The 67,961-nt window shown below is 65.4% G+C and overlaps 2 protein-coding genes across 4 annotated transcripts; both read right to left on the reverse strand.

Moving 5' to 3' along the window:
• Window positions 1-14,945: 14,945 nt before the first annotated feature.
• PCGF1 (polycomb group ring finger 1) lies at window positions 14,946-22,446 on the reverse strand. Of its 3 annotated transcripts, none has more exons than XM_074950206.1 (9): window positions 22,269-22,446; window positions 21,383-21,485; window positions 20,504-20,656; window positions 20,009-20,080; window positions 19,420-19,525; window positions 17,900-17,933; window positions 16,772-16,858; window positions 15,446-15,526; window positions 14,946-15,084 (listed from the first exon to the last, which is right to left on the reverse strand). In XM_074950206.1, the coding sequence occupies exons 1-9, from the start codon at window positions 22,362-22,364 to the stop codon at window positions 15,037-15,039; spliced, it is 780 nt and encodes a 259-aa protein (XP_074806307.1). In that variant the 5' UTR covers window positions 22,365-22,446; the 3' UTR covers window positions 14,946-15,036. The 3 variants fall into 3 exon arrangements, with proteins under 3 accessions (XP_074806307.1, XP_074806306.1, XP_074806305.1); XM_074950205.1 differs by having other exon boundaries at window positions 16,772-16,855; window positions 21,383-21,488; window positions 22,269-22,440; XM_074950204.1 differs by having other exon boundaries at window positions 21,383-21,488; window positions 22,269-22,438.
• Window positions 22,447-36,197: 13,751 nt separating this feature from the next.
• Window positions 36,198-48,871, reverse strand: LOC141987005 (fibroblast growth factor 18-like). Its single transcript, XM_074952090.1, has 6 exons — window positions 48,794-48,871; window positions 48,678-48,708; window positions 41,293-41,470; window positions 40,259-40,365; window positions 37,721-37,989; window positions 36,198-36,234 (listed from the first exon to the last, which is right to left on the reverse strand). Exons 1-6 carry the CDS (start codon window positions 48,823-48,825, stop codon window positions 36,198-36,200), a joined length of 654 nt encoding a protein of 217 aa, XP_074808191.1. The 5' UTR covers window positions 48,826-48,871.
• Between the last annotated feature and the right edge of the window lie 19,090 nt (window positions 48,872-67,961).

Here is a 67,961-nt window from a genome sequence, read left to right on the forward strand (position 1 = left end):
GCTCAGCTTGCTTTTCTCTCGGAATGTCTGTGTGCAGAGTTAAACCTTTCTTCAGCTGTAGCTGCTGTGAAAGGTTTTTATCCGTTAATGCGATAACCAGCCTGTCTCTGATATTTTCATGTTTTGCATTCCCAAAGTCACAGTTTTCAGCCAACGTATGCAGACCTCTTATAAAAAATTCAACATTTTACCCTTGTTCTTGAGTGCTCTGGGGACAACATGCTCTTTCATAAACCACTCTGGGGTATAAAGTATGCCTCAGACAAAGCCAGAACCCTTTTACAGTCATCTTTGTAATGGTCTTCAGTAAAGTCAAAGGATTTGAAGATCTGCTCTGCTTGCTTCCCCATAGCATAAATTAAAGACGATACCTGTATATCTCCAGTTTCTCTGTGCAATGCAAAATCTTGTCTCCAATCTTTCCGTTCTGAAGGTTTGTCAAAGCTGAAGTTCTCAGGGGCATTGAAGGGTGACATGTTGATAAGATTCTGCCACCTTTGTTGCTGTTTTCTTTCTGTTCCTGTTCTTAGTTTACTCCTGACACCATGTCCTGTTCTTCTGTACCAGATATGTACTGGTCACAGAGCTTGCTTAAACACACCAGCTGCGTTCATCATAAAATCCATTAATGCTCTGCCAGGTATGGCTGAGATTAACTTAAATAAGGTATAAACAACGAGGAGTCCTTGTGGCATCTTAGAGACTAACAAATTTTGGGGGGCATAAGGTTTCATGGGCTTATCAGATGCATGGAGTAGAAAATACAGTAGAGAGGTATAAATACACAGCACATGAAAAGATGGGAGTTGCCTTACCAAGTGGGGGGGCCAGTGCTAATGAACCAATTCAATTAAGGTGGAAGTGGGCTATTCTCAACAGTTGACAAGAAGGGAGGAAAAATCACTTTGGTAGTGCTAATGAGGCCAATGTAATCAAGGTGGCCCATTTCAAACAGTTGACAAGAAGGTGTGAGTATAAACAGGGGGAAAAATAGTTTTTGTAGTGACCCATCCACTCCCAGTGTTTATTCAGGCCTAATTTGATGGTGTCAAGTTTGCAAATTAATTCCAGTTCTGCAGTTTTTCATTGGAGTCTGTTTCTGAAGTTTTTTTGTTGAAGAATTGCCACTTTTACGTCTGTTATTGAGTGACCAGGGAGGTTGAAGTGTTCTCCGACTGGTTTTTGAATGTTATGATTCCTGATGTCAGATGTGTGTCCATTTATTTTTTTGCATAGAGACTGTCCGGTTTGGCCAATGTACATGGCAGAGGGGCATTGCTGGCACAAGATGGCATATATCACATTGGTAGATGTGCAGGTGAACGAGCCTCTGATAGTGTGGCTGATGTTGTTAGGCCCTGTGATGGTGTTCCCTGAATAGATATGTGGGCACAGTTGGCAACGGGCTTTGTTGCAAGGATAGGTTCCTGGGTTAGTGGTTCCGTTGTGTGGTATGTAGTTGCTGGTGAGTATTTGCTTCAGGTTGGGGGGCTGTCTGTAGGCAAGGACTGGCCTGTCTCCCAAGATCTGTGAGAGTGTTGGGTCGCCCTTCAGGATAGGTTGTAGATCCTCGATAATGCGTTGGAGGGGTTTTAGTTGGGGGCTGAAGGTGACAGCTAGTGGCGTTCTGTTATTTTCTTTGTTAGGCCTGTCCTGTAGTAGGTGACTTCTGGGAACTCTTCTGGCTCTATCAATCTGTTTCTTCACTTCCGCAGGTGGGTATTGTAGTTGTAAGAATGCTTGATAGAGATCTTGTAGGTGTTTGTCTCTGTCTGAGGGGTTGGAGCAAATGCGGTTGTATCGCAGAGCTTGGCTGTAGACGATGGATCGTGTGGTGTGGTCTGGGTGAAAGCTGGAGGCATGTAGGTAGGAATAGCGGTCAGTAGGTTTCCGGTATAGGGTGGTGTTGATGTGACCATCGTTTATTAGCACTGTAGTGTCCAGGAAGTGGATCTCTTGTGTGGACTGGTCCAGGCTGAGGTTGATGGTGGGGTGGAAATTGTTGAAATCATGGTGGAATTCCTCAAGGGCTTCTTTTCCATGGGTCCAGATGATGCAGATGTCATCAATATAGCACAAGTAGAGTAGGGGCGTTAGGGGACGAGAGCTGAGGAAGCGTGGTTCTAAGTCAGCCATAAAAGTGTTGGCATCCTGTGGGGCCATGCGGGTACCCATAGCAGTGCCGCTGGTTTGCAGGGATACATTGTCCCCAAACGTGGGATCGTTCTGGGTGAGGACACAGTCACAAAGTTCAGCCAAAACCGGGACGTTCTCGGGGAGACGGGTCCTGACGGAACAGCCTGCAACAGGCATGTTACACACAGTGCCACCTAGTGACTGAGCGGTACAGCACAGCGTGATGACGGGGGGAATTGCCTTGTATGAGTGCTGTGTGTGCCTCAGTTTCCCCTATGTGCTGCACGTGTAACGAGGTGGTGGGAGAGGGCGTTTGGTGTTGCAGAGGGCCAGGTCTGACCTCACCTAGCAGCCTGGACCCTGAATTTAGCAACCAGTGACCCCGAGGCCTGCCCCATCTTGGAAGCCAGCCGGTCCCAGCCAGTGCAGGAACAAAGGACAGAAGAGAGAGGACCCAGGTGATCTGTTTGCCTGGGACTGAAGACAAAGGATGGAGGAGGGGCTGTGGGGAAGGTGATCTAGGTGGTCGGCTGGCAGGAGGGGTCTTCTGGACCGGGGACAAAGGACAGCCTGAGCCCACCTGGCCGGGGCTGAGCCTGGCCGGGCCTGAAGGCCCCGAGAACTTCCAGGGCTGGGGTCAGACGTCCAATAAACGGTCCTGTGTCATGCTGGCTGAGTCACTGCAGGCTGGAGATCGGGTGGCGTTGCTCCCTCGGGGGGTGGAGGCCCCAGGGGGGCCAGAGTGAGGGGACTCCCTGAGGGGGCTGAGCCAGGCTCGGAGGCTCCACAAGGTGCAGTTCCAGGGCTTAGCCCCCGAGAGAGCGGACCCCCGATCGGGCTGGCGCACTGACGACGGTGCCCCGGACCGTACAGAGCCGAGCGAGTGCACAGGTAGCTTGCCACTGCCGGGGATGTGTACGGCGCCCTGCAGGGGGGGCACGGTATTTGTCGGAGGCGTGTGTGGCTGGGCCTGTAACATGCCATGGGGGTGACAGCTGGGGCGTGTGGTGCCCCGGGGCAGCCACTCTGCTCCACCATCCCTGGCTCGCTGACCCCCTTCGCTGGGAGCTCGTCCCACGCGCCCCACCCCTGCCGCAGGGTCCGGGCTGAGGAACCTGGAGCTGCTGGAGCTCCTGGAGCTGCGAACTGTGGCTGGACACAGGGATGTCTCTGACCCCTCCCCCTGGGCTGGGGCCCCGAGCAGCCATGGGATCCTGGGGAGATGCCCACTACCTTATACCCACTGGCATGCAGCGGGGGCACAGGTCAGTGCAGGGGCAGCCCCAGGGTGGGCCAACAGGGCCTGGGGACTGAGGCCTGGGGGGAGCACGGCAGGGGGAGGTGTGGGCAGCCATCGCTGGGGTGTATGGGGGAAGGCCAATTGGGCTAGGCCAGGTAGGGCAGGGCCCTTTCTGAAGGGGCTAGTGTGGAGCTGCCCGGGCTGGCCTTGGCGAGGGGCGGGGAGTGGGCAGCTTTCCCAGCCTGGAACCCTCCCTGCAGCAGGCGGCTGGCCCAGCCACTAACCGCCCCCAGGAGATGCCCAGAGAGCCCAGCCAGGCAGAGGTGCAGGGCAGGTTCCTGCTCGGGACCCCTGTGGCCAGGGCCAGCTGGGCAGCCCACCCCCCCCATGCATCACCCTGCGCCACCAGGTTGGCCAAGGAGGGCGGGCACAGGGAAGGGGGCTGCTTCCCGCTAGGCAGCATCTCCGGTTGTGCAGGGATCAGGGTCTGGGCGTGGGCACCCTCTGGGCAGCTGGGAGGATGCAGGACAGACTAGAGCTAAGAATAGATGCAGGACAGGGCTTCCTCTGAGACAGTTCATCTTCCTCCAGCCGGCGACCCCCGCCTGCCCGCTGGCTCAGCCAGGGCACAGCACCCGGCCTGGCCTCCTGCCCCACTGCCCTGCTCGGGACCCTTGGGGTGCTGGGAGCCAGGACTCCTGGGTTCTATCCCTGGCTTTGGGAGGGGAGGGGCACCTGATGGCTAGAGGGGTGGGAAGTGGGGCCTGGGAGCCAAAATGTCACTGTGCCCGAAGTTTGTTCAGGAAGTGGATACCACTCATTGCCTCAGTTTCCCCCTCTGTGATGCCTACGTCCCCTACAGTGCAGTTCTCTCCGGAGTCTGCATGAAGCATTTGAAGTCCCCTCTGCCACGGGTCCACAGGCCCGGTACTCGCACGGCTCAGGAACAACCCCTGGGGGAACCCCTTACTGTGCCAGCCCCCTCAGGATCACTCTCTCTCTCTCTCTGGGAGGGCCCCTTGGCTTCCCCACCTCCTGGGAGCGACCCTCGGAGCCTTCAGCCCCCTGTGTCGCGCCATGAGCTCCCTGCAGCGAGGCCCCCTGAGCTGGCCCCTGGGGGAGACGTGTACCCCAAAGGGAGCACTGCACCCCCACCTCCCCTGATCGGCCGGGACTCTCAGCCGGGGGGTTAGCAGGTGTCTGGAACACGGCGTAGCCAGGCCTTGGCCACCACAGAGAGCAGCAATTTACAGCCTGGGCCCGCGGGGTCAGCCCCGAGCCCCCGACCCTTTAGTCCCTGTGCAGAAACGTCTCTCCCGCCTGCAGCCGCCCCCGTGGAACCTCCTCAGCCCTTTGTCCTCCAGCTGCTCACACCCGGCCGGCTCCCTGCGGCGGGGAGACCATCCAGGGACAGGCGCCAGGTACCCAACGTCCAGGCCATTGTCTTCGTCCCCAGGCCCCAGCCAGGCGCAGGCACCCCTGGATCTCTGCGAAGCGAAACAACCCTTCCCCCCACCTGATAACCAGGCAGCGCCTGGGGGAAACCGAGGCACACAAATCCAAAATATTATGAGAAATTCCCACTCGGTCACATCCCTCCCCCTTTGAGCCCGGCCTGAATGGGGTCACTTCAGCCAGTGACTGGGGGTGTGGGGGGTTTCAACCCCCCAACCTTGGCATCTCCCCCGTTTCCTTCCACCAGGCACCTTCGAGATTCCTTTAGCACCCTCGCTAACACGTCACATGTCCCGCATCCAGTCCGCAGCTCAGAGCCGGGTCCCGTCCGCCCTTAGGGCCAGGCTGGTCGCTCGCACTCACGGGGGGCACGAGGAGCTGTCATGAGACCTGTGCCCGTTTGCCACCCCAAAGCCCTGGGGTTTGGAACTGGGCTGGGCCACTGGCTCCTCCCCGTCGTCTGCCAGGGAGCGAGGGCAGCGAACTCCCCCTCCCCGTGTCGGCCACCTGGGCTGCCCTGACCCCCAGGCTAGAGCAGGGGGTGAGCCCTTGGGCATTTGGTGATCAGCTGGGGGGGGCTGCTTAGTGTGGGGGCTGTTTGGTGATTGGCTGGGGGGAGGGGCTGGGCGGTGCTCGGGTGGGGGGGCTGTGGGGTGCTCGGTGCTGGGTCCCAGAACCAGGGAGGCCCAGTCGCTCTGTTTGAAGCCGCTGGCGAAGGTGGGTAACAGCCCCCCGGCCCCGGCACATCAGTCAGCCACAGGGGCGGAACGGGGGTGTCGGGGGGCAGCTCCCCCATGCCCGGACCCCACCAATGGGCTGGAAACGCAGCCGCACGTGGGCTCATTTGTCTGTCAGCAGCGCGGGGGGGGTGAGTGCGGGGAGACCCCGGGGAGTCAGGGGGGCGCTGCACAGCTGGGGGCTCCCTGCAGCCCCCCGGAAAGCTTCTGGGATGGCACCGCGGGCACCGGGTGTAGGCTCCCGGCTGTGCTCTGCCGCCTAGTGCCAATGGCCCCCCATTGCTGACTGGCAGGGGGCAGCCCCCAGTGCGGGGGGCGGGGGCTGTACCTGGTCACACCCGTTCTCCTTCTCTACAGACCCGCCGGCAGCAGCAGGTGTCAGAAAAGACACCCCCAGCCTAACTGAACCCCCCTAGCCAGCCCCCGCCAGGGAAAAGCCCCACGCCCCACTCCCTGCCCCCCCAGCCTAACCGAACCCCCCTAGCCAGCCCCCGCCAGGGAAAAGCCCCACACCCCACTCCCTGCCCCCCCCAGCCTAACCGAACTCCCCTAGCCAGCCCCCGCCAGGGAAAAGCCCCACGCCCCACTCCCTGCCCCCCCAGCCTAACCGAACCCCCCTAGCCAGCCCCCGCCAGGGAAAAGCCCCACACCCCACTCCCTGCCCCCCAGCCTAACCGAACGCCCCTAGCCAGCCTCCGCCAGGGAAAAGCCCCACACCCCACTCCCTGCCCCCCCAGCCTAACCGAACCCCCTTAGCCAGCCCCCGCCAGGGAAAAGCCCCATACCCCACTCCCTGCCCCCCCAGCCTAACCGAACGCCCCTAGCCAGCCCCCGCCAGGGAAAAGTCCCACACCCCACTCCCTGCCCCCCCCAGCCTAACCGAACCCCCCTAGCCAGCCCCCGCCAGGGAAAAGCCCCACACCCCACTCCCTGCCCCCCCAGCCTAACCGAACCCCCCTAGCCAGCCCCCGCCAGGAAAAAGCCCCACACCCCACTCCCTGCCCCCCCCAGCCTAACCGAACCCCCCTAGCCAGCCCCCGCCAAGGAAAAGCCCCACACCCCACTCCCTGCCCCCCCAGCCTAACCGAACCCCCCTAGCCAGCCCCCGCCAGGGAAAAGCCCCATACCCCACTCCCTGCCCCCCCAGCCTAACCGAACGCCCCTAGCCAGCCCCCGCCAGGGAAAAGCCCCACACCTCACTCCCTGCCCCCCCAGCCTAACCGAACCCCCCTAGCCAGCCCCCGCCAGGGAAAAGCCCCACACCCCACTCCCTGCCCCCCCCAGCCTAACCGAACCCCCCTAGCCAGCCCCCGCCAGGGAAAAGCCCCACACCCCACTCCCTGCCCCCCCAGCCTAACCGAACGCCCCTAGCCAGCCCCCGCCAGGGAAAAGCCCCACACCCCACTCCCTGCCCCCCCAGCCTAACCGAACGCCCCTAGCCAGCCCCGCCAGGGAAAAGCCCCACACCCCACTCCCTGCCCCCCCAGCCTAACCGAACGCCCCTAGCCAGCCCCCGCCAGGGAAAAGCCCCACACCCCACTCCCTGCCCCCCCAGCCTAACCGAACCCCTTGAGCCAGACCCCGCCAGGGAAAGGCCCCGTGCCCCACCCCCTGCCCCCCCAGCCTGACCGACCCTCCCCCACCGGGGAAAGGCCCCACAGCCACTCCGCAACCCCCCTCCAGCCTAACCTAACCCCCCCTGCCTGCCCCTGCCAGGGAAGGGCCCCGTGCCCCACTCCCCAACCTCCAGCCCTGGGGCCGAGGCAGGACTTCCCTCCACACCCCGACCTGGGGGGCAGAGCCTGGCAGCCGGAGGTGGGGGTTGGGGGGACGCCCCTGCTTGCGAGCGGCTGGTGGAGGGGGGCCCCGGCCAGGTGGCCGGGGGGGGCATATCCATTACAGCACATGGGCTCATTTGTCTGGCAGTAACGATGGGGCGCCCGGCGCTGATGCCCCCCCAGCTAGCCCCAGCCCCAGCCACTGCGCTGGCAGCCTGGCTGTGCCCCCCCTGCAGAGACCCCCGGGGCTTGGCCATCCCAGCACCGTCCCGGGCCCCCCCCCGGGCAGAGGAAGGCTGCGCCAGGCGCTGGCCCTTTGAGGGGCTCCGGCTGAGCCCCCGATGACAGACACGGCGCGCCCTTGACGAGTTCATCCTACAGCTGAGCCTGTCCGTTACCTCCCCGCCTGGGGGGAGGGGGCATTTCCAGCCTCACACCACAGCCCCCCCCCCCCCCCCGATCCCCCTGCCCCTGCACAAGGGACTGTGGGGCGGACGGGCAATCGTCCAGCCCCCCCGGAGCTGCCACTGAAACACTGGCAGGCCCAGCCAGACCCATTCCTCTGTACCCCCCCGGGGGGCCCCCGACCACAGGAAATGCCAGCTAGTCCAGCCAGGCCACAGGTTTGCCTGGGGGGGGGCCCCCAGCTCTCCTGCTGGCGTCATGGGGCCGGGTGCGTGGCTCGGGTCCTGGAGCCCCCCCGGAGCATGGGGAGGGGCTGCATGCACCCCGGGGCCCGTTGGGGGCTGTCTGCATTTCCATCCATCCCAGTGAGAGTTTCTAGGCCTCCCCAAACTCCCTAGGGGGAGCTGGCCCCAGTGCGGGCGCCCCCCATGGGACCTTTGGCCCCTGGCCCCAGTTTTGCCCCAGGCTCCGGCCTTGTGGAACACTGGACCCCCTCCGCGTCTCAGCTCCACAGGCCAGGAGGGACCCGCAACACCTGCAACCCCACAACACTGCACAGCACCCCTCGACGCTGCACCACCCCACAGCACCCCACACCCGCACCCACCAACGCTGCACCCCCACAACACCCCAACACTGCACAGCACCCCTCGACGCTGCACCACCCCACAGCACCCCAACACTGCACAGCACCCCTCCACGCTGCACCACCCCACAACACCCCACACCCGCACCCACCAACGCTGCACCACCCCACAACACCCCAACACTGCACAGCACCCCTCCACGCTGCACCCCCACAACACCCCACACCCGCACCCACCAACGCTGCACCCCAACACCCCAACACTGCACAGCACCCCTCGACGCTGCACCACCCCACAGCACCCCACACCCGCACCCACCAACGCTGCACCCCCACAACACCCCAACACTGCACAGCACCCCTCGACGCTGCACCACCCCACAACACCCCACACCCGCACCCACCAACGCTGCACCCCCACAACACCCCAACACTGCACAGCACCCCTCCACGCTGCACCCCCACAACACCCCAACACTGCACAACCCCCTCGACGCTGCACCACCCCACAACACCCCAACACTGCACAGCACCCCTCCACGCTGCACCCCCACAACACCCCAACACTGCACAGCACCCCTCCACGCTGCACCACCCCACAACACCCCAACACCCACACCCACCAACGCTGCACCCCCACAACACCCCAACACCCGCACCCATCAACACTGCACCACCCCACAACACCCCAACACCCGCACCCACCAACGCTGCACCCCCACAACCCCCTCAACACTGCACAACACCCACACACACACATCCCCACAATACTGCACAACACCCTCAATGCTGCATAACAACCCCACACAACACCTGCACCCCTCAACACTACACAACCTCCCACCCCCACACAACATCCCTACCCGCACAACACCCGCAATGCTGAATAACAACCCTGTACAACACCCCCATCCCTCAACACTGCACAACATACATGCCCCTGCACAACACCCCCAATGCCGCACAACCTCCCACCCCACACAACACCCCTGCACATGCACAACACTCACACCCCTCCACACCTGCACCCCACAACACTGCACAACACCCCCCAATGCTGCACAACAACCCTGCACAATACCTGCACCCCTCTACACTGCACCCCCCCACCACACCATCACCCCAGCACAACACCCCACATCTGTACAACACCCACTTCCTCAACACTGTACACCCTCACAACACCTGCACCCCCACACAACACCCACACAGCTGCAACAGTGCACCACACCTCTGCCCAATGCCTGCACACCCCGCACAATACCCCCCATGCTGCATAAGAACCCCACACAACACCCCCCCGCAGAGCCGCACTCCCCATCCCCGCACAACACCCGTACTCCTGCAATGTGGCACCCCCCCCCCCCCCCCGCACTATAGCCCAGGCTGCCAGGCACCCCTCTAGCTGAGCGCTGTCTCATTGTTTCCTTGTGTGATGAAGTGGGATTTTTTGGTAATTTTATCAGGCCTGGATATGCCTCAGTTTCCCCTGTATGCTGCACTGTCCCCTGGGGTGGAAAGGGCCATTTGCTCTCAGGCAGGCTCAGACCCAGGTGTGAACAGCACCTGGCTGGCTGGGGCTAAGTGGGTCACTGCAAAGGGACTGGCTGAGGCCGACCCCACATGAGTGGAGAACCCAATATGACGACAATGGCAAATCCAACCACCGCGACTTTGACGACTAGCGACTGACATCCATGGATGGTCACGTCCACAGGGAGATCAGCCTGATGGACAGACAGAGCTTCAACCAAGGGTCACTTGTGACGAAGTGGGAATGTTCTTAATGTTTTCTCTGAATACTGTGTGGGTGCCTCAGTTTCCCCTATGCAGTTCTTAAGTATCCGGGGGGGATAAGGGGGTGGGATTGTTGCAGAGCAGAAGGCCAGTGTGAGGATGAGGCACAGAGAATGGCCGACACCCTGTCTCCTGATGGCCTGGGCCCTTCCCCCCTGCAAGGTGCCAACTGAAGGGGTTGGAGACCAAAGGAATCAGGTGGCCTCCTGGCCCGGGAAAGGGACAAAGGCCGGAGGAGGGGCAGGAGAGTTTCAGTTTGCAGCTGGCTGGGGAAATGGAGGGAGGCCCAGAACTGGGTTCTGGGCTCCCTACCCCCCAAGATGTCTGCTAGGCCACAGCCCCCTACCACCGCAGCCCAGCGCGAGGCCCACGTGGCCATGGGCCTGGAACACAGCAACTGCCAAGCATCCCCCTCTGACGCTCGGGGGACTGAGGTCTGCTCTGCCCCAAGGCCCCCAGCCCTGAGTGGGGGTGTCACGGGATCCCCGGGTGATGCTCTGGACCTGCTCCCCATGAAGCCAGGCAGGACTCTGGGGAAGTCTCCTTTTGGGGAGCAGCCTGTCTGCAGGACACACAGCTCACACAGCTTCCACCTTCCCGGGTCTGACCTCGGAGCCTTCAGCGTCCTCTGCCCCTCTGTGCGCTTCCCACAGCGAGTCCGCTCAGGCGGGGCTCCTGGGGCAGCCAGAGGGTCCTGCCCCCCAACTTCGCAGTCAGACGTGACTCTCAGCCAGCCAGTAACACAGAAGGTTTATTAGACGACAGGAACATCGTCTACAACAGAGCTTGCAGGTGCAGAGAACAGGACCCCTCAGCTGGGTCCATTTTGGGGGGCAGGGAGCCAGACAACCCCGTCTGCACTTCATTCCATGTCCCCAGCCAGCCCCAAACTGAAACTCCCTCCAGCCCCCCCTCCTCTGGGCTTTGTCCCTTTCCCAGGCCAGGAAGTCACCGGATTCCTTTGTTCTCCAACCCTTTAGCTCTCACCTTGCAGGGGGGAAGGGCCCAGGCTGCCAGTTGCCAGGAAACAGGGTGTCGGCCATTCTCTGTGTCCAGACCCCTGCACACACCTGCCCTCTAGGGCTCTGCAACGATCATACCCCCTTACCCCACCCCCTAGAGACTTAAGAACTGCCTAGGGGAAACTGAGGCACCCCCACACTATTCACAGGAAACATTAAGAACAGTCCTGCTTTGTCACGGGGGGAAGCAGCCCAGGGAGCGAGTGAATCCCCCAGCCGGGCACTGCCCTGTGTCCAGCCCCTGCCCTGCGGAGCCCACACGGGCCAGGCCAGGCACTGGCTGCTGACAGGGCAGGACCCAGCTGTTAATGTGAAGCTGAAAAGATGTTAGCTCCCAGCCGAGCAGCCCCCAGAGTCACCGGCCCCTTCCCCCGGCAGCAGTGGCTGGGCCGCAAGAACAGATAATTAAAGCCAAGTGAGGATGGTAAATCAGCCCCCCCTGCGCCCCCCAGCTCCCTGGGACACTCTCAGCTGCGGGGTTGGGAGCAGACCCCTGGGTGCCAGCCACTGCCCCACAACTCCTGGTGTCACCTCCATCCCAGCAGCGGGCAGCCGAGAGCAGCCCAGCCACTGTCTGCCTGCACCCCCCCCGCTGGGTCCGAGTCCCCCCCCAGGTGCCAGGGCAGCTGTCAGCCCATGACAGATGGGCCCGTGTCCAGAGACCCGCCCAGGGGCACTCGGAGCCTGGCACAGCAGGGACGAGCACCCAAAACCCCGGGCCAGACTTTCCCTTTCCGCGGCCCTGCCCCTAAAGGCAGGAGCCCCAGCGGTGGGCAGTGCTGGGACCGGGGGGGGAGGGGGTCAGGCACAGCTGGCTGGGAGCATAGAGCCCCCCCAGCCAGCCGCGCCCCCCATTCCCGGCAGCATTCCTGCCCCTCGGTCCCAGCGCAGGCAGGCCGCTCATTTACCAATGTCAGCCGCCCAGTTGGTTTGAATTAGCCTCCTTGTGCTGTCCCAGCCGGGCTGATAAGTGGGGGGCGCGGGGGGCGCGGGATGCGCCGAGGGATCAGCCAGCTCTGGCCCAGCTCCGGCTTCCTGCTCTGCTCTGTGTAACGCCGGAGCCCCCGGCCTGCGTCTGACAGGCTGGGGCTGCAGGAGCCAGAGCCCGTGGTGACAGACACAGCAAAGGGCCCCTCGCCCGGGCTCCAGGCCTGCCAGCGCCCCCCCACGGACTGGGCCCTGCCCTGCTGCCCAGCTGGGCCCGTCTCCCTGGCTCTGCCCGGCCGGCTGACAGGGCGAGGGGCTGTGCTGTCCCGGGAGCGTCTGAACGGCGCCGACCCTGGCGCAGGCTCTGGGGGGAGGCACTGCCGCGGTGCCAGCACCTTCCTGAGGGAAGCGGGCGGGGGGCTCGGAGTCTCCGGGGCAGCAGGGCTGGGAGTCCCCGTGTTCGGGGGAATGGGGAGTCCCCGTGTTCAGGGGGGCTGGGAGACCCCAGCCCCGTCACCCCACATGCTGGCCGCGCGGTCCCAGCTGGCTTTGCCCTGTGCCCTCTGCTCTGCGTTTCACCAGCTACTTGGCAGCGGGCGAGCGCTTGGCCCTAGGCTGCCCCCCCGGCCTGCCGGCCGCCTGAGGGATGGCCAACAGCTGGGCTGGGCACTGCGCAGGCCCGCGTGGGAAGGGCAGGGCCGGGGTAACCGGATCCCCCCCCAGGGGCTCCCGGGCGCGGGGTCAGCCCAGCCGCGCAGAGCTCAGGGGTTAAGGATCGGCCACGGGGATGCGCTGCTAATTGCCAGGCCGTGCGGCATAAATCACAGAGCCACAGGCAGCCCCCTCCCGCCCAGCCCCTCCCCAAGGCAGCCCCGGTGGGGCGATGAACGACCAGCTGCCCCCACAGCCAGACAGGGCACAGAGCCGCCCGGCCAGCAAACCGGGGGCTGCGGGTCGGGAGTGAGGGGCACCAGCAGAGCTGGGGGGCAGGGCAGGGATTGCGGGGCGCTGGCAGAGCTGGGGGGGCCAGGCTGGGGGAATCCCTGATTTCTCTCCCACCCCCTTATCAGATTTCCCTGACACAGCTGAGGGTCTCGTACTGCGGGGGCAGGGAAAGTTTCCACCTGTTCTCCCAGGGAAACCCTGGGACGTGGGCGCCCGACTGGTTCCTGCGTCTTGATGGGGGGGGGGGTTGCAGGGCCACAGCGCGGAAGGGGGGGTTCCTACTACTGGGTGGAGGAAGCTCCTTTAGGACAAGTCCATGGCTGAGTGGCCGGGATCCCGTGCGGCCGTCAGGGGCCCTGGCCAGGGCCTGCTGCAGCTGTGGGCCCGCCCCACGCCCGCGGGAAGCTGGCCTGTGACTGAGCTGGGGGGGACAGGACCCAGCGCCCGTCTCAGTTCTGGGACCAGGTGCTGTGGGCCATGGGCCACGCGAGGGATAAACAGCCCGGGAGCCGGCCCCGGGCCAGAGGCAGGGCCCAAGCCAGCCAGCCCCAAGGAGCAGCAGCCCCAGGGCAAGCCCCAGCCTGGAGCACAAGGGGGCATCGGCAGCCCCCCGAGAAGAGGCAGCGAGCGCCACGACGGAGCACCCCGCCACGCGGCCGCTCCGGGCGGGGAAGCTGAGGCCCCAGGACGTCTCAGCAAACCCTGGGTTCCTGGGGCCTGCCCAGGAATCGCCCAGCCCTGGGCTTCACTGCCCGGGCAGCGCCAACCCAGCTGGGACGGGGCCGGGACAGTCACCGTCAGGGGGAGGTGGGGCCTGCTCCCTGCCTGCCTGCCCGGGGCTGCGCCTCCTGCCCCACTCAGGGCTGCGCTCTCTGCTCACTCCCCCACCCCCGGCCACGCTCTCTGCCCCACATCCCGCCGTGTGCCCAGGGCTGCCAAGCCAGCTGCGTTCCCTGCCAGGTCTGCTTTTCAGGACTGGGCGGTGCGGGCTGGGCGCTGGGCCAGGGCCAGGCTCAGGGGCACCTGTTGGGTCTCCAGGAATAGGAGACACCAGCTGCCTGGCTCGTGTTTGCTGCTGGCCGGCCGGTCCAGCCGCAGCTCAACAAGCCACTCGGTGCAGGGGCCGGCCCGTGACCTGCCGTGGGGAGCAGGGCCCAGCACCTCCCCCAGTGCCCCCATGGGCAAGGGTGCCCCTCCGCCTTTCCCTAAGCCAGCAGCCTGGGCACAGCCCATTCTCCCCTGCGCTTGCCGCCAGCCCTGCCGAGGCCTCCGGGGGCCAGAGGAATTCAGAGGGCGCCCCCCAGCAGGCAGGCAGTGCCCCGCCCCCCAGCAGCCCCGGACCTGCCGCGTTCTGCCCAGCTGCCTGCAGTACCGTGCCCACAAGAGTGGCGAATTGGCCGAGTGCGGTGAAGCCAGCCGGGGGAAGGCCCCCCCCCAGGAATCCCAGGGCCCATGACTTTATCATGGCTCATTATCTGCGCTGCAGAGGGGCAGCCCCTCGGCCCCAGGCCCATTATTTCCCCATCACTCTGGGGGGGGGTTGGCGGGGGGATGAGACGCCCGAGCCGGCTGTGATGGTGATTAATCTATTGAGCGCAACAGAGCAACTGGCGCTGGGTAAACGTCTCCACGCGGCTCCCTCCCTCACTACAAGGGGACGGGGGGCACCGTGGGGCCCCGGCACCCGGGGCCCCCTGCATGGCACAGGAACGGCTGTGGTGGGAAGGGGGGCCGGGGCCAGCTCGTGGGGAGGGCTGGGTACCGCCGCGGGCAGGGGTGTGTGTGTGTTTGTTCCCTCCCATGGGCGCTGCCTGGCGCTTGCCCAGCACGGCTCCCCTGGCCCCCTCTCCCCCGGTGCCACGCGCGCCGGCCGGCCAGGGGTTTTCAACTGTTTTATTCAAAAAATAGACTCGGGCTGGGGCAGGAGGGTTTAAGTTAGGGGGAGGAGGGTGGGGGGGCTGCAGGGTTCGGGGGTCTCTGGGCAGGGCAGCGCCCTTGGCCCAGCCCCCTACCTCCTCTTCTCCTTCACGCTGTAATGCAGGAGCAGGGGCGCAGGCTGCAAGGCAAGAGAGTGGCTGTGAGAAGAGCGGGACGGCCAGCGGGACCACCCCTGCTGGCCCCCCCAGCGCAGCCCCCTGCCACCCCCCCCAGCGCAGCCAGACCCCCCAGCGCACTCCCCTGCGAGCTCAAGCGAGGGAGAAGCGCCCAGCCTCCCCGGCACTCAGCAGGAGGTGGGAGAAACGACGGGCCGGACTCCGGCGGGCAGCGCCAGGCCAGGGCTGGGGCCGGCTGCGGGCCGGGGAGAGCTAGGGCCCTGCCCCCCAGTGTGCCCAGCGCGGCTGCCGGGCTGCGCTCGCGCGACAGGGACCCCGGCCCGATGCCCCCGCCCAGGCCAGAGCCCGCGGCCCCGCACCCACCTTGCCGAACCAGCGGGACAGCCACAGCTGCTTCATGGTCATGTGATCCGGGAGCACCTCGCCGCCGAAAAGGATCTGCACCTGCCACGGAGACCGGCATCACCAGTGGACGGGCGCTGCCCCCGGTGCCGGCCTGAGACCCGCCCCGGCCCCTCCAACCGCACCTGCAACCCCCCCCCAGCCCCCCCGTGCCGGCCTGAGACCCGCCCCGGCCCCTCCAACCGCACCTGCAACCCCCCCCAGCCCCCCCGTGCCGGCCTGAGACCCGCCCCCGGCCCCTCCAACCGCACCTGCAACCCCCCTCCCCAGCCCCCCGGTGCCGGCCTGAGACCCGCCCCCAGCCCCCGGCCCCTCCAACTGCACCTGCAACCCCCCCTCCCCCAGCCCCCGGTGCCCGGCCTGAGACCCGCCCCCAGCCGCCCGGCCTGAGACCCGCCCCCGGCCCCTCCAACCGCACCTGCAACCCCCCCCAGCCCCCCCGTGCCGGCCTGAGACCCGCCCCGGCCCCTCCAACCGCACCTGCAACCCCCCCTCCCAGCCCCCCGGTGCCCGGCCTGAGACCCGCCCCCAGCCGCCCGGCCTGAGACCCGCCCCCGGCCCCTCCAACCGCACCTGCAACCCCCCCTCCCCAGCCCCCCGGTGCCCGGCCTGAGACCCGCCCCCAGCCGCCCGGCCTGAGACCCGCCCCCGGCCCCTCCAACCGCACCTGCAACCCCCCTCCCCAGCCCCCCAGGCCGGTGCCCGGCCTGAGACCCGCCCCCAGCCGCCCGGCCTGAGACCCGCCCCCGGCCCCTCCAACCGCACCTGCAACCCCCCCCAGCCCCCCGTGCCGGCCTGAGACCCGCCCCCAGCCCCCGGCCCTCCAACCGCACCTGCAACCCCCCTCCCCAGCCCCCCGGTGCCCGGCCTGAGACCCGCCCCCAGCCGCCCGGCTGAGACCCGCCCCCGGCCCCTCCAACCGCACCTGCAACCCCCCCCCCCCCAAGCCCCCCAGTGCCGGCCTGAGACCCTCCCCCAGCCGCCCGGCCTGAGACCTGCCCCGGCCCCTCCAACTGCAACCCCCCCAGCCCCCGGTGCTGGCCTAAGACCCGCCCCTGGCCCCTCCAACCGCACCTGCAACCCCCCACCCCAGCGCCCGGCCTGAGACCCGCCCCGGCCCCTCCAACCGCACCTGCAACTCCCCAGCCCCCCGGTGCCCGGCCTGAGACCCCACCCCCGGCCCCTCCAACCGCACCTGCAACCCCCTCCCCCCCGGTGCCGGCCTGCCAGCCTCCGGCAAAGCGGCCACCCCGGGCTGGCAGCGCCCGGCCCCCGGGGCTCACTCACGTGCTGCGGCGCCAGCCCCAGGCGGTGGCACAGGACCCTGCGCAGGTGGCGCACCTGGGCCCGCACCGAGCAGCGCACGTACTTCTGCTGCAAGGGAGAGCGGGGTGAGGGCGGGCGCTGGGGAGCACGCGCCAGCCCCGCCCCCAGAGTGCACCGTGGGGGGCCCCAGGACTGGGACAAGCAGACCTCCCGGCCAGCCCCAGCACGCACCCCCTGGCGACTCCCAGCACGAACCCCCGGCCAGCCACGGCCCCCACCCCGCTCCCCCAGCATGCATCCCCAGCCAGCCCCTGCTCCCCCAGGCCAGCCCCCCCTGCATCTCCCCAGCCAGCCCCTGCCCCCCTGCTCCCCCAGCACGCCCCCCCAGCCAGCCCCTGCCCCCCCAGGCCAGCCCCTGCCCCCGCTCCCCCAGCACACCCCCCAGCCAGCCCCTGCCCCCCTCCACTCCCACAGCACGCATCCCCAGCCAGACCCCCCTGCACACACCCCCAGCCAGCCCCTGCATGCCCTGGCTACTCCACACAGACCCCCCAGGGCTCCCCCTGACCACCCCCCTCCCCCCAGGCCACCCTCCCTGTCCCTACCCTGGTGCAGTGTTTCCTGGGCAGGGCTCTGGGCTGGCACAGCCCCCTTTGGGCCAGGGGCAGGGGGCATCCCTGGCATGGACCCAGCAGGAATCAGGACACGCCGGTGCCCAGCCCAGGGGTGTGGGTCCAATGGGGGACACAGGAAGCATCAGTGGAAGGAGCCACCCAGGCTGCCCTCCCCCCACCCCTGGCAAGGGGCCTGGCCACTGCCTCCAGCCCCCCGAGTTAGCGAGACAGGATCCCGGGGCTGCGGGGGCCTCGCACAGCGCTGGCAGGTCAAGCTCCCAGCCCAACCCCCGCAAGGGAGCCGGACAGCTGCGGGGGAGAGCCAGGCCCTGGCCAGCTGGGGGACGAGGACCTGGCTGAGAGGAGCCAGTGTCCTCACCTGCCTGCCCCCAGACCGCTGAGAGAAGGCAGGAAACACCGGCCCCCGGCCCCCAGCGTGCTGGCCCCAGCGCCCCCATGGCAGCCAGGCAGGCTCGTGGTGCCCCCGGCTGCCAGCAGACGGCACCATGTCTGCGCACCCCCTGCCTGGCCTTACCTGCAGACCAGTCTTGTTCTTCTCTTTGCTGGAGCTGGGGAGAGACCAGAGGGGACGGCCCATGAGAGCCGGGCGTGCTGGCCTGGCCAGGGGCAAACCCTGCCCTGGGGCGCTGCAACATGGGCACTGCCTGGCCCCTCTTCACAGCAGCTCCCCCTGGGAGCTCCTAAACCCAGCCTCATCGCTTCACCCCACAGCCCAGAGCCCCTAGCCGCAGACACCCCCCGGCCAGACGGGACCCTGCACTCCCTCGTCGGCCCCGGGGAACACAGGCCAGACCACCCTGCACTGCTCCCGCTCGAACAGGAGCCGCATCTTAGAGACACACCAGCCCTGACCCTCCCTGCGGAAACGGCTCGTGGGTCACTCCCCTCCCGGCCAGCGTGTGGGCTTCACGTCCCGTCTGAACGTGGCTAGCCTCAGCTTCCAGCCCCCAGCACGTGTTAGCCTGTCCTCTGCCAGGCCGAAGGGCCCTGGACCGCCACATTTCTGCTCCACGCGTAGGTGCCGACAGACGGGGACCCAGCCACCCTGACCCTTCTCTTTAACTCGACCAGGCTCCCTGCGTCTCTCACTCCAGGGCAGGTTTCTAACCCTTCCATCGCTCCCACGGCTCTTCTCCACCCCTCCAAGTTCTCAACGTCCCTCTTGAGCTGTGGGCACCAGAGCCAGACACAGGATCCCAGCAGCAACCACCCCAGAAAATCACCCCTCGGCTCCTGCTCGACATCCCCCGTTTACACAGCCCAGGACGGCATTCGCCTTCTGGCCACAGCTTGGCAGTCAGCCACTCACCCACCACGAGCCCCTGCCGGCACGGACGGCCTGCGACCTTTGTCCCTTTCACCCTGGTGCTTGTGCCCAGCCTGCCACGCGACCAGCTTGCTCTGTGACGGACCTGCCCTCACTGCTTCCCCGTCCCGACCTTGGGGCCACCTGCCAACTTCACCAGGGAGGGGTCCGTGGGCCGGCAGAGCAGAGCTGCCTTTGCAGCCAGTCCCGGGGCTGGGGCTTTGGGATGGACAGAGCTCGTACCCAGCAGGGGGTGCTCTCCCCCACTGCTCCAGCGCGTGCTATGGGGTGCTGGACTGCTGGCCGTTCTGCCTCCTGAACCCCACGTAAACCCGGAGCCCGACCCCAGGCCCAGTAACTCCGTCCTCCGGCCCCTCCCCAGAGAGGTTGCATGAACCCTGGAGCTCTGGGCAAAGTCTCACTCCGGAATCCCACTGGGTCTCCCTAAGGCCCCACCACAGCCTCCATGGAGCCAGGACTCCCCCGGCAGCTGGGGGCTATCAAACAGGTGAGTCCCACCCCGCGCTGGCTGCATGGCCGTGGCGTGCGTGGGTTTCAGAGCAGGCACGGAGGCATCCGGGCAGAGCTGGGGGCACGGGGGGGGAAGCCCAGGGCTGGAGAGCAGGGAACTGTGGATCAGCCTCGAGAGGCACGTCGCCACCCCCAGTCCTGGGCAGGGCTCAGTGACCCCACCTGCTGATCCCCCGCCACGGCACCGCCCCACTGACCTCTGCCGCTCCAGGCACAGGGAGACGTGCTCGTCATAGCGATAGTAGTGAGCGCGGGAGTGGTCGAAGCTTGCGTAGGGCAAACCCATCGTGTCGACCACGGGATCTGGGGGGACGCACGGCAGTGAGACGGGGACAGCGATGGGCCCAGCCCCCCGCAGCCAGCCAACGGGGCCCACAGGGCAGGAGTGCAGCCCAGCAGACAGCAGTGAGTGGGGCAGGATGGACGCTCCAGGGAGAGGCAGCTACAGCCTGCCCCCACTGCCCCACCCCAGAGCCCCTCCCCCTGCCACCCATCCCACCCCCCCAGCTCCGTAGAGACCCTTCCTCCCCCATCCCCCTGTCCTCCCCGAGCTCTGCGGAGCCCCCTCCCCCTGCTACCCCATCCCTCCGTCCTGACCCCCAGCTCCACAGAGCCCCCTCCCCTGCCACCCCGTCCCACCCCCCGCAGCTCCTCCCTCCCTCCCCATCGCCCTGTTCTCCCCCAGCTCCGTGAAGCCCTCCTCCCCCTGCCACCCCACTGTCCCCCACCCCCAGCACGGGGCTCAGAGCCCCCCAGGCTAGGCCCAGCGCACTGTGAGTATCGCACCCTCGCTGCTGGGCTGGGTCACTCGGTCGAGGCCGCGTGACTGGTAGAACTCGCGGATCCGCTTCTCCTCGCCTGCAGGGAGAGGGGGCAGCGCTCAGCCAGCTTCCCGCACTCGGGAGGGCCCCCGGCCTCCCCCACCCCGCCCCACACACACAGGGCCCCGGCCTCCCCCGAGTAGGGCCCGGCCCAGGCTGTGCGCTCTGGGTGAAGGCAGCCTTGCCCTGCCCAAGTAGCCCTGGCCGGGCAGGGGACTGAGAAGCACCGGGGCTGCGGTGTGGAGCCATCGACTGGGCATCTGCCAGAGGCAGGCCCGGCCCTTTGCGCTGATGGCTCCCTACGCAGGGGCTGCAGGTGGGGCACGGACAGCAGAGCCCCCCCACCCCAGCCCCCGGGGCTCACAGCCGCCCCCCCATCACAGCAGAGCCCCCCGGCCTCATCCCTGCCCCCACAGCAGAGGCCCCCCCTTGCCCTCACAGCCACCCCCCCCCCACTCACTTTCCTGCAGGCCGGGCACCAGCTTGTAGAGCACGTCCTGCATGACGCGGTCCAGCTTGAGGTTGAGCAGCGGCTGGGTCTCGTGGATCTTGGTGTTGCACATCGGGCAGTACTTGCTGGTCTGCAGGTACTTGACGATGCAGCTCTTGCAGACTGCGGCGAGGGCCGGGCGTCAGGGCCAGGGGACCCAGCCTGGCACAGCCCGGGACGCCGTGGGCAGCAGCCCCTACCCCTGCCCGGCTTCCCCACCCCGGGCCCATCCAGCCCCGCAGCCGGCTTCAGCCAGCATCCCCTGCCCCGGCTGGGGCCCGTGTGGTGCGGGCTGACCCTCCTGCAGGCCCTGGGCGCTGGGCCAGCTCCCGCTGCCCTGCCGAGCTGGGCACCCAGCTGATCCCCCTCCCCCGGGGCATCTCCAGCCCACCCAGGGCGGTGCGATGCTGCCACCTGCTGGCCAGGCTCGCTGGAGCCGGCAACCCCTGAAAGCGCAGGGGTGGGGAGAGGTGGAGGCTGGCCCTGACCACCCCACCCCGTACCCCCAACCAGCTCCCCCCACACAGCACCCCTCAGCCAGCTCCCGCTGCCCCGCCCCCACCCCGGCCCGGCTGGCTCCTTCACATGCATAGGGGGCTCCTAACTCTCCGGGAGAGACGCCGGCCCAGCAGAGGGAGCAGCCCGGCTCCTCTTGCCCAGGTTTGCAGGAGACTCGGGGCCAGAGGGCTCCAGAATGCAGCCCCTGGGCCAGCGATGGCAGGGCCAGGCCGGGCCAGATCGAGCAGCGCGGCCACTGGGAGCCCTGCCCCACAGACGGGTGCCGTGACCCAGCCCCAAGGGGAGGGGGCTGTCCCCGGTGCCCCCAGCCAGCCTGGCCCCCGCACTCACACGTGTGCAGACACTCGGTGATGGTGGTGGCGTCGATGAAGTACCCAGCGCAGAGGCAGCAAACGATGTGCTCGTTCAGCTCCTTCATCTTCACCTTCACCTCCTCCTGCCAGACGGGGCACATGTCACCGGGGTCCCTCACTCCCAGACATGGGCTCCCCCACAGCCCTGCCGGTGCCCCTCACTCCCGACCCGCAGCCCCTGCTAGCCCGGCCCTGGGGTCCCCTACCCGCACAGCTCTGCTAGTGCAACCGCCATCTTGGGGGGGCCAATCCAGGGGCCCTTGAACCTACACTTCTGGGGCTGAGAGAGGGACAAGTGAGGCCTACCCCCCCCAGGCTGGCAGAGCGGCTCTCGACCCCTAGCTCCTCCTGACCCTTGTGCTGGGGTGGTGCCCAGGGAGCCTGTTAGGCACAAAACCCCGGGGGACACTGCGCAGGGTACCCACCCGGGTGCCCCAGCAATACGTGGGTGCCCCAGCTGGGCAGGAGGGGGACCCCTGTGGACTGTGGGGGGCAGGGACTGGAGAAGGTTCCATGACTGGCTACTCCCCGCCTCTTACACTCGCCTGTGCCTCCCCAGGCGACATCACCTTAACTCTGCCCCAGCCCGGCTGCGGGCGGGGCCTGGCCCCTAGGCCCCGCCCCCTGGAGCGGACTCAGAGTCCCCAAGGCGGGGACACGCAGGCTCACGGCTGCGCATGCGCACGGGCGGCCCTCGCCCCGCCAGACACCGCCCTCAGGGCACGTGCGCACCGTCACTGGTGCGCATGCGCGGCCCTGTCCGTCGCCCACTCAGGCGCGGAAGCCCCTCTTCCGCCCGCGCATGCGCGCTGCTCTGTCCGCCCCGAGGCGCGGCCGCTGCTGGGGGAGCCGCGGCGCCTCACCTCGTTGCGGAGCGGGTCCATCTTGTAGACGGCCTGGAGCTGGTTCCGCAGCCGCATGGCGATCGCCATCGGGCCCCCCTGAGGAGGAGACGCCATCTTAGAACCGCCTCCCACCCACTTCCGGGTTGGGGCGGGGCCTGGCCCCACGGCAACGGCGAGAACTACAGCTCCCGCCGTGCGCTGCGCGGCCAGGCCGCCCGCGAGCCGGGGGCGGGGCGCCGAGCCGCTGGCGCGGTGCATGCCGGGAGCTGTAGTCCCCGCTCTCCGCCCGCGGCAGGCCGGGCGCCCCCTGGCGGGCCGGGGGGTAACAGCGCGGGGGCCGTGGGACCCTCCTCTGCCGCGCGCCCCGCCCCCCTGCCGGGTGTGTGCGATGGCGCCCCCCCGGCGCCCCCCCCCAGCGTCCGGGGGGGACCCGGCGCCACCCCATCCCCGCTCGGCCCCTCCGCTGCCCCCCCCCAAGAGAACGAAGCCACAAGGGGCAGAAGCTTTCAGAGCAGCAGCCGGGTCAGGCTGTGTCCGCAGAAAGAACGGGCGGACTCGTGGCGCGCAGAGACCGGCCCATTGCCCTGAGCACGAGCTTCCGTGAGCCCAGCTCGCTGCCCCACTTTCCACGGGGTGCGCCCCACGCAGCGAGCTGGGCTCAGGGCAATGGGCCGGTCTCTGAGGCGCCACGAGTCCGCCCGTTCTTTTGGCTAGTAAAGGACGGTTTGGGGAGCAGCTGCATCCCCCCATCCTGCCTCACAGCCCCCTGCCCCCCCCAGCCCTGCCGGTGCCCCTCGCTCCCGACCCACAGCCCCCGCCAGCCCGGCCCTGCCCCCCCCCAGCCCTGCCGGTGCCCCTCGCTCCCGACCCACAGCCCCTGCCAGCCCAGCCCTGCCCCCCCAGCCCTGCCGGTGCCCCTCGCTCCCGACCCACAGCCCCCGCCAGCCCAGCCCTGCCCCCCCAGCCCTGCCGGTGCCCCTCGCTCCCGACCCACAGCCCCCGCTAGCCCGGCCCTGGGCTCCCCCCACAGCCCTGCCGGTGCCCCTCGCTCCCGACCCACAGCCCCCTGCCAGCCCGGCCCTGCCGGTGCCCCTCGCTCCCGACCCACAGCCCCCGCCAGCCCGCCCTGCCCCCCCCAGCCCTGCCGGTGCCCCTCGCTCCCGACCCACAGCCCCTGCCAGCCCAGCCCTGCCCCCCCCAGCCCTGCCGGTGCCCCTCGCTCCCGACCCACAGCCCCTGCCAGCCCGGCCCTGCCCCCCCCCAGCTCTGCCGGTGCCCCTCGCTCCCGACCCGCAGCCCCTGCCAGCCCAGCCCTGCCCCCCCCAGCCCTGCCGGTGCCCCTCGCTCCCGACCCACAGCCCCTGCCAGCCCAGCCCTGCCCCCCCCAGCCCTGCCGGTGCCCCTCGCTCCCGACCCGCAGCCCCTGCCAGCCCGGCCCTGGCTCCCCCCAGCCCTGCCGGTGCCCCTCGCTCCCGACCCACAGCCCCTGCCAGCCCAGCCCTGCCCCCCCCAGCCCTGCCGGTGCCCCTCGCTCCCGACCCGCAGCCCCCTGCTAGCCCAGCCCTGGGCTCCCCCCACAGCCCTGCCGGTGCCCCTCGCTCCCGACCCGCAGCCCCTGCCAGCCCGGCCCTGGGCTCCCCCCCAGCTCTGCCGGTGCCCCTCGCTCCCGACCCGCAGCCCCTGCCAGCCCGGCCCTGCCCCCCCCAGCCCTGCCGGTGCCCCTCGCTCCCGACCCACAGCCCCTGCCAGCCCGGCCCTGCCCCCCCCCAGCTCTGCCGGTGCCCCTCGCTCCCGACCCACAGCCCCTGCCAGCCCAGCCCTGCCCCCCCCAGCCCTGCCGGTGCCCCTCGCTCCCGACCCACAGCCCCCGCCAGCCCGGCCCTGCCCCCCCCAGCCCTGCCGGTGCCCCTCGGCTCCCGACCCACAGCCCCCGCCAGCCAGCCCTGCCCCCCCCCAGCTCTGCCGGTGCCCCTCGCTCCCGACCCACAGCCCCCGCCAGCCCAGCCCTGCCCCCCCCAGCCCTGCCGGTGCCCCTCGCTCCCGACCCACAGCCCCCGCAGCCCGGCCCTGCCCCCCCCAGCCCTGCCGGTGCCCCTCGCTCCCGACCCACAGCCCCTGCCAGCCCAGCCCTGCCCCCCCCAGCCCTGCCGGTGCCCCTCGCTCCCGACCCACAGCCCCCGCCAGCCCAGCCCTGCCCCCCCCAGCCCTGCCGGTGCCCCTCGCTCCCGACCCCACAGCCCCCGCTAGCCCGGCCCTGGGCTCCCCCCACAGCCCTGCCGGTGCCCCTCGCTCCCGACCCACAGCCCCCTGCCAGCCCGGCCCTGCCCCCCCAGCCCTGCCGGTGCCCCTCGCTCCCCGACCCACAGCCCCCGCCAGCCCGGCCCCTGCCCCCCCCCAGCCCTGCCGGTGCCCCTCGCTCCCGACCCACAGCCCCTGCCAGCCCAGCCCTGCCCCCCCCAGCCCTGCCGGTGCCCCTCGCTCCCGACCCACAGCCCCTGCCAGCCCGGCCCTGCCCCCCCCCAGCTCTGCCGGTGCCCCTCGCTCCCGACCCACAGCCCCCTGCCAGCCGGCCCCTGCCCCCCCCAGCCCTGCCGGTGCCCCTCGCTCCCGACCCACAGCCCCCGCCAGCCCGGCCCTGCCCCCCCAGCCCTGCCGGTGCCCCTCGCTCCCGACCCACAGCCCCCGCCAGCCCGGCCCTGCCCCCCCCCAGCTCTGCCGGTGCCCCTCGCTCCCGACCCGCAGCCCCTGCCAGCCCAGCCCTGCCCCCCCCAGCCCTGCCGGTGCCCCTCGCTCCCGACCCCCAGCCCCTGCCAGCCCAGCCCTGCCCCCCCCAGCCCTGCCGGTGCCCTCGCTCCCGACCGCAGCCCCTGCCAGCCCGGCCCTGGGCTCCCCCCCAGCCCTGCCCGGTGCCCCTCGCTCCCGACCCACAGCCCCTGCCAGCCCAGCCCTGCCCCCCCCAGCCCTGCCGGTGCCCCTCGCTCCCGACCCGCAGCCCCTGCCAGCCCGGCCCTGGGCTCCCCCCCCAGCTCTGCCGGTGCCCCTCGCTCCCGACCCGCAGCCCCTGCCAGCCCGGCCCTGCCCCCCCCAGCCCTGCCGGTGCCCCTCGCTCCCGACCCACAGCCCCTGCCAGCCCAGCCCTGCCCCCCCCAGCCCTGCCGGTGCCCCTCGCTCCCGACCCACAGCCCCCTGCTAGCCCGGCCCTGCCCCCCCCCAGCCCTGCCGGTGCCCCTCGCTCCCGACCCGCAGCCCCTGCCAGCCCGGCCCTGCCCCCCCCAGCTCTGCCGGTGCCCCTCGCTCCCGACCCACAGCCCCTGCCAGCCCGGCCCTGCCCCCCCCAGCCCTGCCGGTGCCCCTCGCTCCCGACCCACAGCCCCTGCCAGCCCGGCCCTGCCCCCCCCAGCTCTGCCGGTGCCCCTCGCTCCCGACCCACAGCCCCTGCCAGCCCGGCCCTGCCCCCCCAGCCCTGCCGGTGCCCCTCGCTCCCGACCCACAGCCCCCGCCAGCCCGGCCCTGCCCCCCCAGCCCTGCCGGTGCCCCTCGCTCCCGACCCACAGCCCCTGCCAGCCCGGCCCTGCCCCCCCCCAGCCCTGCCGGTGCCCCTCGCTCCCGACCCACAGCCCCTGCCAGCCCGGCCCTGCCCCCCCCAGCCCTGCCGGTGCCCCTCGCTCCCGACCCACAGCCCCCGCCAGCCCGGCCCTGCCCCCCCCAGCCCTGCCGGTGCCCCTCGCTCCCGACCCACAGCCCCCGCCAGCCCGGCCCTGCCCCCCCCAGCCCTGCCGGTGCCCCTCGCTCCCGACCCACAGCCCCCGCCAGCCCGGCCCTGCCCCCCCCAGCCCTGCCGGTGCCCCTCGCTCCCGACCCACAGCCCCTGCCAGCCCGGCCCTGCCCCCCCCAGCTCTGCCGGTGCTCCTCGCTCCCGACCCACAGCCCCTGCCAGCCCGGCCCTGCCCCCCCCAGCCCTGCCGGTGCCCCTCGCTCCCGACCCACAGCCCCCGCCAGCCCGGCCCTGCCCCCCCCAGCCCTGCCGGTGCCCCTCGCTCCCGACCCACAGCCCCCGCCAGCCCGGCCCTGCCCCCCCAGCCCTGCCGGTGCCCCTCGCTCCCGACCCACAGCCCCCGCCAGCCCGGCCCTGCCCCCCCAGCCCTGCCGGTGCCCCTCGCTCCCGACCCACAGCCCCTGCCAGCCCGGCCCTGCCCCCCCCAGCTCTGCCGGTGCTCCTCGCTCCCGACCCACAGCCCCTGCCAGCCCGGCCCTGCCCCCCCAGCCCTGCCGGTGCCCCTCGCTCCCGACCCACAGCCCCTGCCAGCCCGGCCCTGCCCCCCCCCAGCTCTGCCGGTGCCCCTCGCTCCCGACCCGCAGCCCCTGCCAGCCCAGCCCTGCCCCCCCCAGCCCTGCCGGTGCCCCTCGCTCCCGACCCACAGCCCCTGCCAGCCCGGCCCTGCCCCCCCCAGCTCTGCCGGTGCTCCTCGCTCCCGACCCACAGCCCCTGCCAGCCCGGCCCTGCCCCCCCCAGCCCTGCCGGTGCCCCTCGCTCCCGACCCACAGCCCTGCCAGCCCGGCCCTGCCCCCCCCAGCTCTGCCGGTGCCCCTCGCTCCCGACCCGCAGCCCCTGCCAGCCCAGCCCTGCCCCCCCAGCCCTGCCGGTGCCCCTCGCTCCCGACCCACAGCCCCTGCCAGCCCAGCCCTGCCCCCCCCAGCCCTGCCGGTGCCCCTCGCTCCCGACCCGCAGCCCCTGCCAGCCCGGCCCTGGGCTCCCCCCAGCCCTGCCGGTGCCCCTCGCTCCCGACCCACAGCCCCTGCCAGCCCAGCCCTGCCCCCCCCAGCCCTGCCGGTGCCCCTCGCTCCCGACCCGCAGCCCCCTGCTAGCCCAGCCCTGGGCTCCCCCCACAGCCCTGCCGGTGCCCCTCGCTCCCGACCCGCAGCCCCTGCCAGCCCGGCCCTGGGCTCCCCCCCAGCTCTGCCGGTGCCCCTCGCTCCCGACCCGCAGCCCCTGCCAGCCCGGCCCTGCCCCCCCCAGCCCTGCCGGTGCCCCTCGCTCCCGACCCACAGCCCCTGCCAGCCCAGCCCTGCCCCCCCCAGCCCTGCCGGTGCCCCTCGCTCCCGACCCACAGCCCCCTGCTAGCCCGGCCCTGCCCCCCCCAGCCCTGCCGGTGCCCCTCGCTCCCGACCCGCAGCCCCTGCCAGCCCGGCCCTGCCCCCCCCAGTCCTGCCGGTGCCCCTCGCTCCCGACCCGCAGCCCCTGCCAGCCCGGCCCTGCCCCCCCAGCTCTGCCGGTGCCCCTCGCTCCCGACCCGCAGCCCCTGCCAGCCCGGCCCTGCCCCCGCAGCCCTGCCGGTGCCCCTCGCTCCCGACCCGCAGCCCCTGCCAGCCCGGCCCTGCCCCCCCCAGCTCTGCCGGTGCCCCTCGCTCCCGACCCGCAGCCCCTGCTAGCCCGGCCCTGGGCTCCCCCCCAGCTCTGCCGGTGCCCCTCAGGCCCGACCCGCAGCCCCTGCTAGCCCGGCCCTGGGCTCCCCACCCCCAGCTCTGCCGGTGCCCCTCGCTCCCGACCCTCAGCCCCCGCTAGCCCGGCCCTGGGCTCCCCCCCAGCTCTGCCGGTGCCCCTCAGGCCCAACCCACACATGCCATGCTGGGCAGGGCAGGACAGTGAGGGGTGACCCGTGCATGGACTCCTGTATCGAGCTGGCCCTGGTTTGGTCCTGAGGACACAGGGTGGGGGTGTTGGTCTCATTGTCTGGGGGTCTCAGTTGTGGGGGGGTTGACCTGCCCTGCCTAGTCTGCCAGGTTTGGGGGAGGGAGCTCTTCTTTGGGGGCCCTGGAGGCCAGGCTGGTAGCAGGGCCTTGCCGTGGCACTGGTGTGGAGCCCTGGCGGAGGGGGTGGGGGTGGAGGGGGGAAGGGCCTCTCCCTGCGCTGGGGCCCCCCCACACTCTGGAGCATCTGACCAGCCATGGGGGCAGGGGAGGTCACATCTGCTGGGCACGTTCCAGCCCACGGCCCACCACCAGCCAAACCCGAAGGGGCGAGCCCAATGTCCCCCCCCTTCCAGGGCACCTGGCATCACAGCTGGAAGCCAGGGTGCCTCCCCCTAAGTGGGGGGAGGGGCAGTGAGGACACGTCTGGGTCTGTGCCCCCCCCCAGCTAGATGACACCTCTTGGCCCATCTGGAGCGGCAGTGGGGGAGGGGAACATGGGGGGACCTGGGAGAGACTGAAACAGCGATTGTGTGTGAGATACAATCTGTGCCAGTCAGAGAGTGGCTCTCATGGTCAGAGCCGGGGTGGGGGGCTGGGAGCCAGGGCTCCTAGGTTCTTCCCAGCTCAGGGGTGGGAGGGATCCAGTGGGTTAGAGCTGGAGGTGGGGCTGGGAGCTAGGCCTCTGGCCCTGACTGTGACCTTGGGCAAGTCCCTTGCTCACTTGGTGCCTCAGTTTCCCCAGTTGTATAATGGGCAGAGTGGCACTCAGGGGACCTGGGGCAGAGTGGAGCTGGGAGTGGGAAAGGTGCTGGGCTTGCTGTCTCTCCTTCACCCTGTGGGTGGCAGACCCCCGTGCCCGGCGCGCCACACACGGGCCAGCGGGGAGCAGGCTATGTCTGGGCAGGGCTTGGGGAGCTGGTGCTGCCCTGCCGTCGATCGGGGGTGCAGGCGGCGCCCCACACACAAGGGCGGCTTGTCCGTGCTCAGGGCTGTCACGTCGTGGCTCGGCCGCCGAGCAGAGCCCCAGGCTGCTGCGCTCATCGGGGCTACCCAAGGAGCTTGCCCCAGTGAATGGCTCATTGTCCTGCCCGCTGCCAGCTCCTTCCGCCTCACTGGGCGCGGCCCCGGCTGCCCGGCCTTGGCTGTAGGGCCGTGACATGGGGCTGGGCGGGGGCAGCGCTCCCAGTGCCCCACGCCAGCTGGCAGAGCCATGCACCGGGCCGGGCAGCAGCCACAGCCCCATGGGCCCTGGGGCTCTCACAGGCCTGCAGGTGCCTGGCACCAACTCCTGCCTTCATAATGCTTTGTGCAGGGACAGATTCCCCCCCCCCCCCGACGCTCATCCTGCCCCCCACAGCTGATGACATGCAGGTACCTGGGGGGAGGATGCTGGGACCCCCCCCCAGGCACCCCCATAAATTCTGCTGCTGCCTGCAGGGGCCTTGGGGGCTGGGCTGGGGGAGGGGCAGGGCAGCACCATGGCACTGTTGCCCCCTGTGCAGGGTCGTCTCACCAGGGAAGGGTCCAGCACCCCCACCCCTGATCTCAATGCCCCAGATGATCTGCCTCACTTGGGGTCACTACAACCGCCATGGCCTGGGCGGGGGCTCAGGAGTGGGGGGCTCACCAGCGCCCCAGGAGGACAGGGCCAGGCCAGGCTGCGGGGCCAGGCTGTGACCCTGCCCCAGGGCTAAGGGGAGCAGTGGGCGAGCCATGTGGGAACAGGGCCTATGAGGGCTCTGGCCTGGCAACATCAGGGCCCCAGGGAGCAGGGGAGATGGGGAAGCAATGGGATGCTAGCCCCACCCCCATTCCCCGAGGGCCCCCCATCTCCCCCAGGCTCCACTTTGCATATCTTGGCTACACTAACGGCTGCCAACGCCGCACCCCGGTGACCAGCAAACCGCTGTGTGGAGAACGCGACCGGGGGCCTCTGCCAACCCTGGCTGGGCCCCCGCAGGCCTGGCTCTGTGGGACTCACCGGGCAGAGCACGGGTGAACAGGAGGCTGGAGATCGAGACTCAGCCTCGGAGGCGGGGACTGGAGGCTGCAGGGCCAGCCCCAGAGGGAGCGTGGGGCCCTTGGGAGCTGCCCCACTGAAGGGTCCCCCAAGGGACTGTTTAGAAGCTGGCAGTGGCACCGATCCTGTGGCTCGGTGACACACATCACTGGCCCAAGACGCGCACGCAGGCCCTATGCCTGGGCTGAGCCCCCCAAACCAGGGCCAGGATTTTCCCATTCCTTTTACAGACCACCACAGAGGGCGAGGCACATGGGCTGCAGGATTCTGTAATGCCATTTCCTGCCGTCAGCGCCTGAAGATGGTGTTGCACATCTTCCATCTCTCGGGAGAGTGCAATCTTCCTAGATCTCTCCGTGTCAGGTTCTCCCTTCGGGGTGCTGCCTGGAACTGGGGTACCACTGAGCCCACCTGACCCACCAGCCTGGGCTCCCTCTCACGCTGTGCTGCTGTGACAAGCTGCCACGCTCTCCAAGCTGGCCCTTCCACCAGCATTCGCACCGGTAGGGACACACCGAGCTGCAGCTTCACACAGATGCTGAGATCAGCTCTGCTTGACAAGGCTCAGCTAAGGAACTGCCCAGTTACTCAAGTGCACAACAGCCCCCTTTGAAGGGTAAATCCAGAATTATATCATCTTGCCTTGTACAGAGACCTGTACAGCACAAGCTCATGAAACTCGCTCCCTCCCCCAGTGTGGAGAGAGATATGCAACAGCTTTCTGCCCCAAGTATGATTTCCACACAGTGGTTTTAGACAAAACAAAAACAAGTTTATTAACTACGAAAGATAGATTTTAAGTGATTATAAGTGCTAGCAAACAAAGCAGATTAGTAAATAAACAAAACCGCAAACTGAGTTTAACACACTGGAAAGCTAGGATATGAATTAGCAAATTCTCACCCTGAGTGATAGGCTGTCAGAGTCTTAAGGCACAAGCTGCCTTGGCTTTGGAAGGTTTTCATACACAGGCTAGCAATCCTTTTGCCTGGGACCATCACTTCCCCCACTTCAGTCGGTGAGGCTGCAGCTTACAGTGGAAACTGAGGCACACACAGGCATCATAAAAACAGCACACACAATTCCCAGACTATGGCTGCCCCGCTCCCTCCCCATGCGCTTGGCCAGCAGTGGAAGTTACCACTGGTGATGTGGGGCTCATGGCTGGGCAGCTCCCCGAGCCCGGGCTGCAGTGCAGACCAAGGCAGAGCCCTGCACAGGTTACAAAGGTGTGACAAAGTGGGACTGTTTTTAATGTTTCCTCTGAATACTGTAGGGGTGCCTCAGTTTCCCCTACGCATTTCTTAAGTCTCTAGGTGGTGGATAGGGGTGTGTGATTGTTGCAGAGCAAAGGGCCAGGGTACATAAATGGCCGACACTCTGTCTCCTGGCAACTGATGACCTGGGCCCTTCTCCCTGCAAGGTGAGAGCTAAAGGGTTGGAGAACAAAGGAATCAGGTGACCTCCTGGCCCGGGAAAGGGACAAAGTCCAGAGGAGGAGGGGCTGGAGGGGGAGTCAGTTTGGGGCTGGCTGGGGACGTGGAGTGAAGTGCAGACATGGTTGTCTGGCTCACTGCCCCCCAAAATGGACCCAGCTGAGGGGTCCTGTTCTCTGTACCGACAAGCTCTGCTTTAGATCGTCTAATAAACCTCTGTTTTACTAGCTGGCTGAGAGTCATGGTGAATCCCAGGAAGAAGGATGCAGGGCCCAGACTCCCCACACTCCGTGACAACTGGTGGCAGAGGTGGGATGTACTGCACCCCGTGGATGGTGCTTCCTGCAGTAGGTGACTGGGGAGCAGTAAAACGAAGGGGGGTTGACGGGAACCAGGCGTGCTGAAGACTCAAAGAGGAGCGGTTTCGGGGGGCGGAGGAGCTACGCTTAACCCCTGGGAGTGTGTGTGACGAAGCAGGACTGTTCTTAATGTTTCCTCTGAATATTGTGGGGGTGCCTCAGTTTCCCCTATGCAGTTCTTAAGTATCTAGATGGTGGGATAAGGGTGTATGATCCCTATGCCTCTCTGCTCCACCATCGCCAGTTCATGCTGCTGCTGCTTCTGCAGCTCTTTCTTGGGCTCTCGCTGTCTCTCACAGTCCTCTTGCTCTCTCGGACTCAGCTCCAATCCCGTCCGTCTCCGATCCCCCGATGGGGAACCCGATCGTGAAGACCCCCGTCTGGTTGGGGACAGGAGTCTTGGGGATGCCTGGCTACTACTTCAGCTGCTCCCAGGTCCTGCTATAGCCCCATTTGGGGTCAGGAATCTGTTCCTTAGAGCGGTCATCCTCCTCCAGCTGCACGATTAACTGTGCTTTGGTGAACTTTCCAATGCTCAACCCTCTCTTTCTGCACAGGGTTACAATGTCCTTCTTAAGGAGACGGTGACAGGCCATCACTCCGCTCTTCCCAAGTTGTTGTGGACTCACAGGCCTGTGTGCTCTCAGCTCCCCACGGTTTCCAGGGAGAACCCCTAGTGTGCCAGCCCTTCTCGAGGTCACCACCTCTTTGCCAGAGTCAAGCTGCAGACTCCTCTGCCCCTTGGACTGCTTGCTGCAATCCCCAGGGGAACCCTGTTACTGCAAAAGTCCTTCTCTCTCCCAGGGCCAAGCCGCAGGCTCCTCTGCCCCTGAGACTGCTCCCCGCAGTCCCCAGGGGGACCCCATTACTGCACAGTCCTTCTCGCTGGTCACACACTCCCAGGGGTGAACCGCCCCCGAAACCGCTCCTCTCTGAGCCTTCAGCACGCCTGGTCCTCGTCAATCCCCCTTCGTTTTACTGCTCCCCAGTCACTTACTGCAGGAAGCGCCATCCACGGGGTGCAGTACATCCCACCTCTGCCACCAGTTGTCACGGAGTCCCTGGGCGATGATCTGGAAATGCTCCCTACGAAGCCAGTCTGGACTCTGGGGAAGTCTCCTTCCTGTGAGCAGCCTGTCTGCAGGACACGCAGCTCACACAGCTTCCACCTTCCTGGGTCTGACCTCGGAGCATTCAGCATCCTCTGCCCCTCCCTGTGCTTCCCACAGCGAGTCCGCTCAGGCGGGGTCCTGGGGCAGCCAGAGGGTCCTGCACCCCGACTCCACAGTCAGACGTGACTCTCAGCCAGCCAGTAAAACAGAAGGTTTATTAGACGACAGGAACATGGTCTAACACAGAGCTTGTAGGTGCAGAGAACGGGACCCCTCAGCTGGGTCCATTCTGGGGGGCAGTGAGCCAGACAACCACGTCTGCCCTTCACTCCATGTCCCCAGTGAGCCCCAAACTGAAACTCCCTCCAGCCCCTCCTCCTCTGGGCTTTCCCCTTTCCCGGGCCAGGAGGTCACCGGATTCCTTTGTTCTCCAACCCTTTAGCTCTCACCTTGCAGGGGGGAAGGGCTAGGCCATCAGTGGCCAGGAAACAGGGTGTCGGCCATTCTCTGTGTCCAGACCCCTGCACACACCTGCCCTCTAGGGCTCTGCAATGATCATACACCCTTATCCCACCCCTTAGATACTTAAGAACTGCATAGGGGAAACTGAGGCACTCCCACACTATTCAGAGGAAACATTAAGAACAGTCCTGCTTCGTCATGTGCCCTCCCTTAGGTCGGGGGTGGTCGATAGCACTTGGAGGCCGCATGTGGGAAGGTTTATGCAGCCCATGCCCTTTGGCCACCCCAAAACCCCAGGAGATCAAACTGGGATTGGGGCTTCTCTGCAACAAGCTGGCCAAACACAGCCACTTGGTTAGAGGACTGTTTAACTTTCTTAACAGCTTTCACTCCATCTGAGACCTTCTCAAAGCTATCCACACTGGATCTTTCAACAGGAAAGTCAGTGGATCCATTCACAACAGAAAATTTCTGGCTGTTAGGAACTGAAACTTTCTTGATTAAATCACTTTCACACCCTTCAGTTGCAGTAAACTGCTTGCAAAGACTCCATGAGGATTTCTTTCCCTAGGGCTTTTCTATGCAACAATTCACCCCTCACAGAAATTCTGCTCTTACCCTCTTCTCCTAGGGCTTGCTTTAGAGGAACACTTTCCTGAGCAATAACAGACTCTTTCTGGGTCTCCCATACATCCAGAATCACCTCCGGCCCATCCGGCAGATTCCTACACAATCCCCTTTCAGGCAAACTCACAGACTTCCTAGATAAAAGGTCAGAAGCATTCTCCTTCCCTTTGCCACACACAAGTTCAGGAATCTTTTCCTTCTTGCAACAGGTTTCCACACCCTCGGTAGGTAACACAATCACATCACCTTCATGCTCTCCTTGTGCCCTGGCTAGGATCTCACCCTGACTACACAGAGTTGCGACACCCTTTCCCAACAACACACCAGCAACAGGCAAAATACAAGCACCAGAATTGTCTGGGCTCTGGGATTTTACATAGACACTAACTGGATGCGACCTAGTTACAGGGCCATTCTCCCGAGCAGACCCAAACTTAGGACCATTCCCTTCCTGGGCTTTAGCTGAATCCAGAACCAGCTCTGAGACAACTGCACGACCCTCGACCATCACAGGCTGAAAGGCCCCTTCTGTCTGCTCCACAGACAAAGAAGAGCCGGACACACTTTCTCCTTTCCCAGACACACAGCTTGGGATCTCATTCCCCTGGTCCCAGCACACAAGGCTGGTCACAGACAACTGCTTGGAGATCAGGGTAGCTCCCTCCATAGGCAAGTCAACACCCCTGACAGACACAGGCACGTTTCCTTCCCTGTCCCAATTCTCCACCCAGCTAGCAGGTAAGGTCCAGGGACACTCATCTTCCACTCTCCTGGCCTTCCCACCCTGCTGACTAGACACAGCCATCAGCTCACAAGGCTGCCTAGGCTCATCCAGACTTTCCTTACCAAGCACCTTGCCACTCCCCTGCCCTGCCTGTGTCTCCCCCCACTCAGCTGGGGTCTCAGCTCCCACTGTGCTCAGCGCTGCCCTTGCTGTCCCAGTGCGGGTAGGCAGCGAGCTCGCTGCTTTCCTCACTGCATCAGAGCCAGCCTGAGCCCCCTCTCCGGTGTGCAAGGGGGGCGGGGAGCCCCAGGAGTCTGGTTACAGGCAGGCAGGTAGCCTGGGCCGAGCAGCTCATCCCCCCTGCCAGCCAGGTCATCTGCATTTTGACTGACCATTTCCCTCTCCACGGATTGGTCCCCTGGATTCAAATTCAAACCCTTGGATGTTACAGGAGGAGGGCCTGGATCCTATCGCAAAGAGACACAATCACCCCACAACAGGGTCTCACAGCCGATATCCTGGAGAACACTGTGACAAAGTGGGACTGTTCTTAATGTTTCCTCTGAACAGTGTGGGGGTGCCTCAGTTTCCCCTAGGCAGTTCTTAAGTATCTAGGTGGTGGGATAAGGGTGTATGATCGTTGCAGAGCCCTAGAGGGCAGGTGTGTGCAGACCATGTTCCTGTCGTCTAATAAACCTCTGTTGTACTGGCTGGCGGAGAGTCACGTCTGACTGCAGAGTTGGGGGGCAGGACCCTCTGGCTTCCCCAGGACCCCGCCTGGGCGGACTTGCTATGGGAAGCGCACGGAGGGGCAGAGGAGGCTGAATGCTCCGAGGTCAGACCCAGGAAGGTGGAGCCGGGTGAGCTGTGTGTCCTGCAGACAGGCTGCTCCCCGAGAGGAGACTTCCCCAGAGTCCTGACCGGCTTCGTGGGGAGCAGTTCCAGAGCATTGCCCGGGGACCCCGAAGCTGCGAGCTGGCTGGGCCAGTGCAGCTCACAGGGGGTGGGGGGCAGGGAGAAGGGTACGGACCAACCCAGCCCCTGGCAGCAGGCTGGGCTGCACTGGGAGTACTGGGTGTGTGGAGCGGGGCAGTTGCCCTGCGACCCCCAGGCCAGCCGGGCAGCTCCCCGGACAGACGCCGTGTGTCGGAGCCGCAGGCTTCCGGGAGACGTTCCAGCTTGTTAGGATCAATTAGTGCTGAGCGAGCCCTGGAGGCCCCAGCCTGGTGCCAGGCCCAGTCCCGAGCAGGGCGCCACGGCTCATGCCAAGGAGCCCCCTGGCACTTGGCAGGCCCGGGTGCCTGCCCCCCTCCTTGGCCCCAAGCGGGCAGGGCGGACGGTGGCTGCGGCCCTGGCACAGGCCCCGTGGCGAGGGCTGCTCCAGTGACCGTGCTGCCCAAGGCCCCGCTGGGCTGCTCTGGGGGCTTGTGCTGGTCCCTGCTGCTGGCCCCATAGGCCCGGGCCAGGGGTGCTCCACCCCTCCCCCCACAGCTTGCCCAGTGGGACCTCTGCCCCCTCAATGCAGGCCTTCCCCCCAAACGCACTCCCCGCAGCTGTGGGGAGAAGGGCGAAGAGGCAGGGGCCACCGCCGGGTGTGCCCACAGAGCAGGGGATGCCCCTCCCCACTGCACCTGGGCCCCAAATACCGGCTCAGAGTGGGCTCCAAGCATGGCATCATGAGTACAGAGCATGCCTCCTGAGACGTCTCTGGCACTGTGTCCCGGCGTCCCCGGGCGATGCTCTGGAACTGCTCCCCATGAAGCCAGGCAGGACTCTGGGGAAGTCTCCTCTCGGGGAGCAGCCTGTCTGCAGGACACACAGCTCATGCAGCTTCCACCTTCCTGGGCCTGACCTTGGAGCATTCAGCATCCTCTGCCCCTCCGTGCGCTTCCCACAGTGATTCCGCCCAGGCGGGGTCCTGGGGAAGCCAGAGGGTCCTGCCCCACAACTCCGCAGTCAGACGGGACTCTCAGCCAGCCAGGAAAACAGAAGGTTTATTAGACGACAGGAACATGGTCTAAAACAGAGCTTGTAGGTGCAGAGAACAGGACCCCTCAGCTGGGTCCATTTTGGGGGGCAGGGAGCCAGACAACCACGTCTGCCCTTCACTCCTCGTCCCCAGCCAGCCCCAAACTGAAACTCTCTCCAGCCCCACCTCCTCTGGGCTTTGTCCCTTTCCCGGGCCAGGAGGTCACCAGATTCCTTTGTTCTCCAACCCTTTAGCTCTCACCTTGCAGGAAGTTGCCAGGAAACAGGGTGTCGGCCATTCTCTGTGTCCAGACCCCTGCACACACCTGCCCTCTAGGGCTCTGCAGTGATCCTACACTGTTACCCCACCACCTAGAGACTTAAGAACTGCCTAGGGGAAACTGAGGCACCCCCACACTATTCAGAGGAAACATTAAGAAGAGTCCCGCTTCATCACACCTCCCTACCCAGCAATACCTCCTCCCCTCCCCCACCCACCTGTGCCGGTAATACCTCTCCTGCCTCCACCCCCTTCTCTGGCCTCTCCCCTCCCCACACAGCAATACCTCCCCCCTCCCCTCCCCTCCCGGCAAACCTCCCCCTCCCCTGCCCCCCAGCAATACCTCCCCTCCGCCCCCCGGGGCTAGCCTGGCGAGCTCTGAAGTCATGGGCCATGCGCAGCTGGCTTCCAGGCGCTGGTCCCCAGGCCGCCCCCCCCAGGTGCAGCAGACGCAAGGGGAGAGAGGCAGATGCTCAGGCCCCACGCCGCAATATTGAATGACATTAACCCACCGACTAGTCCCCCTCTGGCAGCATGAAACCAGCCCTTCTCTGGGGCAGCCCCTGCGCGGCGTGTGGGGTGACCCACCTGTCAGGGCTGTGGGGCAGTGCACCACTGCAAGCCCGCGGGAATGTGGGGCAGCGCCTGTGCCCGCCCCCCTGGCTGCTCGCCCACCCGCCTTGGCGTGGCCGGAGCAGCTGAACTGCGTGCTGGGACCCCGTCTCCTCGCCCTGCTGAGCTGGGCACAGCGTGGGGCCCCAGCCCCTGATGGGCACCGGCTGGGCACGGACCTCTGGCTCGAGGGCCCCAGGGCCCGCTTAGTCCGCTGGGTGAGGGCAGTGAAGCGGAACGGGCTCTGCCCCTCGCCCCCTGCGCCCTTGGGGGGCCTCTTCATGAAGTGCCCTTCGCGCTGGGTCCGGTGGGTGCGCGGCCCCGTCTGCGCCCGCCCCTTGCGGGTGAAGCCCAGGTACCAGCCCCGGTGCCAGGCTGACATGAAGGCCATGTAGTTGTTCTCCAGGACTTCTTCCACGAAGACGCAGCCCCGGCTCCGCCCGTCCAGCTGGGGGGAAGAGAGAGACTGAGGCAGCGGGTGGGGGGCTGTGCTGGACACAGGCAGGTGGGGGGCCGGGGAGGACACTGACAGGCATGGGGGGCCATGAGGATGCAGAAGAGCAGGGGGTGTGAGATGCAGGTGAGGGGGGAGGGTGTTGTGGGGCAGCTGCCCCACTCCTGGAGAACAGGGGTTAAAAGCAGCCAAGCCAGGCTAATTGGGGAAGCAGCCCCAGCTGGGGCCACGCCAGGCTGGACCCTACAGAAGAGCTGCAGGGCCAGAAGGCAGAGCAGAGTCTCTCCAGCCCTGGAGGGAGAGGGCCTGGCTGCTGGGAGCACAGGGCACCCGAGGCTGAGCAGGGCTGGGGAAGGGCAAGAGGAGCTGGGGAGCTCCAGCCTGGCAACTCCCCAGGCTGAGGCCTTGGGGCTGGAGAGGGACAGCCCGGGGACAGGCAGAGGCAGCTGGTCCAACCCCCTTGCCCGCGATGAGTGGCCATTACAGACTGCAGTCTGCCCCAGTGAGCGAGGGCTAGATGGCGACTGGCAGTAGCCACGGAGGCAAGGTGGGTTTAGAGGGTTGGGGGCTCCCCTGGGAGGGGAGACCCAGAGTGCGGGGGTACTGCTGGGGCAGAGCCCCTAGGGGAAAGGGCACCGGGGTCCGGGAGGGACATGGGGCCAACGGCAGGCGAGACACCGGCCTGCAGAGGGCGCTCCAGGCTGGACAAGAGCTAATTCCTCGATGACCAGCAGGAGGCGCCGTGCCAGGCCGGTGAGTCGTCCCTTCGCTACCGGGGGGTTGCAGGCAGGTGGGGGCCGGCGGGATACAGGCGAGCAGGGGTGTGAGATGCAGGTGGGACGGGGAATGCAGGACACAGGTGGAGGGCAGGGGGTGCAGGCAGGGGTGATGTGGGCGTTGGGGGAGGCTATGGGGGGGCAGGCGGGTGAGGGGTGCGTGGGAGGCTATGGGGGGCAGGGGGCGCAGGCGGGGGTGCTGTGGGCGATGGGGGAGGCTATGGGGGGCAGGGGGCGCAGGAGGAGGTGATGTGGGCGTTGGGGGAGGCTATGGGGGGGCAGGGGGCGCAGGCGGGGGTGCTGTGGGCGATGGGGGAGGCTATGGGGGGGCAGGGTGTGACGATGTGACGCAGCAGGGAGGGGGGAGTGTTGACCTGGGAATGTGCCCTGGGGACGGGAGACCTGAGAGCCTGTCACCTGAGCCAGGAGGGGGAGGGGGAGGTGACACCTCTGCCCAGGAATGTGGACGGAGGCTGCAGCAGGGAACCTGCTCGGTGGGTTTAGTTTCAGTTTGGGGCTGGGTGGAGGAACACAGGGAACCCCAGGGCTGGGGTCTAAGCTCCCTGCTCCCCCAGAAGGACTTGACTGAGGGGTCCTGGGTGTCCCCACAAGCTCTGTTTTGGACTGTGTTCCTGCTGTCCAATAAACCTTCGGTTTTACTGGCTGGCTGAGAGTCTCAGTGAATCCCAGGAAGAGGGGTGCAGGGCCTGGACTCCCCCACACTCCGTGACACAGGGCGCAGGCGGGGGTGATGTGGGCGTTGGGGGAGGCTATGGGGGGGCAGGCGGGTGAGGGGTGCGTGGGAGGCTGGGGGGCGCAGGTGGGCAGGGGGCGCAGGCGGGGGTGCTGTGGGCGATGGGGGAGGCTATGGGGGGCAGGGGGCGCAGGCGGGGGTGATGTGGGCATTGGGGGAGGCTATGGGGGGCAGGCGGGTGAGGGGTGCGTGGGAGGCTAGGGGGCGCAGGTGGGCAGGGGGCGCAGGCGGGGGTGCTGTGGGCAATGGGGGAGGCTGGGTGGCACAGGTGGTTAGGGGGCGCAGGTGGGGGTGCTGTGGGAGGCTGGGGGGCTCAGGAGGGTGGGGGGCTGGGGGGGCGTGGGCAGGGGAACACCAGCACCGAGGTCACTGTCAGGCTGCATGGAGCACTGGTCACAGCACATGGCGCAAGCAGGGCCCAGCCTAGGCCTGGCAGGTGGCTCGGTCACTGTGACCCCCCAGGGGAGGCTGCTGGACTGAGCCAGCCCAACCCCTCGCCCAGCCGGCTCTGGGGAGGGGCCGGGGCCCTTGCTGGCTGCCCCTTCACCTGGGCAGGGCTCGGGGGTGTCCCCAGGTAGCTCGGGGATGTCCCCAGGTGGCTCAGGGGTGCAGGGCCTGGCCCCCGCTGCTGGGCTCTCTGGGAGGAGCAGGAAGGGACCGGGGGAGCCCTGGAGGGACAGGGCAGCATTGTGCCCCCCGGAGAGGGCACGCCTGGCACACGCCAGTCCCATACCTTGCCCAACACCTTCCCCCTCCTGTCCATGCAGACGTAGTAGCCCGTCTCCTTGCCCTTGATGCGAACGTGGCTCCCAAAGGTGTCGCTCTCCATGGCCAGCAGCGCTGCAAGGAGCCAGACGCAGTAGTTAGGAGTGGCCGTGACAGGGAGGGGGACATGGCAGGTGGGGGGAGCAGAGATGAAGGAGCCTGGAGCATCCCAGCCTGGCACAAAACCGGGGCTAGGATTGTGGAGGGGCTGCGGGTCGGGAGTGAGGGGCACCAGCAGCGCTGTTGGGGGGGGGGGGGAGCCCAGGGCTGGGCTAGCAGGGGCTGCGGGTCGGGAGTGAGGGGCACTGGCAGAGCTGGGGGGAGCTGGCTGCCTGCTCACGGGGCCCCGTTACTCTGTGCTTGCTCCTGCAGGGCAGGTCTCCGTGTGCCAGGCTCATGCTGAGCCCTGATGCAGTTCCCTGGGGCTCGGGTTGCTGCGGGACGTGGGCAGCGTGTCCCAGGCCGGAAGGTCATGCAGCTCCCTGCTGGCGTGCGGGCTGCGTGGCTGGGATACTCGGCATTCCTGGGCCCCTGCCAGGATGGCCTGGGACGCCGGTGGGGCCGGCTGGCTTGCAGGATAAGGAGCCGCGTTATCAGGTGTTTACTAGGCAATCGGTGGGCGCAGCTGCCCGCCGCCTCTCCAGCATGGCCATCAGCAGCGCAGACGGGCACGGCCCCGAGCGGGAGGGCACAGCTGGAATCTGCCTCCTGCCTCCAGAGCGACTGCTTCCCGCTGCCCGCCTGGGCGGGTGGGGAGGATCACTAGCTCCTGAGGGGAGCAGGGGAATGGGCCTGGGGCGGGTTTGCTGGCACCCCGGGCTGGGGCGAGGGTGGCTGTGGAACTGGGAGTCCCCAGCCAAGGGGCCCCTCCTGAGCAGCCTCCAATGTGGGGCAGAGCAGGGCTCCCCTGCCCCCGGGGAGCTCTGGGGGCAGGACACGTGGCAGCAGCCCCCTACCACCGTCTGCCCGGCCAGCCCTCCCGAGGTCCTCCCAGGCCCACACCATATGGGTTGCCGTCCTCGCCGTTGGCACGGACCCTCTTGCCGAGGACCTGCAGGTGCCCAGTGCTGGTGCGGCTGTCCAGCTGGTAGACGCGGACGTGCCGGCGGCTCAGCTCGTCCAGGTGCCGTGTGTGGCTCTCCACGTAGAGGCGGAAGTCGGCCGTTGGCTGGTGAGACTCCTGCAGGGAAAGGCAGGCCTGGCTCCCCACTGCGGCTCTGGGGGTCAGGCCCCTCTGGAGGAGGCTGGGGCATGCCGAGCCCCTCGCAGCACAAGGAGACAAAGGGCAGATGCTGGCCAGGCCCATAGCCCGTCTGCCCAGGGAGCCACGGAAGGGCCCTCCCAGCCAGGGACCTGCCCAGCCCCTGTCTCTGTCCCCTCGCCCCAGGCAGTCTCTCTACCAAGGCCCCTGCCCGAATGGGGTGTAGGGATGTTGCCCCGTCCGTCCCTGAGCAGGCCCATTGGCACATGCTCCATTTCCTGCCCCTCCTGCAGGGACACGCTGCAGACTGACACCACCCGGGATGTTAGGCCTGGAGAGTGCTCCTCTGGGACCCTGGGTTGGGGACCGGGACGCTGGCCCAGCCGGGCCCAGGAATTGTCCGACTCCAGCTGCTGCCCTGGCATCTCCACCCAGCCATTCTGCTCTGGAGAATGCAGCAGCCCAATCCGGGAGGTCTCCCATTTGCCTGGCACGGTCAAGGCGGCCCAGCGTCCACTCGCCAAGTGCCGGGGTCTGTCTCTGCTGGCCCCAGGGGTTACAGCTGAGGGATTGGCAGTGACTCCAGAGTAACAGCTGCCAGACACTTCCCATGGCAAGACCCTGTTCTCAGTGGCCAAATTTTACCCATTCCGGCCGAAATTCCCCCGGCCAGGTGTCTGCCTCAGACTGGCTGGTCCTGGACCACACCAGCTGAGCTGGGGGATACGTGGCTCTGTCCGCAGCCCGCGCTGGTGTGTTGCAAGCCTGGGGTTAGTTGGTGCTTTGCTTCAGCCACAGCTGCTCGGGTAGGAGGTCGTGGAAAATCTTGGCTTCCATTTTCATAAAGGTGCCATGTTTGCAGAGAGAAGCCTGAGCACGGGACCGGAGCGTCTCCACCAGACTCGGCCCCCAGAAAACCCACGTGTTACTGTGAAATATCGCTGGGTTCACACCAATCCCATGCGATTCAGCCTGGTGGGCCGGGAGCTAGGCTGGCTCACACCCACTCTGGATGCGTTAGTGCTGCCAGGCTCAGGACAGGGACCTGACATTTGGCAGTGAGGTGTCCTGGGGTCAGGGATGTATTTTAAAGAAGCCTTATTGAGGGCGCAGGAACAGACCATCCCGATGTGCAGAAAGAATAGCAAATATGGCAGGCGACCAGCTTGGCTTAACAAAGAAATCTTCAGGGAGCTTCAACACAGAAAGGAAGCTTACAAGAAGTGGAAACTTGGACAGATGACTAGGGAGGAGTATAAAAATATTGCTCGAGCATGCAGGGGTGTAAAGCCAAAGCACAACTGGAGTTGTAGCTAGTAAGGCATGTGAAGGGGAACAAGAAGGGTTTCTTCAGGTATGTTAGCAAGAAGTCAAGGAAAGTGTGGGCCCCTTACTGAATGAGGGAGGCAACCTAGTGACAGAGGATGTGGATAAAGCTAATGTACTCAATGCTTTTTTTGCCTCTGTCTTCACGAACAAGGTCAGCTCCCAGACTGCTGCACTGGGCAGCACAGCATGGGGAGGAGGTGACCAGCCCTCTGTGGAGAAAGAAGTGGTTCGGGACTATTTAGAAAAGCTGGACGAGCACAAGTCTATGGGGCCGGATGCGCTGCACCCGAGAGTGCTGAAGGAGTTGGCGGATGTGATTGCAGAGCCATTGGCCATTATCTTTGAAAACTCATGGTGATCGGGGGAGGTCCCAGACGACTGGAAAAAGGCTAATGTAGTGCCCATCTTTCAAAAAGGGAAGAAGGAGGATCTGGGGAACTACAGGCCAGTCAGCCTCACCTCAGTCCCTGGAAAAATCATGGAGCAGGTCCTCAAGGAAACCATTTTGAAGCACTTGGAGGAGAGGAAGGTGATCAGGAACAGTCAACATGGATTCACCAAGGGCAAGTCATGCCTGACCAACCTGATTGCCCTCAATGATGAGGTAACTGGCTCTGTGGATGTGGGGAAAGCAGAGGATGTGATATATCTTGACTTTAGCAAAGCTTTTGACATGGTCTCCAACAGTATTCTTGCCAGCAAGTATGGATTGGATGGATGGACGATAAGGTGGATAGAAAGCTGGCTAGATTGTCAGGCTCAACGGGTAGTGATCAACGGCTCGATGTCTAGCTGGCAGCCAGTATCAAGCGGGGTGCCCCAGGGGTCGGTCCTGGGGCCGGTTTTGTTCAACATCTTCATTAATGATCTAGAGGATGGCGTGGACTACACCCTCAGCAAGTTTGCAGATGACACTAAACTGGGAGGAGTGGTAGATATGCTGGAGGGTAGGGATAGGGTTCAGAGAGACCTAGACCAATTGGAGGATTGGGCCAAAAGAAATCTGATGTGGTTCAACAAAGACAAGTGCAGAGTCCTGCATTTAGGATGGAAGAATCCCGTGAACCGCTACAGACTAGGGACCGAATGGCTAGGCAGCAGTTCTGCGGAAAAGGACCTAGGGGTTACAGTGGACGAGAAGCTGGATGTGAGTCAGCAGTGTGCCCTTGTTGCCAAGAAGGCCAGTGGCATTTTGGGCTGTATAAGTAGGGGCATTGCCAGCAGATCGAGGGACGTGGTTATTCCCCTCTATTCAGCACTGGTGAGGCCACATCTGGAGTCCTGTGTCCAGTTTTGGGGCCCCCACTACAGAAGGGATGTGGACAAATTGGAGAGAGTCCAGAGGAGGGCAACGAAAATTATTAGAGGGTTGCGGCACATGACTTATGAGGAGAGGCTGAGGGAACTGGGGATGTTTAGTCTACGGAAGAGAAGAATGAGGGGGGATTTGATAGCTGCTTTCAACTACCTGAAAGGTGGATCCAAAGAGGATGGATCTAGACTATTCTCAGTGATAGCAGATGACAGGACAAGGAATAATGGTCTCAAGTTGCAGTGGGGGAGATTTAGGTTGGATATTAGGAAAAAGTTTCTCACTAGGTGGGTGGTGAAACGCTGGAATGCATTACCTAGGGAGGTGGTGGAATCTCCTTCCATAGATATTTTTAAGGTCCGGCTTGACAAAGCCCTGGCTGGGATGATTTAGTTGGGGGTTGGTCCTGCTTTGAGCAGGGGGTTGGACTAGATGACCTCCTGAGGTATTTTCCAACCCTTATCTTCTATGAGCCTTTTGCTCTCCTTGTGAAAATCTGCCAAGTTATAAGTCTCTGAAAAAAGTCACCAATTGCACATGCTCAGCAGAGCTTTGTTAGCGTTCAGCAGCTAAATTCTCCAAAGATCCCATCTGCACTGGGCATGCGCCAGCCCAGGCCTGCAGGGAGTGAGCAGGACTTTCCCGCAGTGGCTTCTCTGGGGCTCAGAACCGAGAGCAGCTGATGCCTCATTTGTGCTCAATTCTGGCCTTTCCCAGACTTTGCAGCCTTAATGTTCTCGTCACGTGCCAGCAAGGACAGCCCCACACTGCTGCAACCCACGCCCTGCCCAGTCCGAGGACACATGAGGGCAGGCCACTCCCATGGGGCGAGAGCCACATCTGCTGTCCCCCAAACCCTGGGGCTTTCCGATCTTAGGTTGTGCCCAGCAGCACAGTGCCGGAGCCTCCCCACGTCCCCGCCAGGCAGTGGGGCAGACGTTAGACCAGAAGGGCCCAGGCTGCCCAAGGGCACACGGGGCTCAGTGGCAGAGCAGGATGCTTGACCCTGGTGTCCTGTGTCCTAGGCCAGGTCCCAAACTGTCCGGCAGCCTCCAGCCTTCCCCTCCACCCTTGCTCCAGGCCCTGTCTTGGTGCCGAGGTGGATCCCCACCTGGCCCGGGGGTGTCTCACAGTCAGTGACTGGGGGCATCTGGCACTGCCCGCAGCTCTCGGGATGTCCCCAGCCCTCCTGGGTCCGGTCAGGCGTCTCTGCCACCAGCCACGCTGGCCCAAAGGCTGGGGGCTCTTGGGGCACTGCTGGGGCTGGTGTTGCTGGTTCCCAGGCAGGCTGCCAGCCACTTTCTGGTTGGCACCTTGTTCCTGGCTCTTTTGTAACGGGGTTAATTGTCTTTGGCTCAGGGAGCTTGTTAGATGTTGACACTAAGGCTCTTGTCCTTGTGCCCAGGGGCTGCGCTGCCAGCCAGGAGCCCTCCACGTGCCAGGGCTGCTCTGATGCTCCTGCGAGGCCCGGCTCAGCACCGCGTCCAGCCCAAGACAGCACAGGGGGTGGGGACAGGCGGACTGCAGCGGGAAGACACACGCGCCAGCTAGTGCTACCCACAGTGTGGCCACGGTCCCTTGGGAGGCTGCACTCACATCCCGGGTGTTCGCTCACACGCAAGGCCCTGCGAGATCCTATGTCTGCCCCTGGCCAGGCAGGGTCCAGCCGCAGCTGGGCCTCACCCCGCGGGCTGCAGCAGGGCAGAGTCGGTGAAACCCTCCCAAGGCCAGGCTTGGCCCCCTCGCAGTGGGGAGGGGAGGGGAGGGGGGTGCATGGTTCACAGCAGCTGCTCCGCCCGAGGGGAAGGCGCGAGAACCGTTCCGCCTGCTGCCCACACACAGGGGGCCAGTGGGTGGGCAGCAGGGCCCAACACAGGCGCCTCCCAGCTCCTCTAACCAGGCTCCCACCAGGGCGACGGCAAGGGGCGGGCACCTGCCCAGCACTGGCAGGGCACTGAGGGGGGCTGCTCTCTGCCTGAGCGCCCCGCCCCGGGGCATGGCCATGCGGAGCAGGTGGGGCCCCAGTCCTAGGGGGGCTGCCGCCAGCAGTGAGGACCCTGCCCCCAGCACAGCTGCCCTCTAATGAGCAGCAGGGGCTGAGCAAGGGAGAGAGGAGCTGGGTCGGGGGTCCCACAGCCCCTCCTCGGGGCCAGGGGCACGCGTCGCAGCCTGAGGACTGGCGGAGCGGGGACCTGCAGCTGGGGGGAGCCCCCATGGGCTCAGACCTGGGGCCCAACCTGCCTGGGACCCGCCCGCGGGGCAGCCACGTCCATGGCGGGAGTTTGCTGCCTCTTCACGTCTCCGCAGCTGTGCGCCGGGGGCCCAGTGAGGCTGCCCGGGGCTAAGCCTCAGCGGGGCAGAGCAGAGGGACATGGTGCAGCCCAGGAGCGACCAGGCTGGATTATCCTGGGCTCCTGGCTCAAACTGCCTGGGACTAGTTGCTCCAGAGCACGCGGTGGCAGGGAGTTCCACTGGCCACTTGTGTGGACTGGGCTGCCGTGTGTTACTTGGAGATTGACTGCCTCTCCGTTTAATCGACTGTCCCCATGTGCCAGTCCCATGTGCCCCACTGCCGGCCCCATGGGCTGCTCACCCTGGCCCCACCCTGCCCCTCACGCACCAGCACACAGACTGCCTATGACAGGCCCGGTAAAACCACCCATAATGTTACATCCTGATAGGCCCCGCCCCCTGGGACGAGCCCCAGTCGGGCTAGGGCAGGAGCAGCAGTCACTGGGAGCCACCCCCACCCTGAGGGGCCAGGCTCCCCTGGGCACCGGGGGGGGGGGTACCCGGCTGTGCTGCCAAGAGTGGGGTCAGGGCCCCTCACGTCCCGGCTGCAGGGGGCCCAGAGGGGGGCTGGGGAGGCTCCTGGCCATGGGACTGCCGGGGTGGGGGGAGCTGCTGGCCCTGCCTCTCTCACCGGAGGCCCCCCTTTGTCTCCTGCCCCAGCTCCAGCCCCTTGGCCATGGCGAGGGCTCCAGGCCAGCTGCACCCAACAGCCCTTTGCGTGGCAGGGCTCGGCGGGCCTGACGGGCTCCGATCGCGTTCACCAGACGGGCGAGCTCCGGGAGACCTCCCCACCCCCAGCGCCTCGGGGCAGCCCCAACCTCGCTCCCCAGAAGGAGCGCCAGGGGAACACAGTGTGCCCCCCCCGCCCAGCCAGGGAGCCCCAGGATGACAGAGAAGGAAGGGGGCAGCCCCATGCCCCAGAGGGCATCAGCGCACATGAGGGGAAAGTGACCGAAGGAGCCAGGGGCAGAGCCCATAATGGACCCCAGCCTCCCCCCGCCACCCCACCCCACTAGAGCCAGAGGTTCCACGGCCAGACGGGACTCTTGGGACCCTCCAGTCGGACCCCCGGGATGGCCCAGCCCCAGCCGGAACTGCCAGGAAAGCAGGCACCAGGGATGGAGCCACCTCTGGCCCTGGGTCTGGTCTGCCCACAACACAAACACAGGGTCGGGGGTGGGAAGCCCCTTAGAGCCCAGCTATGCCCACCCTAGCCAGGACAGTGCCAGGACCCTCCCTCGGCCCAGCTGCTGCCTCTCTCGGAGGGGGGAGAAGCGAATTACTGCAGCCTTGGGAGCCCCCCTCTCCTCCCCCCGGTCTGCCCTGAAGCACTGCCACGGTGCCGGTTTAAGTGTAGACGTGTCCTTGGGAAATGGTCAAAGGGTTCCCAGCCCTCACTGTTCGGTCCCTGGGTTCCAGGCTGACTTTCTCTAGCTTCAGTGTCCAGCCACCGGCCCGCGGTCGACTTCCTGGGCTAGGCTGACAGGCCGCTCTCAGAGATCTGCCCCCAGGTACCTGCAGGCTGGGATCACGGCGTCCCTGAACCACCTCGGTGTTAAGCCAGACAGACCCAGCTCCCTGCGACTCTCACTCCAGGGCAGGTTTCTAGCCCTTCAGTTGTTCCCGGGGCTCTTCTCTGACCCTCCCCAAGTTATCACCATCCTCCCTGAACTGTGGGCACCAGCCCTGGGCACCGAATCCCAGCCGCGCCTGCCCCAGAGGGGAAATCACCTCTCGAGTCTCCTGTTTGCATCCCAGGATCACATCAGCTGGTCGGGGCACAGCGCCATGTTGGGAGCCCATGTTGAGCTGATTATCCACCACGACCCCACCTCCTGGTCATTCCCTGCTTCCCCCCAGCCTGTAAATCTGCCCCTTGATCCCAGATGTACATTTACATGGAGCCATTTTAAACCAGACATTGTTTGCTTGCTTCTCCCCCGCAGAGCTGGGGACAGGACCCAGGAGACCTGGCTCCTCACCCCCACTCTAGCCACTAGGCCCCCCGAGCTATTCAGTCCCCTTTGCCGGGCAGCCCTGACCCTGTGGGACGAGTGCCCAAGCTGGGCATGCGGCTCCGCGGGGACCGACTCAGCCAGGAAACTGCTGCAGCTCCACTTTGCTTTGAAAGCCCCCGGGACCGTGGGGTAGAAGCGAAGGGAGAGTGCCGGGACTGGGGCCCTGGGCCAGAGGGATCCCCGGCCCCTCTCCCCTGGCCTGGCAGAGCTGTGCCCTGCTGGACTCAGCACTTACCTGCAGGGGCAGGAGCAGGAGCAGCAGGTACCTGGCAGGAGAGGAGAGAGGCAGTGTTAGTCTCGTCCCCACCAGCCACTGCCCCGCCCCGACGGCCCCTGGCACGGGGAGCTTACAGGCAGGCGAGATGGCCCAGGGGCAGAGGCATCACGGCCAGGTGGGACCCCACAGCCTGCGCCCAGCAGCTGGTCCAGGGGCGCTTATCCAGCAACCGCCATGGGGGCACAAGTGGGTGGGATGGAGCAGGGGCCCTGGGTCGGACCCTGGTCCTTCCCGCAGCGCACGGAGCTGTGTCCAGGGCAGCAGCCACCAGGCAGGGGGACGCACCCCCTGGTCAGGGCTCTGCACCTCTCCCCACCGGCGTCTCCTCGCTCTGCGGGTGGCAGGGTGCCAGGGCGGGCATGGAGCCCAGGCAGGGCCGAGGCACCCAGAGCCCAGCTCCGTGGCGAGAGCTGGGGCTGCAGCACAAAGCTCTGGGCTCGGGGAGAGCCAGGAGGGCCGTGGCCAGGCTGTTCCCAGTCCCGGGAGGGGGTGGGGGGGCTGCCAGCAAAGCGGGGCGGGCACCCCATGCCACAGGCAGACAGAGAGCAGTTCATATGCATCCTGGCCGGGGGTGAGACTGGACGACCCTTGGGCTCCTGTCTCACGCTGTGGGTCCAGAGCCAGGCGCAGGGGACCTGGCCAGGGCTGTGGGCATGGGCCCAGCTGTGTAGCCCCACAGGGGGCTCAGGGGTCGAGGTTGCTGGGAGACCTCCCCACAGCCAGGACAATGTCCCAGCAGGCCTGTAAGGACCCCATGGGGGAGACCAGGCCCTTCGGTGGCCAGAGCAGCCCCCTCTAACGGGGCTCAGGGGAGGGCGCTGGGAGAGGGGCCCACCCTGCCACCAGCCCACGGCTCCCGCCGGCCTTCGCAGCAGGGATAGCTCCACGCCTCTGCCCCAAGCCCACTGCCCCCCAACCAGCCCATCCCCCAGGAGCAGGCCGCCTGCAGCTCTCCCCCAATAGCGTTACCAGCCCCAAGGGGCTGTGGGGCCCAGTCCAGCCTGGGAGGGGCTCAGCAGGGGGTGCTCTCCCCTGGCAGGGGGTACTAGGGGGCACTGGGCTGCAGGGAGCTGGGCAGGGGGCAGGGTGGGCGTGGTGGGGGCAGTGGGGGTCGCTCTCCCGGGCAGTCGGTGCAGCACTAGGGGGCGCTGGGCAGCAGGGGGCAGGGCGGGGGACAGGGGGGCAGTGGACGGGGGGCAGTGGGGGTCGCTCTCCCCGGCAGTCAGGGCTGGCCCCAGGGGTGGGGGGTGCTAGGGGGCACTGGGCTGCAGGGAGCTGGGCAGGGGGCAGGGTGGGCGTGGTGGGGGCAGTGGGGGTCGCTCTCCCGGGCAGTCGGTGCAGCACTAGGGGGCGCTGGGCAGCAGGGGGCAGGGCGGGGGACAGGGGGGCAGTGGGGGTCGCTCTCCCCGGCAGTCAGGGCTGGCCCCAGGGGTGGGGGGTGCTAGGGGGCACTGGGCTGCAGGGAGCTGGGCAGGGGGCCGGGTGAGGGCCCCGGGGGGAGACTCGGGGCAGGTGTGTGGGCCCAGGTGCCCCCCAGCCGGGGCCGGGCTCAGGGTGGCCCCTCGCTGGTGCTGCTCCCCCCCAGCGCCCCCCGGCGCCCCCTGCAGCCCCCAGCGCGGAGCTGTGGCAAGGCAGCGCCACCGTGTGGCCAGGCCCGTGAGCAGCGAGAACGAGCCGGGCCAGCCGCGGGGTCCCAGCCCCCCCGTGCGGCGGGAGGGGCCCCAGGCCGGCCCCCCCAGCCCGGTCCGGCTCCCCGCCCGGGCTCCCGGGTCACCTGCCAGCTGGGGCAGCAGCTGCTCGGGGCCCTGCGGCGGGGGGGTGGGGGGGCTGCGGGGGGGGCACGGGCGGGGCTGCGGGGGAGGGGGGGGCGCCTGATTTTCAGACTCCGCCGGAGCCCGGGTCCTGGGCAGCAGGTTTGTGGCCACGTGGGACCCGGACCCCCCCAGTCCCCCCCCCGGTGCTTCCTGTCCAATGGCGGGGAGCAGCTCTCCTGAGAGGCTGCACCGCGGGGACACCTCAGAGCGGTTCGTTGTGGTGTGGGGCACGGTGCTGCCCTGGGGCACTGCACGGGGCGCTGCATGGTGCTGGTATGGGGCACTGCACCGGGCACTGCATGGTGCTGCCCTGGGGCACGGCAGGGGCGCTGCATGGTGCTGCCCTGGGGCACTGCACGAGGCGCTGCGTGGTGCTGCCCTGGGGCACTGCACGGGGCGCTGCGTGGTGCTGCCCTGGGGCACTGCACGAGGCGCTGCGTGGTGCTGCCCTGGGGCACTGCACGGGGCGCTGCGTGGTGCTGGTATGGGGCACGGCACGGGGCGCTGCGTGGTGCTGGTATGGGGCACTGCACGAGGCGCTGCGTGGTGCTGCCCTGGGGCACTGCACAAGGCGCTGCGTGGTGCTGCCCTGGGGCACTGCACGAGGCGCTGCGTGGTGCTGCCCTGGGGCACGGCACGGGGCGCTGCGTGGTGCTGGTATGGGGCACGGCACGGGGCGCTGCGTGGTGCTGGTATGGGGCACGGCACGAGGCGCTGCGTGGTGCTGGTATGGGGCACGGCACGGGGCTCTGCGTGGTGCTGGTATGGGGCACGGCACGGGGCACTGCGTGGTGCTGGTATGGGGCACGGCACGGGGCGCTGCGTGGTGCTGGTATGGGGCACGGCACGGGGCGCTGCGTGGTGCTGGTATGGGGCACGGCACAGGGCCATGCGTGGTGCTGGTATGGGGCACGGCACAGGGCACTGCGTGGTGCTGGTATGGGGCACGGCACGGGGCGCTGCGTGGTGCTGGTATGGGGCACGGCACGGGGCGCTGCGTGGTGCTGGTATGGGGCACGGCACGGGGCGCTGCGTGGTGCTGGTATGGGGCACGGCACAGGGCACTGCGTGGTGCTGGTATGGGGCACGGCACAGGGCCATGCGTGGTGCTGGTATGGGGCACGGCACAGGGCACTGCGTGGTGCTGGTATGGGGCACGGCACGGGGCGCTGCATGGTGCTGGTATGGGGCACGGCACAGGGCACTGCGTGGTGCTGGTATGGGGCACGGCACAGGGCCATGCGTGGTGCTGGTATGGGGCACGGCACGGGGCGCTGCATGGTGCTGGTATGGGGCACGGCACAGGGCACTGTGTGTTGCTGTATTGGGCACTGCACAGGGCGCTGCATGGTGCTGGTATGGGGCACGGCACAGGTTTTCTAACCCTTTGATCATTCTCATGCCTCTTCAATTATCCACCAGACCGGTCGCTCTTCATGAATTTCAGGCCCCAGAGCTGGGCACCGGATCCCAGCCGCGGTCGCCCCAGTGCTGGACACAGCGGGGAAATCACCTCTCTGCTGCTCCAGATTCCCCTGATTAGCTCTTCTGGTCACAGTGTTGCACAGGGGCTCAGGCCCAGCTCATTCCCCACCACGCCCCCAACGCTGTTCGGAGTCTCTGCTCCCCAGGACAGAGCTCCCCGCTGAGCCCCTGCCCCCCTCCCCGCAGCCCAGCACCCCCCAGTGAGACCCTGCCCCGCTCCCTGCACAGCGCCCCCTAGCGTCGCTCTGGGGCTGAGCCCAGCACTGTGTGCCAGGGGCTGGTGGCCAGTCGCTCCCTGGCTGGTGGATGCCGGCGGAGGGCCAAGGTCGTGCCTGGATCAGGGCAGTGAGAAGCCCCGCGGTGGAGCTGGCCCTGGGGAGGCGCAGGCCTGGGTTCGGGGCTCCCTGGCGCAGCCGGCCTGGAGCCGGGCTAATGGCGGCTGATTGGATAAGGGCTCTGGAGGGGAAGGAGCGGCCCCGCTAATGCAAAGCAGAAGCTGTTCCAGGCCATAAAGGCTCATTAGGGTTATTATTATTGCCTCAATCCTAAGCAACAAGTGCTGCCTGGGGAGACGGGGGGGCGGGGAGCCAGCGGGAGCCGGCAGGCGGGGGGCGGAGAGCAGGGTGAGTGTGCTGGAGAAGGGGGCACAGATGGCAGCCGGGGGGTCGGGGGGGGACAAGTCTCTGGTCGAGTTTGGTGCTCCCTCTTCTGGGCCCAGTACAGGGGCTCCCCCAGCCTTGGCAGCTCCCCTCTGCTCCCACCTCTGCCCTCCACACTGGGCCTGGGAGCTGTGGGAGCCCCCGGCCCCTGCCTGGGGCTCGATCTGGTGGGAGCAGGAGACTCCGCGGGCCATTTGGGGGGTGCTCTGCGCTCCAGCATTGCCCCATCTCCTGCAGGGATCCAGCTCTGCTCTGACAACCCTGCCGTGCTGCAGCGAGGAGACAGCAGGCCCCGGGCCCAGGCTCCATCCCTCGGACAGCACGGGGGGACCCGGGGGCAGCAGGCTCCAGTGGTGTCTGTGCCACTTTCAGTCCCAGCTGTCACCTGCACGGGGAGCCTGCTCCACCCCAGGGCTGGGGCAGCAGGGGCTGCGGGTCGGGAGTCAGGGGCACCAGCAGGGCTGTGGGGGGAGCCCAGGGCTGGGCTAGCAGGGGCTGCGGGTCGGGAGTGAGGGGCACCGGCAGAGCTGGGGGAGCCCAGGGCCAGGATAGCAGGGGCTGCGGGTCGGGAGTGAGGGGCACCGGCAGAGCTGGGGGAGCCCAGGGCTGGGCTGTAGGGGCTGTGGGTCAGCGTCTCCTCCTTTCCCATCATACAGGGGCTGCCCGCCCCCAGCGCCGGGCGGATTCTGTGTGCACTTGGTCGTGTCACTAATGCACCATGGGTTAATGGGGGGAGGGCCGCATGGCGCGGGATGGGGGGTGGCCGGTTGCCTCTGCCAGGTGCCAATCGCCCGGAGGCCCCGTCGTTGCAGAGGCCCCAGGCTGGGACTCTGCTGCTGTCAGCGCCACCCCCCGGGTCTGGCGCTGAGACCTGCTACCTGACAGGTAATAACGCCGCGGCCCCTGGGGGCCCCTTTAATTAGTGGAGCCCGCAGAGCTGTCATTCATCCCTCCAGCTCGGTCCCGCCCTGCTCCCCAGGGCTCCTGAGGGAAGTAATTAAACGCCAGCTGAGCTGGGACAGGAGACAGGAGCTGGCAGGGGGGAGCTCAGCGTGTCCCCGGCGTCGGGGCAGCGGCTGAGCTGCGTGGCCGTGGGCGGCGAGGAGAGGCTGGGGCCACGCAGCGTGGAAGGCGCGGAGGGCTTCAGCCCGGAGCAGGGAGGGCCTGTCCCACTCTCTCTGGCTTGGGACATCGCACCTGGGGTCCTGCATGCGGCTCTGGGTGCAGCAGGGGCCAGGGCAGCAGGGTGGGGAGGCAGCTGTACTCCACCAGATCCCTCTGGCTCCTTCTCCTGCCCGGGGTGATGGTAGCCCTGGACTCCCGGGGCGGTGGCTGGGAGCTGGGGGTTACCCGGCTCCCCCACCCCATTGTCCCCTGCAGGGCTGGGGGGATTTCCCCAGGAGACATGGGTGGGGAAGGGAGTGCCTTCCTGGGGGCTCAGAGCAGAGATGCCCCCTGCCATGGCAGACTTCTGGGGCTGAGAGCTCAGCTGGGTGCAGCGTGGGGTCAGGCCTTGGAGGGGAACATCCAGATTTGTCCCCAAGCACCCCAGCCCTGTGCTGCGTATGGGGGGGGCTCTACACACCTGGGCTGGTCCCCATGGTGTGTATGGGGGGAGCCCTGCACAGCTGAGCTGGGCTCCTGTGCTGTGTATGGGGGAGCTCCCGCACAGCTGGGCTGGGCCCCACACTGAGTCCTAGAAGAGGCACAAGAATGATCGACGGGTTCGAAACCTGCCTTGTGGTGACAGACTCAGGAGCTGACTGTATTTGGCTGAGCAACGACAATGTTAAGGGGTATTTTCCACAGTATGCATCCGATGAAGTGAGCTGTAGCTCACGAAAGCTCATGCTCAAATAAATTGGTTAGTCTCTAAGGTGCCACAAGTCCTCCTTTTCTTTTTGTGAATACAGACTAACACGGCTGCTACTCTGAAAAATGTTAAGGGGCGACGATCCCAGTGGTCCTGCTGTCTGGAGCGGCTCATGCCTAGGAGTGCGGACACACGGTCAGCACACAGGGCAGGGACCCCGAGCTGGGGTGTGTCACCAAGCCAGCAACAAACAGGAACTCTTGGATCTCTGTACCAGTCCTACCCTGGCATCACAGACAGTCCCCTCAGACTCCCAGTCTCTCTTGCCAGCCAAACAACCTGCACTGAGTGATGATGGTCCCTTACACTGTAACTCACACATCAGGTTGCTCCCAGTCCCGAGAGACCGTCACCTACCCCAGATCAGTTGGTACCTAGATCAGTGATTCTCAACCAGGGGTACACAGGGGTCTTCCAGGGGGACATCAACTCATCCAGAGATTTGCCTAGTTTTACAACAGGCTACATAGACAGCACTAGTGAAGTCAGGACAAACTCAGATTTCATACAATGGCTTGTTTATACAGCGCCATACGCTGACATGTAAGTACAATATTGATATTCCAATTGATTTGATAATTCTATGGTAAAAATGAGAAAGTTTTCAGCACTAGTGGGCTGTGACACTTTTGTATTTTTATGTCTGATTGTGTAGGCAACTGGTTTTTAAGTGAGGTGAAACTTGGGCGTACGTGAGACAAAGCCGACTCCTCGAAGGGGTACAGTCGTCTGGACAGGTTGAGAGCCGCTGCTTTAGAGCTTACACCAAAGACAGGGCTGGCAGCCAGTTCTACAGTAAACTAACAGAAGGTTTACTAGCTAAGAAAAGGAGTGAGAGTTATTGAGAGGTTAAAGCAGGTAAAATATACGTACGGGTGAGTCGCAGTTTGTAATTGCAAATGGTGGCAGTGATGTAATGAACTGCTAGTTTTCCAAAAGTCTTTTCACGGTGCCCAGATTGTGTCTGGGAATCTCCACTTTGCATCTGTTACCCTGCCCTGTAAGAGTCCAAACAGGCCAGAGATGCAGGATCCTTCCTTGACTCCACACTTACAGCTTCTTCTGACAGAAAAGCTGACAGGGTCACCACCCTTTTCCTTTGATGGGGGTGCATGGGGAATGCACTTTGAGTCACTGACCTCTGGTCAGCACACACGATGGCAACTTGCTTTGAAATTAGCACTTGTCTGTTAAAGTCCTTCACTAGCATTCCACAAGGCTTCCTTGATGGGTTGCTTATTACAGGGGTGCACACACAGTAAACGTTTGCTATGATAATACACCAGGAGACAGATCAGTGAAAACAATGCAGGTAACAGCCCATTAATTAAGGCCTGAATACACTCTGGCATGACTGCTCTGCCAGCATCACAATGTCTACGTGCGGGCTCTCGGCTTCCTGTGTTCTCCGAACAGTTCTCTGCATCCAGCAAGACAAAACCAATAATAAAGCCAATGACGCTAATAAAGCCAATTGGATTCCAGTGGTCGCCACAATGGCGTGAACCATTGTATTAGTGTAAGCCGGGGAATAGTCCCGCTCTTGTGGGGAACTTTCCTGGCTTCTGCACTACCCCGGTGAAGTGGGCTAGCGAAAGGATCTGAGTCCTCGCTCCCACTTCCTTTACCCAGTGGCCTCCCTGCCCTTGAGGACTCCCCTTCCACTCTCCTGTCCGGCAGAGTCCTCGTAACCCCAACAAGGCTGGGCCCAGGATTTCTGCGGGGCTCGACCCACAGCAGGGCACCTAGGACAGGGGCTAGGGTGTCCCCACTCCGGGGTACTCTCTCTGCCCTGGGCACTTCTCTGACCCGCTGACCATTACATACAAGTTAAAGCAAATGCAAGTTATTTAATCAACAATTAATTTTAAAAAGAATAAGAAAAAATGGGAAAGGTTAAAGGAAACACATCACCCCGCCCTGTGGCAGGGAACATCACAAACGGCGTCTCTGGAACGTCAGGGCAGTTCACAGTCTGTTCCTTGTAAGTCCCAGGCCTTCTTCTCAGGCCCTGGCTGTGCTGCAGGGATGCTGTGGGTCGGACACTTGCTCTGGTGGTGGCCACACGCTCTCAGGCTCTAAGTGGTAGGACCCTTCTTCCCAGTGTCGCTCCCGCCCTGTCAGGGTTACGATCCAAGCCTGGCCTGCAGAGCCCCTTGGCTGAGGCGTCTCCCTGTGCTGGGCCCGCTGCCCAGGGTCCCCCTCGCTCTTCCCAGCTGCTCACCCCACCCAGCTCCGGACTGCTCCAGCCCCAGCTACACCACTCTGTCTCAGCACTGCTGCTGCTCTGCCTCCAGCTCCCTGGGCTGCTTCTCTGGCCCCTCTGGCTCTGGTTGCTGCAGCTCTGCTCCCAGGACAGGTCTGCTCTGCAGGCTGCTTCTGTGACCCTGCTCCCAGCACTGACCTGCTTCCTGGGCTGCTTTTCTGGCCCCTCCGGCTCTGGTTGCTGCAGCTCTGCTCCCAGGGCAAGTCTGCTCTCTCTGGGCTGTGCCTCTGGCTTTGGGGCTGCAGCTCTGCTCCCAGGACAGGGTCTGCTCTCTCTGGGCTTCTTTTCTGGTCCCTCTGGATCTGGCCCAGCTCTGTTCCCCAGCTCAGCTCAGGCCCCTGCTTTCTCCTTAGCTCGGCCCCACTCTGTCTGAGCCAGGCAAATCCAGCTCACACGGAGGATGGGACCTCCCTGGCCTCCTGACTCTCTGATTAGCCTGCTCACCCTGTCATTCCGGCTGACCTGGAGCATTGGCCTCTCCCCATTGTTCCTGGTTGCTGTCAGTCTCAGGGTCCTGATTCCCCATCGACCCTTCCCCCTTTTTAGTACTGGGAGCTAGCCAACCAAAACACCCCCACTGAATGTTCGTAAGGGGGCAACAGTCCCCTTACATTAGCATGCCAGGTGCAGAAGGCGACGACGCTAATAGCGTTTCCCACCAGGAGTGATGTCCTGCATCTGCTGTAGTTTTCAGTACATGAGTGATTTCTGTACTCCCGCCTTGTCCTTCAGTACATGTTTGCTCTCCCGTCCGGGCGCATATTGCAAAGGCAAATGTAACATAGGTTGCACCAACAATTTTCTTATCGTGGTCGTATCCGTGCCTCGGGTTACAGGCCTCACTGACACCACTGTGGCTTGAATGTCAAGTCGTTTACAGCCCACGCAGGTACAGAGCGTGCAAAATCACAGCTTGCAATCTCTGTAATATTGCAAAACCATCTCTGAATTAAATAAGTCATAAAATGCAAGTTGTTATCATCTACTACGGCCACTGGAGAACGACTTCTAACCCAAACACACCCCTTCCCTCAAACACAGCTGGCTTCTGTTCAGTGACTCCCGCGAACATGCAGCTTTGGGTGCCTTTGTCTTTAACACAGAAACATTCGTCTCTTTCCCGTACGTCTTGAGCCTCTCACACTGTCACGGAGTGTGGGGGAGTCCAGGCCCTGCACCCCTCTTCCTGGGATTCACTGAGACTCTCAGCCAGCCAGTAAAACAGAACGTTTATTGGACAACAGGAACACAGTCCAAAACAGAGCTTGTGGGTACACCCAGGACCCCTCAGTGAAGTCCTTCTTGGGGGAGCAGGGAGCTTAGACCCCAGCCCTGGGGTTCCCTGTGTTCCTCCACCCAGCCCCAAACTGAAACTAAACCCACCGAGCAGGTTCCCTGCTGCAGCCTCCGTCCACATTCCCGGGCAGAGGTGTCACCTCCCCCTCCCCCTCCTGGCTCAGGTGACAGGCTCTCAGGTCTCCCGTCCCCAGGGCACATTCCCAGGTCAACACTCCCCCCTCCCTGCTGCGTCACATCGTCACATCTCTCCCCCCTTCGAGACTGAACTGAGCGGGGTCACTGTGACCAGTGACCTGGGGAAGTTCGGGGCCCCCTCTCCGGGACAGCGCATCCGCTATCAGGTTGGCACTTCCCTTCACATGGACCACGTCCATGTCGTAATCCTGCAGGAGCAGGCTCCACCTCAGGAGCTTGGCGTTGGCTCCTTTCATCTGGTGCAGCCAGGTCAGGGGAGAGTGGTCGGTGTACACGGTGAAGTGTCGCCCGAAGAGATAGGGCTCTAGTTTCTTGAGGGCCCACACCATGGCCAGGCACTCCTTCTCGATGGCCGCGTAGTGTTGCTCCCGGGGTAGCAACTTCTTGCTCAGGTACACGATGGGGTGTCTCTCCCCCTTTTCATCCTCCTGCATTAACACCGCCCCCAGTCCCGTGTCGGAGGCGTCGGTGAACACCACAAAGGGCTTGTCAAAGTCTGGGTTTGCTAGAACTGGGCCACTGACCAGAGCCTCCTTCAGCGCCTGGAAAGCCTCCTGGCACTGCTCGGTCCAGACCACCTTGTCTGGCTTCCCCTTCTTGCATAGCTCAGTGATGGGGGTGGCTATGGCGCTAAAGTGGGGCACAAATCTTCGGTAGTATCCTGCCATCCCAATAAAGGCTTGGACCTGCTTTTTGGTGTGGGGAGCGGGCCAGTCTCTGATCACCTCCACCTTGGCCGGTTCCGGCTTTAGGCGGCCGCTCCCCACCCGATGGCCCAGGTAAGATACTTCAGCCATCCCCACCTTGCACTTCTCCGCTTTGACAGTCAGCCCAGCCCCCTGGAGTCGGTCCAGCACTTGTCTAACCTGGGACACGTGGTCCTCCCAGGTCTGGCTAAAGACACAGATGTCGTCAATATACGCCACGGCAAAACTCTCCATCCCCCTCAGGAGCTGGTCCACCAGGCGCTGGAAGGTGGCCGGCGCTCCCTTGAGGCCGAAAGGCAGGGTCAGAAACTCATAGAGCCCCAGAGGGGTGATAAAGGCCGATTTCAGCCGGGCATCTGCATCCAGCGGCACTTGCCAGTAGCCCTTTGTAAGGTCCATGGTGGTAAGGTACTGAGCTCCTCCCAGCTTGTCTAGGAGCTCGTCCGGCCTGGGCATGGGGTAGGCATCCGATACAGTGATGGCATTGAGCTTCCGATAGTCCACACAGAACCGGACTGACCCATCCTTTTTGGGGACCAGCACCACCGGCGAGGCCCAAGGGCTGGCCGATGGCTGGATCACCCCCAAAGCCAGCATGTCCCGGACCTCTCTTTCCAGGTCCTGAGCAGTTTTCCCTGTGACTCGGAAGGGGGAGCATCTTATCGGCGGGTGCGACCCTGTCTGCACCCGGTGGACAGTCAGATTAGTGCGTCCAGGCTGGTTGGAAAACAGCTGTCGGTACGGATGCAGCACCCCCCTGACCTCGGCTTGCTGGGCAGGGGTGAGCTGATCCGAGAGGGGGATTGTTTCCAGGGGGGAACCAGCTCTGGTCCCAGGGAATAGATCTACTAAAGGGTCATCTCCCTGCTCCTCCCACTGACCACACACAGCTAACACCACATTCCCCCTGGCATAATATGGCTTCATCATATTCACATGGTACACCCGGCGGTGGTGGGCCCGGTTCGACAGCTCCACCACATAGTTTACCTCATTGAGCTGCTTGACGACCTTGAACGGGCCCTCCCAGGCGGCCTGTAGTTTGTTCTTTCTCACGGGGATGAGAACCATCACCTGATCCCCGGTGGCGTAGGCACGGGCCCGCGCCGTGCGGTCATACCAGACCTTCTGCTTCCTCTGGGCTCTGGCCAGATTCTCCCTGGCCAGGCCCATGAGTTCAGCCAGTCTCTCTCGGAAGGTCAGGACATACTCCACCACTGACTCTCCATCGGGAGTGGCCTTCCCCTCCCACTCGTCTCTCATCAGGTCCAGGGGGCCCCTCACCCTCCTTCCATATAACAGTTCGAAAGGCGAAAATCCGGTAGACTCCTGGGGCACCTCCCTGTACGCGAACAGCAGGTGAGGTAAGTACTTGTCCCAATCCTGCGGGTGCTGGTTCATAAAGGTTTTCAGCATCATCTTTAGCGTCCCGTTAAACCTCTCCACCAGCCCATTGGACTGGGGGTGATACGCTGAGGCCCAGTCATGCCGGACCCCACATTTCTCCCACAAGCACCGGAGCAGGGCCGACATGAAGTTGGAGCCTTGGTCTGTCAAGACTTCCCTGGGGAACCCCACTCGGCTGAAAATGGTCAGGAGCGCATCTGCCATGGTGTCTGCTTCAATGGAAGCTAAGGGCACTGCCTCGGGGTAGCGGGTGGCGAAATCTACCACCACCAGAATGTATTTCTTCCCCGACCGGGTCGTCTTGCTGAGAGGCCCCACGATGTCCATGGCCACCTTCTGGAAAGGCTCCTCTATGATGGGCAAAGGTCTCAACGCCGCTTTCCCCTTGTCCCGGGCCTTCCCCACCCTCTGACAGGGGTCACAGGATCGGCAATACTGCCGGACGGTGGTAAAGACCCCGGGCCAGTAAAAGTTCTGTAGCAACCTCTGCCGGGTGCGCCGGATTCCCTGGTGCCCTGCGAGGGGGATGTCATGGGCCAGGGACAGGAGCTTGCGGCGGTACTTCTGGGGGACCACCAGCTGCCTCCTGACCCCACAGGACTCCCCTTCCCCTGGGGGAGCCCATTCTCGGTACAGGAACCCCTTCTCCCACAGGAACCTCTCCTGGCAGCCTCTCCTCATGGTCCGTCCCTCACTGAGGTCGGCCAGGTCCCTGAGCTTCTGCAAGGAGGGATCTTTCCTCAACTCGGCCTGGAACTCAGCGGCTGGGGAAGGGATGGGGCCCGGTTCCCCCTCCGTGGCCAGGTCTGAGGCCGCAGCCTCTCTGAGCCGTGCCCCTCGGCGCTCCCTCCCCACCCGAGTAGGGTCTCGCGCCTCCAGTGTGGTACCCTCCCCAGGGTCAGGTCGCAGTGCCCCTCGCCGGCTCTGGCTACGGGTCACAACCAGGGCGGTCTGGGGGTCGCTTGGCCAGTCCTCTAGGTCTCCCCCCATCAAAACTTCAGTGGGCAAATGGTGGTGTACCCCCACATCCTTGGGGCCCTCCTTGGTCCCCCATTTCAGGTGTACCCTTGCCACGGGCACCTTAAATGGGGTCCCGCCCACCCCCGTCAGGGTCAGGTAGGTGTTGGGCACCACCCGATCTGGGGCCACCACCTCGGGCCGGGCCAGCGTCACCTCCGCGCCCGTATCCCAGTATCCATTGACCTTCCTCCCATCCACCTCCAGGGGAACAAGGCACTCTCTCCGGAGGGACAGCCCCGCACCCACCCTGTAAACCGAGCACCCTGAGTCCAGAGCCTCCAGCCCTCTGGCGGGGCTGGCTGGGGGTACTCTTCCCTCCTGAGCAGGTGGCAAACTGGTAGCCCCCCTTTCCTGGGTCGCCTGCCCCTCGTCCAGCTGAGTCCCTACCCAGTTAACCCTGGGTAGGTTGGGTCTGCTCAGTTTGTCCCTGAGCCCGGGGCACTGGGCCCGTACGTGGCCTCTCTGGCCACAGTGATAGCAGCTCAGGTCACGTTGGTCCCCTCGAACGGGTCGGAGGGGCCCGACACCAGGCGTTCCCCTTTGGAGGGGGTTCTCCCTATTTCCCCGCTGGGAGGCCCCATGGTGACTCTCTCTCTGCATCGGGGGGGGGCCTGTTCTTTTGGGACTCCTCCCGGCTACCCCCTGACCGACTGTTCACAAACTCGTCGGCCAGCTGCCCTGCATGCTGGGGGTTCGCGAGCTTTTTGTCCACCAGCCACAGCCTCAGGTCGGAAGGGCACTGTTCATACAGGTGCTCCAGTACAAACAGGTCAAGCAGGTCCTCTTTAGTTTGGGCCCCCGCTGTCCACTTGCGGGCATATCCCTGCATCCTGTTGACCAGTTGTAGGTAGGTGACCTCAGGCGTTTTACGCTGACTCCGGAACCTTCTCCGGTACATCTCGGGGGTCAGCCCAAACTCACGGAGCAGGGCCTGTTTGAACAGTTCATAGTCCCCTGCCTCTGCCCCTGTCATCCGGCTGTAGACCTCCACGGCTTTGGGGTCCAGTAAGGGGGTGAGGAACTGGAGCCTGTCTGCAGGGTCAACCCTGTGCAGCTCGCAGGCATTCTCAAAGGCCGTCAGGAAGCTATCTATGTCCTCCCCCTCCTTCCGCTGGGCCAGGAAGCACTTATCAAAGCTCCTTGCAGTCTTGGGTCCCCCCTCACTCACCGCAGCCGGGGCCCCACTGCTCCTCAGCCTGGCCAGCTCCAGTTCATGCTGTCTTTGTTTCTCCTTCTCCTGCTGCTCATGTTGACGTTCCCTCTCCTTCTCCTGACGCTCCCTCTCCTTCTCCTGACGTTCCCTCTCCTTCTCCTTCTCCTGACGCTCCCTCTCCTTCTCCTGACGCTCCCTCTCCTTCTCCTGACGCTCATGTTGACGTTGTTTCTCCTTCTCCTCCTGCTCATGTTGACGTTGTTTCTCCTCATGTTGACGCTGTTTTTCATGATCCTCCAGCTCCCTCATTTTCCTCTCCCATTCCAGCCGCATCCGCTCCAGGGATGGGGAGCTCCGCTGGGAGGATCCCCTGCTGGCTGCTGGGGTCAGGGGGCCCTCGGTATTCGCTGGGCTTCCCGCAACCCCTCCCCCAGGCATAGGTAGGAAGGGTCTCGGGGTGTCCTGGGCAGCAGTCTGACCCCTCCCAGCCTGGTCAGGCCCCAGGGCCCACGCTGCGTCCGCCGGGCGGCTTCCCTCAGGGACAGGGATCGGGTCATCCAAGCGATCCCTCTCCTCCAGCTGGGCAATCAGCTGTTCCTTGGTGGACCTCCCGACGCGCAGCCCCCTCTGCCTGCACAGCTCCACCAGGTCGCTCTTAAGGCGTTTAGCGTACATCTCCCGGCTGGCCACTCGCAGGCCGGGCAGCTGTCCACGGTTTCCAGGAAAAGCCCCTAGTGTGCCAGTCCTTCTTGAGGTCACCACCTCTTTGCCAGGGTCGAGCTGCAGACTCCTCCGCCCCTGGGACCGCTCGCTGCAATCCCCCGGGGGACCCTGTTACTGCAAAAGTCCTTCTCTCTGGTCACACACTCCCAGGGGTTAACCACCCCCTGAAACCGTCTCTCTCTGAATCTTCAGCACGCCTGGTCCCCGTCAATCCCCCTTCGTTTTACTGTTCCCCAGTCACTTACTGCAGGAAGCGCCGTTCACGGGGTGCAGTAGATCCCACCGCTGCCACCAGTTGTCACGGAGTGTGGGGGAGTCCAGGCCCTGCACCCCTCTTCCTGGGATTCACTGAGACTCTCAGCCAGCCAGTAAAACAGAAGGTTTATTGGACAACAGGAACACAGTCCAAAACAGAGCTTGTGGGTACACCCAGGACCCCTCAGTGAAGTCCTTCTTGGGGGAGCAGGGAGCTTAGACCCCAGCCCTGGGGTTCCCTGTGTTCCTCCACCCAGCCCCAAACTGAAACTAAACCCACCGAGCAGGTTCCCTGCTGCAGCCTCCGTCCACATTCCTGGGCAGAGGTGTCACCTCCCCCTCCCCCTCCTGGCTCAGGTGACAGGCTCTCAGGTCTCCCGTCCCCAGGGCACATTCCCAGGTCAACACTCCCCCCTCCCTGCTGCGTCACATCGTCACACACACATATCCCAAATTTTCATGGGCCGCAAACAGAAACATGGCAATGGTTTTTCCATTATTGTTGTTCTTTATATGCCCAGGACTGGCGATCAGTGGAAAACATAACCACATTTGTTGTTAGCTGGATTCCCACAGGCACCTCCGGGTATATACCAGGAGTCAAATGGGGTCACGTGTTCGTACAACCATTTGGTCTTTATTCAGTGTAAAGTTCACCAATTTCCACCACGCCATTAATTGTCTCTCCCCTTTGGTGACATTTTCCCACAAGAACTTTATTTATTTCAATGGCAAATTTCCTTGCCCACCTTCCCGGAGTTATTTCTTGGGCCTGGGTCCAGGCTAGGGCTAGGGACGTATTGTCTCCATAGCTCCTGCTAACGGCAGTACAGCCGTTTCCCCTTGCTGGTGCCTTGCCGGCAGCATGTTAGAGACAATTGTTGCCCCATTCCTAATGAGCCTTCCAGGCGGAGGAGGAGGGAGGGCACTGGCTGCAGATGGGCCTTCGCACCCAGGTCGGGCACTTCCGTCCCGGGGAGGGGGGCTCTGGGCCTGCTTCAGCGATTGTGACCCAGGGACTGGCCCTTCCCCCTGCGCTCGCCCCTCATGCTCGGGCATCGCTCAGGCCGCCGGGGTTATTGCTGGATGGATGCACGGAAGATATTGGACGAGATCTGTGACGTGCCGAACGCTGTGCTCAAAGCTGCAGGTGCCCATCCCGTCCCAAGGGCTGGGGGGCTCAGAGTTCACGCAGGCAACAGAGAGAACAACGGGCGACTTTCGCCCCACGCAGCCCGGGGCAGGCTTAGCCTTGGCAAAGTACGAAGAGCCCACGAGCGGGTTCCGAGATTCTCCGGCTAGACGGGAGCACGGAGCTCATGACCTCCGTACGGCACGGCCCCACCAGCCCCACGATAACGCCTCCAGCAGCGCTTCGGGCCGAGCAGCTGTCAGTGTTGGAGAATCCGCCACGATCCTTTCACCTTGGCTGGGGCCCATCGCGGAAAACTGAAGTCAAGGGAACGCCCTGGTCATAGGGTGGCCATAGGGTAGGGACGCCCGGTCGAAAAAGGATCCTGGTGGCCCACCCGGAAGCAGCCGCCAGGTCCTTGCGGCCCCTAGACACATGGACGGCCAGGGAAACTCCACGCACTGCCCCTGCCCTGAGGGCCGGCTCCAAGGTTCCCATCGGCTAGGGGCCATGAGACCTGGCGGCCGCTTCCTGGGAGCTGCGGTAAGCGCTGCCAGGACCCCGCATCTGCTCCCACACCCCAACCCCCTGCCCCAGCCTCAACCCCCTCCTACACCCAAACTCTCTCCCAGAGCAGACACCTCACCTCCCCCGCACCCCAAACCCTTGCCCCAGCCTGGAGCTCCCTCCTGCACCCCAACCCCCTCATCCCTAGCCCCACCCCAGAGCCCACACCCCCAGCCGGAGCCCTCACCCCTCCTGCACCCCAACCCCCTGCCCCAACTTGGTGAAAGAGAGTGAAGGTGGGGGCGAGGGAGCAATGAATGGAGTGAGTAGGGCGGGGCCTTGGGGAAGGGGCGGAGCAGGGGCGGGGCCTTGGGGAAGGGATGTTCAGTTTTGTGCAATTAGAAAGTTGGCAGCCCTACCTGGCCGTGAGAAGAGACAAAGGGGCTGGACGGGGGCGGAAGGGCACAAGCTGGCATCCGTTACCAAGGACCATCCTGCCAGTGGCAGCGGCTTATGGGGCACCGATCCCCACTGGGCCAGCGCTGCTCGGACTGACCGCTGGGCGCGAAACGCCTTCCTGGCCTGGAGAGGGGCGTAGAAATAAGCAGGGCCTCGAGGCTGAGCTTTCTGGTTTTCTTTTACCTGTGACTTGCCTCTGCTGGGCTCGTTCTGTGAGCCCTGCCATGGGCCCCGCTGCCTGGCCTGGCCGCGACCGTGGTCTGCGCAGAGCGGTGCACTGAGGTCGCGCCCGTGCCCGGGGTGGCAGCGAATTTGTGAGCCCTGCGGGCGTCCCACGGCCAAGGGGCTGGGCACTGGTGTAGCAAGGTGGGCTGCACAGGTGGGGCAGGTCTCTGGGGGTAATGTTCTCCAGAGACGTAGCCCCAGGAACTCTGGGGAGCAAAGCCCCAGCCGCAGGGCGGTGCCTACAGAGCAGCCGGGCCTTAGGGGGGTTCCCCCGGGGGCACACACAAGGCCCCTCACAGTGTACACGGGCGGTTGCTGTGTGCCTCGGGGGCACAGGGATCTGTGTGTTGCTCTCCCACTTGGCTGGCAGGTTCTCGTACCCGTCCCACCCGCTGGGCAGGGGCCAGACACGTCCCCGTTGCTCCGGTCTGGAGCGTGGCAGCCTCCTGTCGCTGGAGGATCTGCCTCCGCACGGGCCCTTGGTCCTGAACAGCCAGCAAGGAGAGTGAGGCCAGGAGCTCAGCCCAGGAACAGACGGGCCCAGGATGGCGGAACGACCCCCCTCAGGTCCCAGCGGAGTGATGCTCGTGCCCCCCCCTGCAGGCGGAAGGTGTGGGGAGGGGCCCCCACTAGCTCTGGCCCAGAGCCCCAGAAACCTCTAATCTGCCTGCATGGCTCAGCCCCCACCCTGGCCCTGCCCAGCCCCCAGCCCCCAGCCTGGCCCTGTGTCACTGAGCCCCCAGACCCACCAATCCTGGCCCTGTATCACTCAGCCCCCAACGCCCCCCACTGGGACACCAACACATGGGTCGCGGCATCGTTACGAGCCCCATCAAGGCTTGGCGGGGGGGCTTCCACAGCCTCCCGCTGGAAGCTCCACCCTGCTCCCCGTCCGCTGCGGTCTGGACCTTGCCCAGCACACGGGTAAAGCTGGCCTGGCCAGGGTGGGCGTTTGGCCGGGAGTGTCCAGGTGCTGCCGGGAGCCGGGTGGGATTCTCAGCAGGGGGCGCTCTGCCCCAATAGTCAGTGCTGACCACAACAACCCAGTGCGGCGCTAGGGGGCGCTGTGCTGCGGGGAGCGGGGGGCAGCCGGGGGCGCTCTCCCCTGGCAGGCAGGGCTGGCCCCAGTGCGGCGCTAGGGGGCGCTGTGCTGCGGGGGGCCGGGGGCAGCCAGGGGCGCTCTCCCCTGGCAGGCAGGGCTGGCCCCAGTGCGGCGCTAGGGGGCGCTGTGCTGCGGGGGGCCGGGGGCAGCCAGGGGCGCTCTCCCCTGGCAGGCAGGGCTGGCCCCAGTGCGGCGCTAGGGGGCGCTGTGCTGCGGGGAGCGGGGGGCAGCCGGGGGCGCTCTCCCCTGGCAGGCAGGGCTGGCCCCAGTGCGGCGCTAGGGGGCGCTGTGCTGCGGGGAGCGGGGGGCAGCCGGGGGCGCTCTCCCCTGGCAGGCAGGGCTGGCCCCAGTGCGGCGCTAGGGGGCGCTGTGCTACGGGGGGCCGGGGGCAGCATGGGGCGGGGCTGGTGCCAACCCCAGCATGGTGCCAGGGGCACGGTGCTGCTGACTTTGGCATGAGACGTAGCACTGAGGCTTTGAGCACTTGTACCGTGAAAGGTCTCGGGCAGGACAGTGACAAACCTGGTGTTGTGTCCCACTCTGAGCAGGGGATCCTGGTCCACTCCCTGTGGGTTAAACTGGAGACGGGATCCTCCTTCCCCTCCTGTGGGAGGCCGCGAAGCTGCGGGACGGCCCCAGTGCCCATGCCGTGGTGTCTCCTTTCTCCGCAGGCACCCTGAGGCTGGCAGGGGCTGGCAGGCCCATCTCCTCCCATGGGGAATGGCTGTTACCGGGGCATGGCCCCGAGGGATGGAAACAGCCTGTCTGGCACACGGCCCCTGGGGACTTGCTGGCTGGGGGTCCTGGGGAAAGAGGGACTGAAGGCAAGCCAGTGGGGGGGGGCAGCCTGAGGGGGGGAGCCAGAGCCGAGCAGAAGCTGGCTGGGGTGAAGGCTGGGCTATATGTCTGTGTGTGTGTGTGTGTGTGTCTATGCGTGCGTGTGTATCTGTGTGCGTGTCTG

The sequence above is a fragment of the Natator depressus genome, chromosome 4, assembly GCF_965152275.1.
Source record: "Natator depressus isolate rNatDep1 chromosome 4, rNatDep2.hap1, whole genome shotgun sequence".
Taxonomy (NCBI): Eukaryota; Metazoa; Chordata; order Testudines; family Cheloniidae; genus Natator; species Natator depressus.

Bases quoted from the DNA above. Each gene is read 5' to 3' on its own strand.
- LOC141987005 (XM_074952090.1), bottom strand. From the start codon at position 48,825: ATGCCTCTGCCCCTGGGCCATCTCGCCTGCCT. The intron at 41,471-48,677 runs GTAAGTGCTGAG...CTTTCCCTGCAG, and splicing joins TCCTGCTCCTGCCCCTGCAG to GAGTCTCACCAGCCAACGGC. The intron at 40,366-41,292 runs GTGTGGGCCTGG...GGCTCCTTGCAG, and splicing joins CGAGGACGGCAACCCATATG to CGCTGCTGGCCATGGAGAGC.
- PCGF1 (XM_074950204.1), bottom strand. From the start codon at position 22,364: ATGGCGTCTCCTCCTCAGGGGGGCCCGATGGCGATCGCCATGCGGCTG. The intron at 17,934-19,419 runs GTCAGTGGGGCG...GTCTCTCCCCAG, and splicing joins CTGTGCCTGGAGCGGCAGAG to CTCCAGCAAAGAGAAGAACA. The intron at 15,085-15,445 runs GTGGGTGCGGGG...CTTGCCTTGCAG, and splicing joins TGTCCCGCTGGTTCGGCAAG to CCTGCGCCCCTGCTCCTGCA.